This window comes from Bos javanicus, chromosome 10, assembly GCF_032452875.1.
Source record: "Bos javanicus breed banteng chromosome 10, ARS-OSU_banteng_1.0, whole genome shotgun sequence".
Lineage (NCBI taxonomy): Eukaryota > Metazoa > Chordata > Mammalia > Artiodactyla > Bovidae > Bos > Bos javanicus.
In genome coordinates, this window is record NC_083877.1 from 46,526,194 (window position 1) to 46,597,484 (window position 71,291).

At 45.0% G+C, this 71,291-nt stretch overlaps 2 protein-coding genes and 2 long non-coding RNA genes across 32 annotated transcripts; 1 reads left to right on the top strand and 3 right to left on the bottom strand.

Moving 5' to 3' along the window:
- Nucleotides 1–6,415: 6,415 nt before the first annotated feature.
- LOC133256199 (uncharacterized) lies at nucleotides 6,416–16,861 on the bottom strand. The gene is made up of 3 exons (XR_009739122.1): nucleotides 12,636–16,861; nucleotides 11,996–12,049; nucleotides 6,416–6,639 (listed from the first exon to the last, which is right to left on the bottom strand). It is a non-coding gene; the product is annotated as an uncharacterized LOC133256199 (long non-coding RNA).
- Nucleotides 16,862–17,133: 272 nt separating this feature from the next.
- Nucleotides 17,134–46,842, bottom strand: TPM1 (tropomyosin 1). 29 transcript variants are annotated; one of them, XM_061431087.1, is made up of 10 exons: nucleotides 46,520–46,723; nucleotides 45,642–45,767; nucleotides 45,314–45,439; nucleotides 31,503–31,636; nucleotides 29,439–29,556; nucleotides 28,202–28,272; nucleotides 27,345–27,420; nucleotides 26,816–26,878; nucleotides 26,459–26,528; nucleotides 17,134–17,943 (listed from the first exon to the last, which is right to left on the bottom strand). In XM_061431087.1, exons 1-10 carry the CDS (start codon nucleotides 46,631–46,633, stop codon nucleotides 17,861–17,863), a joined length of 981 nt encoding a protein of 326 aa, XP_061287071.1. In that variant the 5' UTR covers nucleotides 46,634–46,723; the 3' UTR covers nucleotides 17,134–17,860. The 29 variants fall into 29 exon arrangements, with proteins under 29 accessions (XP_061287071.1, XP_061287050.1, XP_061287054.1 ...); XM_061431065.1 differs by lacking the exons at nucleotides 17,134–17,943; nucleotides 45,642–45,767 and adding exons at nucleotides 23,182–23,382; nucleotides 24,935–25,013 and having other exon boundaries at nucleotides 46,520–46,790; XM_061431067.1 differs by lacking the exons at nucleotides 17,134–17,943; nucleotides 45,314–45,439 and adding exons at nucleotides 23,182–23,382; nucleotides 24,935–25,013 and having other exon boundaries at nucleotides 46,520–46,775.
- LOC133256197 (cytochrome b-c1 complex subunit 7-like) lies at nucleotides 31,611–39,735 on the bottom strand. Its single transcript, XM_061431104.1, is given in 3 exon segments — nucleotides 31,611–33,898; nucleotides 33,901–33,922; nucleotides 33,925–39,735. Coding segments are annotated over 3 exon segments (342 nt in total). The 5' UTR covers nucleotides 33,964–39,735; the 3' UTR covers nucleotides 31,611–33,617.
- An 11-nt stretch (nucleotides 46,843–46,853) lies between the features above and the next one.
- On the top strand, nucleotides 46,854–57,266 carry LOC133256198 (uncharacterized). Its single transcript, XR_009739121.1, has 2 exons — nucleotides 46,854–50,634; nucleotides 52,052–57,266. It is a non-coding gene; the product is annotated as an uncharacterized LOC133256198 (long non-coding RNA).
- Nucleotides 57,267–71,291: the final 14,025 nt, after the last annotated feature.

Consider the following 71,291-nt stretch of genomic DNA (forward strand, 5'->3'; position numbering starts at 1 on the left):
AGCCTATAATAAACCACAATGGAAAAGAATATGAAAAAAAATACATATGTATGTCTAATGAATCACTTTGCTGTACAGCAGAAACGAACACAACATTGTCAATAAACTATGCTGGTGCTACCTCAATTAAAAACAAATTCCATTCAGGGAAAACAGAACCACTCAGGGCTGCTGTGGTGGTAAAGGCACCCCTGTAACCCCACCCTTCATGCGTGCACGCGCGCTCGGTTGTGTCCTACTCTTTGCAGCCCCCTGGACTACCCAGCTCACCAGGCTTTTCTGTCCATGGAATTTTCCAGACAAAAATACTGCAGTGGGTTGCCACTTCCTACTCCAGGGGATCTTCCCGACCCAGGGATCAAAACCACGTCTCTTTTGTCTCTTGCATTGGCAGGTGGGTTCTTTACCACTGTGCCACCTGGAATGCCCATCCCCACCCTAAACAAAACCAAGCCTTCCTGAGACTTCCTTGATGGTCCAGTGGCTAAGACTCTGTGCTCCCAATGCATGGGGCTTGGGTTCAGTCCCTGGTGGGGAAACTAAAGACACTGCAACTAAGACCCGGCACAGCCAAATAAATAAAAATAAATAAATATTAAAACAAAACAAAAAGCCTGCAAACCTTCCTGCCTCGACAGCTGAAATGCCTTTAACAGAGGATAAGTTCTGGAATTTGACATATTAAATTAATAGCCACAATAAGGATAAAAATAAAGTAAGATAGGTGGGTAAGGAAAAAGGTAAGTCAAAGGAACACATTATCAACACAGGAATTTCAGAAAGAGCAAGGGAAATATTTTGAAGAAGGCCCCTCTTTTGCTACCTTGTAACCAACTACCGACTTTACCTTCAAGGCGAATGAATTTTGCTTCTGGCAAAATCAACAGACTTCTGTCGACTCCCATTATATTCCAAGAACACAGAGAGTGCAAAGATGAGGCAAAACAGCCCCTGCTCTCAGGTAGAAGAGAACTGCTATTAGATAATAAAAGGTCCTTTCCATTGAGTGATAAGAGTCAATGATTCATTGAACAAAACATTTACTGAGCACAAAAAGGTAAAATGGTTGTCTGAGGAGGCCTTACAAATAGCTGAGAAAAGAAGAGAAGCTAAAGGCAAAGGAGAAAAGGAAAGATATATCCATCTGAATGCAGAGTTTCAAAGAAAAGCAAGGAGAGATTAAAAAAAAAAAGTCTTCCTAAGTAATCAGTGCAAAGAAATAGAGGAAAACAATAGAATGGGAAAGACTAGAGCTCTCTTCAAGAAAATTAGAGATACCAAGGGAACATTTCATTCAAAGATGAGCACAATATAGGACAGAAACAGTAGGGACCAAACAGAAACAGAAGATATTAAGAGTTGGCAAGAATACACAGAAGAACTACACAAAAAAGATCTTAATGACCCAGATAACCATGATGGTGTGATCACTCACCTAGAGCCAGACATCCTGGCCGTGAAGTCAAGTGGGCCTTAGGAAACATTACTATGAACAAAGCTAGTGGAGGTGGAATTCCAGCTGAGCTATTTCAAACCCTAAAATATGCTGCTGTGAAAGTGCTGCACACTATATGCCAGCAAATTTGGAAAACTCAGCAGTGGCCACAGGACTAGAAAAGGTTAGTTCCAATCCCAAAGAAAGGCAATGCCAAAAATGTTCAAACTACTGCACAATTACACTCATTTCACATGCTAGCAAAGTAATGCTCAAAATCCTCCAAGCTAGGCTTCAACAGAACGTGAACTGAGAAATTCCATATGTTCAAGCTGGATTTAGAAAAGGCAGAGGAATCAGAGATCAAATTGCCAACATCCACTGGATCATAGAAAAAGCAAGAGAATTCCAGAAAAACATCTATTTCTCCTTCATTGACTACGCTAAAGCCCTTGACTGTGTGGATCACAACAAACTGTGGAAAATTCTTAAAGTGATGGGAATACCAGACCACCTTACCTGCCTCCTGAGAAATCTGTATGCAGGTCAAGAAGCAACAGTTAGAACCAGACAAGGAACAACAGACTGGTTCCAAATTGGGAAAGGGGTACGTCAAGGCTGTATATTGTCACCCTGCTTATTTAACTTATATGCAGAGGACATCATGAGAAACGCTGGGCTAGATGAACCACAAACTGGAATCAAGATTGCAGGGAGAAATATCAATAATCCCAGATATGCAGATGACACCACCCTTATGGAGAAAGTGAAGAGCAACTAAAGAGCCTCTTGATGGAGGTGAAAGAAGAGAGTGAAAAAGCTGGCTTAAAACTCAATATTAAAAAAAAACTAAGATCATGGCATCTGGTCCCATCACTTCATGGCAAATAGATGGGGAAACAATGGAAACAGTGACAGAATTTATTTTTTTGGACTCCAAAATCACTGCAGATGGTGACTTCAGCCAAAAATTAAAAGATGCTTGCTCCTTGAAGAAAAGCTGTGACAAACCTAGACAGGGTATTAAAAAGCAGAGACATTACGTTGCCAACAAAGGTCCATCTAGTCAAACCTATGGCTTTTCCAGTAGTCATATATGGATGTGAGAGTTGGACCATAAAGTTGAGCACCAAAGAATTGATGCTTTTGAAGTGTGGTGTTGAAGAAGACTCTTGAGAGTCCCTTGGACAGCAAGAAGGTCCAATCCATCAATCCTAAAGGTAATCAGTCCTGAATAGTCATTGGAAGGACTGATGCTGAAGCTGAAGCTCCAATACTTTGGCCACCTGATGTGAAGAACTGACTCATTAGAAAAGACCCTGATGCAGGGGAAAGATTGAAGGCAGGAAAAGGGTACAACAGAGGATGAGATGGTAGAATGGCATCACTGACTTCATGAGTTTGAACAAGCTCCAGGAATTGGTGATGGATAGGGAAGCCTCCAGTGCTGCAGTCCATGGGGTCACAAAGAGTCAGACACTCTCTTTCAGCAAGCGAACTGAAGAATTACTACATTCCAGGTCCTGGGTTGGGTCTTCCTCCTTTTCATTTGGTTATCTGCTTTTCTTAATGCATAAAAGTGTCAAGCTGGCAGTCCCAGATGGAACATCAAAGAGAGAAACCACAGAGTGACTGGTCTCTGCCCTAGCAGGGCTGGACTAGGGAGAGGTGAGTGAGAACTCCAGGGTGCAAAACCAAGGAAGTCTTAATGTGTATGTGCTTGCATGACCTGGAGAGTGGGCACCTCCTTGAATTTTGCACTGTAGCGCCCCACCTGGCTGTACTGGCAGAGCCTGCTATGAGCCTGGGAGGGCTGGAATTGGCATTTTTGGGTTTGGGTTACCTAAGACCCCCCAACTCCCTGGTGAGGAATTACATCTTTCTCACTGTATCCAGTCCTGCGGAACTCTCCCATGGCCTTGATTCCCCAGAGACTAGGCTGGTGTGGGCGTCACAGGCTCCCTTCCGGACTGTGACTCCTGGACTGAATGAGCTAGTTTCTGTTTCTTCCCACCGTCTACAGTCTCCCTGAGTAATGCTGACATTCCAGTCCAGGTCCATGGACCAGCATCGCCTGGTGCTGGTGAGAAATGTAGACCCTCAGGCCTGTCCCAGACCACAGTCAGAATCTGCATTTTGACAAGGTCCCCCACTCCTCCCACCATGGCATGGCCCTTGCGACAGCCCTTGAGGTTCACAACAGAAGGCCTGGCAAAGCAGCTTTGCTGAAAATGCACCACTTGTTCCACTGCAGAGGCTGGGTTTGATCCCTGGTCAGGGAACTATGATCCCACGTGCTGTAGGGTCAAAAAAAGAAATAAAGAAGTGGGGGCCAGGGGGCCAAGGGGCTCTTAATGTTGTTCAGGGATACTTGCCTCTTACAGATCCAGTCTCAATGTTTTTCTGACATCCTAGTGATAGCAGACCCTGATATCACAGTTAATACTGTGAGGAGACAAAATAATGAGAATAGTTTTACCAAAGACAATGAAACATTGTATAATGTCTGTATTTCACCATTGACTTGAGTGCACCCTTAGAAAACTAAGTGTAACAAAAACCCAGGACATTTTTGGAAACTGTATGCTCTAGCAACTCTTTGTAGAGTTTTATACAAGCACTCTTTTATGAGTTATATAAAATGTTATAAATGTAGGGAAAAAATGCACCACTTGCTGAAACTCAAGGAGGCTCAGGGCTGGCCCTGCCCTTCCCAGTTGGGCCTCCCTCCCTGAGGAGTCCTCAGACACACTCATCTGGTGCTTTGTTAATGGTTGACTCTAAAATAAAACAAATAGGTATTAATTTCATAAAATGATGCCAGCACCACCATTTGAACAAGCCTCTTTCCAGAGATGCCCCTCCTTTTTAAAGTGGAGGTGGGTGACTCAAGAGGCTACTTCAAAGTGTAAAGGTACTCCCCTCAGTCTTGAGCTAATATGAGACAGTGGTGGTTCTTTTTTAGAGACAGACCTCTGGTCTTTCTTCCTTTTAGAATGGGCCAGGAGAGTAGAGAAGAGGTGTCAACAACTCTAATACTTACTGATAGCCTACTACACACCAGACCCTGGACATATATTTTTTATTCTTTAATGCTATCATAAAGGACAGGCTTAGACAGAGGATGAAACAAATTCAGAGAAGCCAAAAGAACTTGCCTCAAATCATCCAGTGTCTACCTGGGAAGAACCAGACACTGAACCCAGGTTCTATGTGTTTCTGACTCACAAGAACATATGAAACCTAACACATTACTGCAGCCAGCCTTTGCCCCATGTGAGAGTAGTGGTGGGGGTGATGATGGCTCTGGGTGTGCATGTATGTGAATATGTGTTTGGGGATGGTGGGTTGGGGTGCTCAGGAGAGGCAAAGGCAAGTGAGAAGCTTGCAGGCAGGCCCAACTCCTTGTGGTGGCGGGCCATGGCATCAGTGAGATATGCAGTCAGCTTAAGATTTCACATGTTTGTAAATTAAAATGAGAGGACTAACAAGGACCTACTGTATACCACAGGGAACTATATTCAATACTTTTTAAAATTAAACATTTTGGGGGGGGGGCACGTGGCATGTAGCACTTAGTTCCCCAGTCAGGTATTGAACCAAGGCACCCTGTATTGGAAGTGCAAAGTCTTAACCACTAGACTGCCAGGAAAGTCCTATACTCAGTATCAGTTCAGTTCAGTTTAGTTCAGTCGCTCAGTCGTGTCTGACTCTTCTTGACCCCATGAACCACAGCACGCCAGGCCTCCCTGTCCATCACCAACTCCCGGAGTTCACTCAGACTCACGTGCATCGAGTCAGTGATGCCATCCAGCCATCTCATCCTCTGTCGTCCCCTTCTCCTCCTGCCCTCAATCCCTCCCAGCATCAGAGTCTTTTCCAATGAGTCAACTCTTCGCATGAGGTGGCCAAAGTACTGCAGTTTCAGCTTCAGCATCATTCCTTCCAAAGAAATCCCAGGGCTGATCTCCTTCAGAATGGACTGGTTGGATCTCCTTGAAGTCCAAGGGACTCTCAAGAGTCTTCTCCAACACCACAGTTCAGAAGCATCAATTCTTTGGTGCTCAGCCTTCTTCACAGTCCAACTCTCACATCCATACATGACCACTGGAAAAACCATAGCCTTGACTAGACGGACCTCTGTTGGCAAAGTAATGTCTCTGCTTTTCAATATGCTATCTAGGTTGGTCATAACTTTTCTTCCAAGGAGTAAGCATCTTTTAATTTCATGGCTGCAATCACCATCTGCAGTGATTTTGGAGCCCAGAAAAATAAAGTCTGACACTGTTTCCACTGTTTCCCCATCTATGATGGGACCAGATGCCATTATTTCGTTTTCTGAATGTTGAGCTTCAAGCCAACTTTTTCACTCTCCACTTTCACTTTCATCAAGAGGCTTTTTAGTTCCTCTTCACTTTTTACCATAAGGGTGGTGTCATCTGCATATCTGAGGTTATTGATATTTCTCCCGGCAATCTTGATTCCAGCTTGTGTTTCTTCCAGTCCAGGATTTCTCATGATGTACTCTACATACAAGTTAAATAAGCAGAGTGATAATATACAGCCTTGACGTACTCCTTTTCCTATTTGGAACCAGTCTGTTGTTCCATGACCAGTTCTAACTGTTGCTTTCTGACTTGCATACTGGTTTCTCAAGAGGCAGGTCAGGTGGTCTGGTATTCCCATCTCTTTCAGAATTTTCCACAGTTGATTGTGATCCACACAGTCAAAGGCTTTGGCATAGTCAATAAAGCAGAAATAGATGTTTTTCTGGAACTCTCTTGCTTTTTCCATGATCCAGTGGATGTTGGCAATTTGATCTCTGGTTCCTCTGCCTTTTCTAAAACCAGCTTGAACATCAGGAAGTTCACGGTTCACATATTGCTGAAGCCTGGCTTGGAGAATTTTGAGCATTACTTTACTAGCGTGTGAGATGAGTACAATTGTGCAGTAGTTTGAGCATTTTGGGCATTACTTTCTTTGGGATTGGAATGAAAACTGACCTTTTCCAGTCCTGTGGCCACTGCTGAGTTTTCCAAATTTGCTGGCATGTTGAGTGCAGCACTTTCACAGCTTCATCTTTCAGGATTTGAAATAGCTCAACTGGAATTCCATCACCTCCACTAGCTTTGTTCATAGTGATGCTTTCTAAGGCCCACTTGACTTCACATTCCAGGATGTCTCAGTGTACTCAGTATAATAACCTATAAAGGAAAAGAATTTGAAACAAAAAAAGTATGTCTAACTGAATCACTTTGCTGTACACCTGAAACTATCACAGCATTGTAAATCAACTATACTTCAAGTAAAAATAAAAAATACAAGTGGAAATAAGCATATTTAGATTTTTTTTCAATGGTGATTTCATCAATGCTTTTTTGGGGAAATATTAAAACCTAAATTCTATCATGTTTTCTAATTCTTTTGGATCCCCTGCTTTTGCTGACACACTCAGTACACAACCCTGTAAGACCCACCTTAATGCCAGTTCTGAGGTTGAGGGGACCTGGCCCAGCTATGTGGAAGTGGTGGTGACAGCTTCTACCTGGGAGACCAGCAGTGCAAGGTGTGGTTAGGGAGGCGGGGAGGCTGCAAACTTTAGAATGAGCTACTGCTCCAAAAATTTCTGGAGTGCCTGTTTTCCCCATTCCTGGGCTCTGAGTCAAGAATGTAATTGAAGCCAGGGGACAATAGAGTGTGAAAGGAAAGATGTCCCCTGGTGTCAGATACCCTAGCCAACCAGACCCAGACACACAGAGCAGGTGCTTGGCTTTTGCTCCTGGTGCTGGCTGGGTCCCTGCACCCTGCCCCACACTCTGTGATAAAAGCCACAACTCCTGCCTCTGTACCTCCAGGACGAGCTCTGACTGAGAAGAGCCTGCTTCCTCCTCCCAACCCCTTGTTTCCAGGCTAGAGATACAGAGGCAGGAGCCATATCTCAACAGAGGAAACCATGAAGCAGGACCTCAGATGCTAAGGACTTCCCAGAGGAGGGAGAGGATTTTGTTATTGTCTGAAGAAAAAGTTACCCTAGATAACCTTCTGGTGTGTGGGAAGAGGATCAATAGCCGGGTGAGCTGGTTTTGCATAGTGTCACTGAGAAGCCCCCATCGTGCCCTGGTGGAGACACAGGACCTGCATGCTGTCTTCTGGATGGCATGGGGGAGGTGGCTCCCACAGGGCTGGTGATGGTTGACCTTTCCGTCTTGCAGGGTCTACTTAAGCCCTGCCTCCCCCACTGGAGAGGGGCTGTTCTTATTGTTCATCAGTTTTGGATTTTAGGGGTTTTTTGGCCACAATGTGCAGTTTGCAGGATCTTAGTTCCCCAACCAGGGATTGAACTGCCATCGTTAGTAGTGAAAGCGCAGTGTTAACCACTGGACCGCTGGGGAATTCCCTGGATTTTAGTTCTGCAGGGCAATGAAACCTTATCTCCTTGTGATTTCAGGGGGAAAATCCAAGTGGGCTATCTGGCTCTGAACCATCCTGATGAACACCAGAGGCAGGCTTGAAAGAGCAAGGGCAGCACCATATGGCAGCCTCCCAGGTGAGTATGGAAGAGACAAGAGGCAGCCTTTTCCTTGAAGCCAGGGAGGGTGGCTGTAATGGCTGATGGCAGACACAAGACTCAGGTGTGTTTAAATAACAACACAAAAAAATGAAGCTATCTCTCTCTGAAAGCTTGCTGTGTCAGACACTGTACTAAAAACTTTACACGTAGCATCTTAATCATGCCCTGGATGCAGGTACTATTATTATCACCCCCATCATGCAGACAGAGACATTAAATAGCTTTCTCAAAGTGATACAACCAGTAAGTGGCAGAGTGACTTCAAAAATCTGGTCTTACTTCAAAGTCTGGCTTTTTGATTTTTGTTTTTGTAGTTGTATGTTTTTATTTTTGTCACACAAAGAAGGAGAGAGGAGGCGAAGGGGCGGAGCCCAGCAACATCCCTGGAACAGACTCTGAGGCATAGGTTCTGAGGCATACATTCATTCGGGTTTGTTCTGAAATGGCAATTTCAGTCCATGTTTCAGGAAACTCTCCAGGCGGTCAATCTCAGGGCAAAAAACTTACAGTAAAAACCTCCCACCTGTTCACCACATGGGGACACAACACAAAATGCAAAACAAACTTGTTTGGAAAATGTCCTTAAACAAGAATGGGCAAAGCCTGGGATTTTGACCTCTATCCTAGACCGCATCCGTCATAGTGCAGTTTAAGTTTCTCCTATTGCTGCTTCATCCATCTATCACCATTCACTACCAGTAGTTAAGGCTCTTACCAAAAACGGAGGTCAGAGTGACCCTGAGCAGTGCCTCGGAGACCACACAACAGTTCAGTTCAGTTACTCAGTCGTATCCGACTCTTTGTGACCCCATGGACTGCGGCATGCCAGGCTTCCCTGTCTATTACCAACTCCCGGAGCTTACTCAAACTCATGTCCATTGAGTCGGTAATGCCATCCAACCATCTCATCCTCTGTCATCCCCTTCTCCTCCCACCTTCATTCTGTCCTAACATCAAGGTCTTTTCCAGTGAGTCAGTTCTTCACATCAGGTGGCCAAAGTATTGGAGTTTCAGCTTCAGCATCAGTCCTTCCAATGAATATTCAGGACTGATTTCCTTTAGGATGGACTGGCTGGATCTCCTTACAGTCCAAGGGACTCTTGAGAGTCTTCTCCAACACTACAGTTCAAAAGCATCAATTCTTTGGTGCTCAGCTTTCTTTATAGTCCAACTCTCACATCCATACATGACTACTGGAAAACCCATAACTTTGACTAGACGGACATCTTTGTTGGCAAACACCCATTATTCACTTTTATCAACTTCAGGTCTAAACATGGGTTACAGGAAAGAGTGGCCGCCATGAAAGCATCTGTTAAAGTTCAAGTTTGTGTGTTTACGTTGGTGGGAGGAGGTGGGGGAGAAACAGAGATAACATGGAACTGGATTTCTTAAAGCCCTCTATTTCAACCAGCTTGGAGAAACTGTCTTGTTTGTTTGTTTGTTTGTTTTTTAAGAACCCAAAAGCTGGAAATTAAATGGATTGTCCAGTCCAGGCTGGAGCAGGAATCACTGCATATTGATAGTTAAACAGTTTAACACTATATTTAGGAAATCCTACACTTAAAATAAATAGTTTTTTCCCCCCAAAGTGTATGTTTTCATTTCCTATGAGTCAGAAAATATACAAAGAATTTCCTATCAGTTCTAGTTATAAGAACAAAAAAAATCAGAAAGAATCCAAATGTTTCAAAAACAGGAGAATAACAAACTATGGCATATTAACCATTTCATATAATGATACCGTGAAGACTAGATTAGCAAATAGGAAGGTATGCAAAGTTTTAAATAGAAAGTCCTCTGCATACACACAGGCAAAACACACGGAAAATAATTTTTTAAAGTGATGGTGAGACTTCTAGTGATCTTTTTCTTTATAGACTTTCTATTTTTACAATCTTTTGTGACAAATAAACTGAGAAATGTTTACAGTTATATGGTGCCTTGTACTTTAGATGTACATTTGGCTTATTTACCTTGCAGTCCTATATCCAAATATGGCAAATAGGTTTTCATTTGAATTTCTAAATCGCTACATGAAATTTACATATTCCTTTAAATATGTAACACCTATTTATTACTGTTATACAAGCTGGAGTTAATTCTCCCAGTTAGTCTTTTTCATCCAAATTTCATTATTCCATGTTAATCAGTAATATTTTATTTTTCTTGGGTCGGAATCCAAACTAGTAAAGTGAAAGGGAGCTGCCATCACCAAGCAATTCCTATGGATACAGCAGTATAGGGACTTCCCTGGTGGCCTAAGGGTTAAGACTGTGCTTCTAATGGATGGGATGAGGATGTGATCCCTGGTCAGGAAATAAGATCCCACATGCTGTGCCCAAAAAGTAAAAATTAAAAAACAAAACAAAAAAAAACACAGTAGTGAAAGCCCATGTACATTACCTTGCTTTCTGTCTTTCATGGAAGGCTGGAAGAAAGATTACCTAGAGACCCCCAGGGCTCCTATCCCATTAAGAAAGTTGAAGTCTGGCAACCCCAGCAGGTCAGGTGACTCTTCTCTAAGGGCCTCAGGAAAAGCACGGAGGAGTCTTCCCACGGACTAAATGAGTTCGTGGTGATGCTCATCCATCTGCTTTCCTGGGAAGCAAAGGCTGGCTCCCTGCAGACCTCCCTCATGGAGTAGAAAGCTGATTTTGTAATCTCGAAGAGCCTATGTTTATTTAGGTATACACTACTCTTTGCTCTGAAGATTAGGAGATGCTCTAAGAGAAAAGCAAAAGTATAGTAAGATCCCAATTTTTTTGTTTTTTGGAAAGTCAATGGGATAAAACAAGAAATGAGGGGAGGGTAAGAGGGGAAAAGTTGTAAATTAAGTTCGACGAAATAAACCTACAATAATGAGCAAAAACTTGGTGGTGAGAGTAAACAGTAAGATCAAAGCAGATCTAAACTAACAGAGCTCTAGTTTCTAAGGTTTGAGAGGTAAGGGTGAGTTGTGCATGACTGTGGCTGGAATACTCAAGAAAATTATACAGCATGCCCAGAAAAGCCTTTCCCATTGGTTTTAGGTGCTTAAAAATCTTCCAGGAAGGGGGAACAATGCCCGTTTTCCATGCACTTCTGTATAATTTACTCTCATTTTGCCAATCATATCCTATTATTATTATTTAACATGTCTGCATTGCCTCCTGTAGATTATAGACTCTTTGCAGCCAAAAATTCTATACTTTTTCCTCCAACCTCCAACATATAGTCCCTAAAATAATAGGAGTGCTTTTTAAGTGGAAATGGAAATTCTTAGTCCTGTAAGCCAAATTACTGATGTATTTTTGGGTAAGTTTCTTTTTGATTTGGACCATTTTAAAAAAGTTTTTAATGAATTTGTTACAACATTGCTTCTGTTTTATGTTTTGGTTTTTTGGCCACGAGGCATGTGGGATCTTGGCTCCCTGACTAGCGATCCAACCCACACACCCTGCACTGGTAGGCAAAGTCTTAACCACTGGACTACCAGGAAAATCCCTACTTACAATTTTAATCTCCATGTACTCTCTAGTCACTAGAAGACGATATACAGAGTCCCTGGTGGCTCAGAGGTTAAAGCATCTGCCTGCAATGTGGGAGATGCGGGAGATGCGGGTTCGATCCCTGAGATGGGAAGATCCCCTGGAGAAGGAAATGGCAACCCACTCCAGTATTCTTGCCTGGAGAATCCCATGGAGGGAAGAGCCTAGTAGTCTACAATCCACGGGGTCACAAAGAGTCGGATATGACTGAGCTACTTCACTTCACTTTCTATGTTTGAGAGTGAGCAGAATAAGAGATTATAATGAAAAACTACAGCTGGAGGGGAAAGAGAGAAGACAAACCAGAAACAGGAGAAGGTCCAGATAGGAGTTTTCAAGCAGAGGATCAGGGATGGAAGAGATGTGAACAGTTCTGCCAGGATTTGAGACCAGATACACTTCACTGAGTCACATTTTCTTTACATTGATTACATCTCTATTTCTAGGCAAATTACCCACCACATTCTTTTTAATTTCTTGGGAAGGTGCTAAGGCAGACAGTCCTGGAGTATCCTGGAAAAAGAGAGTACTTTGTGAGAACAGAGCAGGAAGACACATGATGGAAATGGTGGTCATTAAGCTCAAGTAAGCCACTGATGAATCACTTTCCAGCTGGGTCCTAAGATACAGATAAGCCAGCCATCTCCATGAAGCTAGCACTTACTTTAAAAACGAAAATGAAAAACCCTATTGCCTGGGTGCTTGGTCACACTTCTAATATGCTGATTGCTGGACTTTCAGCAACAATGCCAAACCCTTTTGGGATAGCAATGGTGCTCACTTTGGATAATGGTGTCTGTAACCACAGCATGACTCAAGGGCTTAACTGGCAAACTGTTTTACTGTGAAACGTACTTTTCAGAGGAAGTGGGCTTGGGACAGGGTGGGTGGATGGAGGTCCTAAAGCAGGAGGTGGCCAGCACATCAAAACCTGGTTCATCAGAAGGCCACAGGGCTATAGGATCCCACTGCATCTACTGGAGAATTTAATTTTCCATTTATGAGTTCAAGCAATGAGTTCCACTGGAAAGGCAGCACTTCAAACCCTGAGTTGATAGGAGGTTAGGACTCACTATCATCAACTGTACTCCCCTCTTACCTCCATCCCTATGCAGCATCCATCCAGGGGAGCCCACTCCTTTGTGCTTCTGGCCCAGCCATGTCCAGTTGGCCCCTTGGGAGCAGAACAGTGTTCTGTGTTCCTGGGCCACATACAGAAGGGCTTTTCACCTTTCTCGTCACTAGGTTTCCTCTGGAGATGGGGATCTACTGCAGTCTCTTAAGAACGAATGAGGGCTGATCTGTCTTCACTTATATTTGCTGCAAGGTCAACCATCAGGATCTGATGTTCTGTTCCCTTTCACTCAGCAACACATCCAAATGCAGTTCAAGAAATGGAGTAACAGAAATTTTCAAGAGCCAGTATTTTACTTAAAAATGAGATATGGCTCTTGCTACTCTGAAACATTCTTCACTTTCTATGCACAGGTGATTATGCTGAAATTGTTACCTGAGCATTTGTGTCTGGGTCAATCAACAACCATACTGTGAATGCCTTTTATGTGGAAGTACCACTGCAAAGCCATGAACAGTCTACTGGAGATTGGTGCTCAGGATTTTCATTTCAAAAGGAAAAAGTTATTTCAGTTTCCCCAAGGACCAAACGCAAGGGGAAGAAAAGGCTTGGGTCAAGGGCCAGAAGAACTGGAAGCAGAGGCAGGGCGGGGTTGGGGCGTCCACACACATCACCTCATTTAGTTCTTGGTCTTGTGAAGAAGTGCACAGGCAAACCATCTTTAAGGTTGGAGAAATTGCTGCACAAATGGTTAAGATTAACCAGGGGTCGCTCAGGAAGTGGTGGAGGACCTGAAGCAGGTCTCTCTGGTTTCCAAGCCACACCCTGTGCTGCCTAGCCTGGAGGGGAACTGGGGTTGCACACAAGCAGATGGTGACCTTGAGCAAGCCACCGAGCTCTCTAGCGTTGAGGACGATAAGCCTCTTTCCGGCTCCGCATCAGCATTTCAGTTATGGCATTAGCCTTGGCAGGCCCTGATAAGGCCTTGACTCCCCTCTTTGTTCTCCATGGCCTTGGTAACAGACAGAAAGCAAGCTCACAGGCAGCAGGAACCAGTCTTATCTTTTAGGTCGATGCCTATTCCTCAAGAATTTGGCAAAAGTTGCAATCACATTAGTGAGCCCTCAACATATCTTCATTCATCGTTTGACACAAAATTTATGACATCTGTCAGAGGAATGTAGGCCTAAAAACCCTCAATCAAAACGTGTATACAATGGAAGGAATACTTCTTGCATCGCCTGCCATTCCTAGCAATTTCTTTCCAAATCTGTCTCCAATTTTCGAAATGATGGCTCCCTGAACACCTCAGCATTTTGTTTTGATCGGAGAATTCAGAGGATTTTCTTGGTATGTACATCTGAGGGCATTTTCTTTTTTAATCACATTTATGAATAGTGTTGAAAAGGTAAAAAAATGGTTAAGATAGATTCAAGCACTTTTTTGAAGTGAAAAATAATTTTTCTTGGAGAAAAAAAATAATCAGGCCCAAGGTTTTAAACTCTGGAGGATACATAACAACATACACAAAAGTTAGATTTTGTTTCTGCTAATGATATCTCTAAGAGCAGTAAGTACTGTTCTCTTCAATGCCAGCCAGCCTCAAAAGGTTCAGAATGTACCCACAAAGTGCTTTTCTTTTTTCCTTAATAAGACATCATAGAATTCCCATCACAAAATTAAGTATTTTTGGAAGATGCTTATATGCTTACCTTGTAACCTTTCTCTGTGGAGTTCCACATTGTTTTACCCTGAACAAGGCAACATGTCTGGCAGTGCATTCTGAAATCTGGGCCTGCTAAGTCTTGACAATGGAATTCAGAGTACGAACCTTCAATTCTTTGTCTGCACTACATGGTTTTCTAAATGGTGACTGTATCAGCGTCCGGCCTTGGTGTTGGCACTCTGAAGACCTGTCACTGCTCTCCCCTGACCTCACTGAGCAGCACGTTCAGAGACGATCACGCTGGGTGTAAGACATATGCCCCATGGGGACAGGGCGTTCTTCCTTTTCTATGTATCAGAATCATCAGTTAATAACAATTCTATGAACTAGCATGAGGCCACAGTAATCCACTGATTTCATCTGGTCCCTGGAACCCGGGAGGAAGTTGGGCCCTAAACCACCCATGGGGGTCAGGGCAGCTGCAGGCTGACTCAGCCTCTGGCCTCATCCTCCCACAACCGTACCTGCCTCCTCATCTGGTTCTATCTATGTCCAGGAGCTGCTTTTCTTCTGCTGCAAAATGTCTGAAACACGTGGAAGAAGAGCCCAAACAGGGCTTTGGAGTTGCACAGGCCTGAATTTGACATCTGACCACACTACTTGCGAGCTCTGGACCCGAGAGCAGGTTCGCTCAGCCTCCCTGAGCCTGTTGTGTAAGTGAAATGGGGCTGAGGTGAAGCTGAAAGAACAGCTCTAAGGCGCTCACGACGGGTTGTTGCCCAGGGTATCTAAGAGAGTCCTCATCGCCATCAGGCAGTTAGTGTTGTACCAGCATCCACCAGTCCCCTGTGGTGGTCTCTGGGCACAAGGGGCAGCAGCAGGAGTGGTCATTGAGTCCGCTTGAGGTACTGTGATGCATACTCGTCACCCGGCTCACACATTCCAGTCCCATGCTAGTAACCTGTGTGCTAGGTACCCATTCCATAGATGAAGAATCTGATTTAGGGACCTGACAGGCTAGGCAGCTAGGAAACGTGAAGTCAGATCTGGCTCCCCAGGTGAAAACACGCTGGCATAGGAAAGCTTTTGAGTGGAGGCAGGGGTATCTCTGTCTACCTGGGAGTGGGCAGGGGAGTGCCCAGGGCTGGTGAAGATGCGAGAAGGCTGAGACACAGAGAGTTCATATTTGCTTTGAGCAAAAGGACAGCTTTTTATTTAAATACCAAAAACATTTTGTACTGAGGTATAGCTGATTAACAATGTTGTGACAGTTTCAGGTGAACAGTGAATGGACTCAGCCATACATATACATGTATCCATTCTCCCCAAACCCGCTCCCCCCACCCCCATCCAGGCTGGCACATAACATTTGAGCAGAGTTCCATGTGCTATACAATAGTTTTTGTTGGTTATCATTTTAAATATAACAGTGTGTACATGACCTTCCCAAAGTCCTATCTATCCCTTTCCCTGGCAATCACGAGTTCAGTTTTCTGAGAGTCTGTTTTATAAGTAAGTTCATTTGCATCATTTCTTTTTAGATTCCACATATAAGGGATGTAATATGATATTTCTCCTTCGCTGACTGACTTCACTCAGTTTGACACTCTCTAGGTCCGTCCATGTTGCTGCAAATGGCCTTATTTCGTTCTTTTTAATGGCTGAGTAATTTTCCATTGTATATACACACCACATCTTTTTTATCCACTAAAAGGACAACTTTTTAGAGGTGGGAACTGTAACTCAGATGCCAGGCTTCTCTCTGGGTCTCTGCAGAGAATACCTGAGAAGAGTGTGGAAGAACAGCTAGAGATACTGGATCCTTTTTAATGAAAACATCTGTGCATCCAAATGAATGTTTCCGTTTTACTGTGTTTGCTTTATATGAGAATGTCCTCCTTTTCCCCTGTAGTACAAGTTTAGCCAATTAACAGTGTAATCTGTTTTTCTTTGCTTAACGTCTTCAAGACTGGCCAGTGATGTTTTCAGTTTCCAAGTCCAATAAAAGGATGTACTGGCATTCAGAACTCAAGCACGAGTTAGAAAGCAGAAAATCACCAAGATCCTTTACTTCTACTTTAAAAAAAAAAAAAGTTAATATTCATTTATTTGGCTGTGCCAAGTCTTAGTTATGGCATGTGAGATCTTAGTTCTCCAACCAGGGATCAAACCCAGGGCCCCTGCATTGGAAGCACAGAGTCTTAGCCACTGAACCACCAGGGAAGTTTTTTTAAATAGAATCACTTCTACTTTTAAATAGAATCACACTGCTGGGGGACAAAACATTTGGTGCATTAACTCGCAATTTTTTGATGTGTATGATCGCCACTGCTAAAGACTTAGTTAAGAGTTGAGGAAAACTCCCCAAGCTGGTAGAACCACAGCAAAAGGCCTACATGTATGTATGTGCAGATATAACCCATAACCTGGAGGAAGGCTGGGACTTGGGAAGGGTCCCCTGCTACTTGTTTTACCTTAGTCGTTCAGTTGTGTCTGACTCTCTGTGAGCCCATGGACTGTAGCCTGCCAGGCTCCTCTGTCAGTGGAATTTCCCAGGCTGCCATTTCCTCCTCCAGGGAATCTTTCTGACCCAGGGATCAAAACCATGTCTCCTGCAGTGGCAGGTAGATTCTTTACTACTGAGCCACTGGGGAAGCCCCTTTGCTGCTTGCTGCAACTTTAACAGACTAAAGGGATCCTGCTTTGAGTGCTTCTGGGAGGATCACACAAGAAACCCACTCCCTGCCAGACACTGAGATATTCGTAAGCTTTAAGAAACATGTGTGAGGGAAGGTAGGTCAGTCACGCGATCTGAAGTTCACAAAGTAAAAACGGACAAACGACAGGACCACCCTGTTTAGAAAACGTCCTACAATGTGCATTTATTCCATATCATTGTACAAGGCTTCCATACAGTTGTAACTCTTAAGACAATGTGTTTTCTTCACCATTGTATGTGGTGCCCACATCTTTCACTTGAACATGCTGGAAATCCACATCGCATGCTATCCCACAAGTTGTAACGAGCTGCAAATACGCCAATTAGAAGAGCACAGTGGCTTACAAAGCTTCAGCTTTAGTGAATTCTGACAGACAGGATCCACAGTCTCACCTCATTGTAAAACTCACGACAAAATAAATTAGTGTTGGACAGACTTCTAAATCGTACAATATTTAAGGAGAGACCATAGTGGGACCTTTTGTTTAAAGTAGCACCAATCCACACCCGATTGTTTCCAACATTACCCTTCCTGGTCATTGGCAGTTTGAGTGGAAATCTTTCTGCTTCCTCAAGGATTCCTGGACTGACTAAGCATACTGTGTCGCTAAACTCTCTACGGTGTGGCAATGTCAACTTGGGAAATGGCACATTTAAATCATTGTCACCTTGAACACGGGCTTGCCTGTGTGTGTGTCTTCCCCACCCCCGATCTAGCTGGTATCCTGTGGATGTTTTTGTGACAGTGGTGAAAGTAAATAAAAAATGCATTAAGGGGTTTCATGGTAAGCATGGTGTTTAAAAACAAAACAAAACAAAAAGATAAAACAACATGAAAGAATGTGGTCGCAGCTAAGGAGGTTTTCACATGTTGTTTAACTCCAGTAAAGTCTGATCCAGCATCTGGTGCATACTAAGGTTTTCTTCTTTGGCATGAGCCACTTTCTCTGTGGTGGGATTAGAAAATTAAGTCATGAATAGCTGAGCTTTGGACACAGCGGTGGTTTGTACACTTAGGCAGGCAAACATCAATCACAAACACAGGATGAGATGATTAGGACCGGGCATGCTCGTACGACATGACTCATTTCCAGACAGGGACCTACAAAGGGGACGCTGTCCTGGACCTGAAGAAACTGCAGGCACAGCAGGCTCTCACAGAGCGGCCAGGTGAATCTCCACCAGTAATCCCCGGGGAACAAAATGCAGGTGGGGCTGGTGGATGTTCACTGCTCATGCGCTGTGGGAACCGGGAGAGGTGCGCGCAGCACTCAAGTTATAACAGCAGCAGGCATTTCTGAGTTACAGGCAGCTAAGGTCCGAGAGTTGTGTTGTAACACAACCTCAGAGAAAACAAAGATGACATAACTAGGCCCTCTGACAACGTTTCAAGGATTTATTTCTGTTGCTCGTTTAAAAAAAAAAATAACCAACATGTTTCATGCACACTCCAGTAGGACATTCTCTTATTATTCTCACAGTGTTCTACTTATTATTAGCATGACATTCTCACCAGATTCCAACAACACTGTTAAGACTAAATAAAAGCATACCTTTCAGACAATCGGGGACTTCTGACATGAACTCCTGTTTTCAAAAGCTATTTTGCCCAAGCATAGGTACATTTAATCATATTTCAAACACTATACCAGATACTTAGAAGTGAGAAATATGAATATGTAATAGGAATATATATTATATATATCATATCCTATATATTATATATATATATATACATATATATATATATGCTGATACACATCCCTCTGCTTTGACTTTCTAATATTAAGCAAGACTCAGTTCTCTGTAGGAAATAGAAAACATGTTTTTGGTTCTCATTATGCATCAGTCCAAACAAGAGGACCTGCTATTGCAAAGACGAGTGCTGAACTGATTATAAACATTGATCCATATACACAGATGTAATTTTACCTTAAAAGCAGTTTGGGGATTAAAGAGAACTTAATTATTCCAGATATAAGAGGAAAATTGCAGGCAAGGCCAACCTTTCAACTGATTCATGTTCAATTCTGCAGAATTCTGCAGAAAGCAATCATTTCCAACCCTACTATCTGAAGGTATGACAGTCTTATATTTCCTGACACAGGCTGCATTCCTAGAATTCAGCCCAGGTTCTTCCCCACTTAAGTTTAATCCTCATTCAGGGCCAGCTTTAGTTGGTTAGTTAGGCGGCGGTTTTGCTCAAGTTGCTGGTAGAGTTGATCTGTACAGGTCAGCAAGCAGGTTAGCAGAAGAGAAGAGGCAGAAGGAAGAGAGGTTAGCTGGAGTTGGTGAGAAGGAGTAAACAGAACACAGAGATACCTCAGGTACTGGTCACTTGCTGAGCAGGTTCCCCTCACCCCATGAGAAGCTGTCCTGTGCTCAGGGAAGGCCTGGCTGACAAAGGAAGAGCCAGGACTCCTCTCTTGGCAGGAGGAAAGGTAAACAGAGGGGGGAAAAGGATCCTCCTCCTTGGCAGGATCCGAGGAGGAGAGAGGGGGCATGTTCCTCATGCATCTCACTAAAACCACCATGTGAACTGAGCCCAGTGAAGCTTCTGGCAACAGCCTTAGGAACTGGGGCAGGGCTGGAGGTGAGCCTAGTAGGCCATCCATTCCTTGCAGGACTCAGTGACTGAAAGACTTGCCTGCAAAACCTTGACCTACTGTTTCTGCTCATCCCTCCCTGGAACCCTTTCATCTCCACTGCTAGGGCTGGCTTTCCTTTCAGGTGGCCCCGAGAGGGGCCACTCCCACTGTATTAACAGTTTTGGAAATGCAGAACTAATAAGCTCCACGTCTCTGCCCCAGTCATTGTGTTACACAGTATAAACTCTCATCCAGCTTAGACGTAGGGTGTGTTACTCTACACAAACAGCAAAAGAATAAGCACTTACCCCACTCAAAACTGATTTAACTGTTGACTTCCTAGAAGGATGGCATTCTCTGGTGCTAAATGGACATGTATAAAATCCCAAACGTCCACATGGAGACTGGTGTGAAGTACATTCTGCCCAAGGGCATGTAATCTTCTCATTTGGCAAGGAAGGCAGCTGCTAGTCAGCCTTTTATCTGATGGGGATACCAGGGGATGCCCAAACAAGGACAAGAACCTGGCCCTTATCACGGAAAGCTGGAGGTTACAGAACTGTCTTGCATGCCAGGGACAACCTAAACCACAAACTCTAACTTAATGATCCTGAAGGCTGACAATCCTACACCTGGGGAGAATAAAAATGTTCAGTTTCTAGTTTCCAGGTTTGTTGGGAAATCAATCAGTCCTCATTTTAATGTATGTATGTATGTATGAAGAATCTGCCTGCAATGCACAACTGGGTTTGATCCCTGGGTAAGGAAGATCCCCTGGAGTAGGAAATGGCAACCCACTGCAGTGTTCATGCCTGGAGAATTCCATGGACAGAGGAGCCGGGAAGGCTACAGTCCATGGTCACAAAGAGTCGGACACAACTAGCCGGCTAACACTTTCACTTTCACATATGGTAGGAGATGAGGAATACCTTATATTCATTGTGTTTTTTAGCTTGGAATATCTCTGCCTTGTCTTCTTTGCTGATCCAAATGTTCTGAATATGCAAAACCCCAGTCAAATGTCATCTTCTCCAGGTAGCTCCCAATCAGAATTACTGTCTCTATTCCTCACGGACTCTAAATGTACACCATCTGTTAGGTCAGACCTGCTTCACTCATCTATCTTCCTACAAGATGGCCAGCTCACTGAAAATAAAGAACATTTCCAGTTCATCTCCTGACCACACCCTCCCTCCCTTTCATGATGTCCTGCATGTTTGGGGGCTGCAAAATTTAAACCCCACTAGCACATTCACACTCTCACGTGGGAGACATCATCATGGGCATGTAGATGTCTTAGCTTCTGAACCAACGTACAGTCAAGCTGGGATGAAAGAACTCTGCAGAAACCCTAGAGAACCCAGAGGGTTGATGTGAATGCAGTTTAAATGACAGTATCCTTATGGCCTCATTTGGACCTGCTCTACTCTGGCTACCATAGAACTGGTATGCTTGGGGGGCCTGGGAGGATTATGTTTGAAAATATTTTTCCTTCCTGTTCCACCTCCCCAATATCTGGGATGTCAACTGCCAAGCAATGCTTTTGTGGTTTGGTCCAACCAAGGCTATTGCAGCAGCTGCCTCTAAGTTGGCATGATCCACTGAGCTAGAAGCCTGGGCCCCGACAATTTCTTGATAAAATCAACTAGCTAGTCATCCTCTTGTGTGCCCATACCTTCTTGGGCTGTTTCAGATTTTATTTTTTTTTAATTTGGCTAAACCCTGTGGCATGTGTGATATTAGTTTCCCGACCAGGGACTGAACCTGGGCTCCCCGCACTGGAAGGCAGAGTCTTAACCACTGGACTGCCAGGGAAGTCCTTGGGCTACTCCAGATTTGCCTTTGCAGTCCATCGGTTTCCCATTTCCCCCTGTAGAATATACCTAGAGAAAGTGTAAGAGCCTATGGAATGGTTCCCAAAAAATTGATGTGCCTCCAGAACTAACTAAACATCTGTTCAGCACAACTTTCAGACTTGTCATTTCTTTCTGTGGCAGAAAGCAGGGTTACTCAGAGAAGGGACCACTTTTATTACTCTGAATTTTAAAAGAACAAAGCAGGAATCAGTCAAAAGCAGGCCCAAGAAGCCTTAGGAAAAGAAAAGAAATTACAGAAGTCCTGACACTCTCAAGGGAGAGAGACTGTCTAGATTATAAATTTTTAAAAGTCTATTATACCACTACTAAATTCACAGCCCTCTTAAAAAGAGTACTTTTACTCTGTTCTGAAGTCTTTGTAGAGTGACTGACATTTTCAGTTTGCTCAAATTTATTTGAACATAGGGATATATAAGTACTTAGGCTCAGAAAAACTATACATAGATAACAATCACCCAAATTTAAAACACAGGAGAAATATAGTCAGATTGTTGAGGATGAGAAGTGTTGGGCATTAAGAGAGAAAACTCCACATCATTTTAAAGTTCTAATTTTGTGATATGTTTAAAAAAAAAAATCACTTAAATGCTGTTCTTTAATTTATAAATATAACTGATAAACCATAACTGAACAATTTCTACTATTTTTAGGGGGTAAAAAAAAAAGAACCAACTTTAATAGCTATGCTTTAAAAATATTCACAAATAAAAAAAAGTTATCACAAAGATTATATAAGTATAACCCCTCCTAAGAATATATGATGTGCTTAAGAGCAAAAAAATAAATCTTGACTTGAACATACTCATATATTCCTAAAACCTAAGAGTGTCATTTCATGATCAAAATGAAGGTGGCTGAGGAATGAATATACTTTTCTTTGTGCTGTAAAAGGATGATCAACAATGATCTCAACTTACACTGTTTTTGTATCCATATCCTTTTCATCTTTCCGGATATTCTAGCAGTGTGGGTTGGCAGCCTTTCCTTAGTTAGCTACCCACTCTCAAGCAGGACCATCTAAATACCAACACAGCAGGCTCTGCTGCTGCTAAGTCACTTCAGTAGTGTCCAACTCTGTGCAACCCCATAGACGGCAGCCCACCAGGCTCCCCCGTCCCTGGGATTCTCCAGGCAAGAACACTGGAGTGGGTTGCCATTTCCTTCTCCAATGCATGAAAGTGAAAAGTGAAAGTGAAGTCGCTCAGTCATGTCCAACTCTTTGCAACCCTATGGACTGTAGCCTACCGGGCTTCTCCATCCATGGGATTTTCCAGGCAAGAGTACTAGAGTGGGTTGCCATTTCCTTCTCCAACACAGCAGGCTCACCACACCCCAAACTCAACATCTGCACACAAAGGCCCTGCTCAAGGCAGACCTTCTGGCTTAAACAAGCAACATCCTCTGTGTGGAAGTTCTCAACCCATTTCATACACCAGTACCATCCCAATCCCTAAAAAACATCCCTGGACCTAACTCTAACCTTTGCAAACCAAAACCCAGAGATGGGCCCAGGCATGTGTATTTTGAAAAAGTTCCACAAGGAACTACCTCTTTAGAGACTGTTGATTTTAATGAATGATGTTCAGAATTGGAAAAAAAAAAAAAAAAGCAAAGCAGCAGCCAAAAATTAACCCTCCTGTGTGTGAAGCAGATTTGTGGTTTTATTCAGCGTTTAAACTAAAATATCAATAAATAAGAAGTAAAAAGAATAGCAAACAGAAACAGCTTACATAGTGTTTATTTTACACTGAAGTGAAGAGCTTCTGTACAACAGGAAGCACAGTGTGTACCTGGCCCTAAGGCAGGATGTGAAAAGAAAGAATCAGGGTCAGCTGGAGAACAGACAAACTGCAGAGCTCAGAGAGGTGGGACATCCAGCTCGATGAAGGGGTCTTGGGAGAAGTGAAGCAAAGAAACTTATCTGCATGAAGAGAAAAGGTGGGAGAAACAGAAAAAAAAAAGTGGTACAACAGAAAAAACAGGGAAGCTAAGTGAACAGATGAGAGCAGCACTCGAAACAGGTGAGAAGCAGACATGCAAAACCTGCTGCCAGTCACAGCTGTGGGAGGATGTAAATCCTTGCCCACCAGGGCCTGGGCCCGAGGCCAGCACAAGCCTCTTCTCCGGGAGGGATCATGGTAAGAAGACCAGTGAACAGAACTCAGATTTTAAGCTGAGCCCACCTTTCAGAGTACATAACCAAACGTGATGCTGCAAGTTTTCCTCATAGAATCACCACATTTTAGCAATCAGAGACAGATGATCTGATCTACCCCCTCATTTATAAATGAGTGGAGAGAGGATGCAAGTTTCTCCAGTTTCCATGGTAACAGTCATGTCTCCGGGGGTAGCATGATGATTCTATAATGTGTAAGGCAGCAGGCACATGCCAACACTCTTCAGACTACCATTTTTCTGCATGGGTAAAGGAATGACAGGTGGGCCTGGAAAGTGAAATTTCCAGCTTATGTGGAATTCAGTGCCATCTTGTGAGATTAAAAGGAAGCCTCTGTGAAACACTCCAAGTTAAAATTTAGTGGGGCAGAACCGGTTCAACGTTCAGGCTTGGTTAGTAATACCAAAGTTAGTTGTGTATGCTCCAGGTTCTCGTGAGATTAAGACTATTTACTCCACCCTTACTGCCCAGAAGTAGTAAAAGCTGGGCCATTAACCCTCAAACTCATATCACACAATCTGTGCTTTATGTCCCATTTCTTTGACACAGGTTGTGCTGTTTGCATATTACTTTTTATATAAACAGAAACTTAAACCCCTCCTAAAGAACACATGATGTGCTTAAGAGCACACAATCTATGCTTTATGTCCCATTTCTTTGACACAGGTTGTGGTGCTTATATGTTAATTCTTTTTATATAAACAGAAAATTAAAGGCTTGGCTACTCAGCAAAAGGTTCATTTTTGTCTAAAATTCTTAAAAGAAAGATGTGATGTTTTACAGCAACATCCTTTATGCTGTTCTGGATCAATTTCCCTCCTCTCAGAGCCTCAGTCATCTGAGGATGTAGAGTTCCTTAAATTTGTATTTTTTTTTAATAAAAAATGTTCACATTATATTTAACTGAATCACAGGAAACTGGCTTTTGCTATTTCTTGGGCAATTCTTGCACAACTGCACGGCCTACTGATTTTACTTGAGCCTAGTGTACGTTCCTACAAGTACAGTGCCCAAGTCACTTCTATGCCAGTTCACTGCATGGTGGGAACGATCTAGCTGAGACAATGTGGAATGAATGGATTCTGAAAGGAAGACGGTTTGTATAGACAATCTACTTGGCCTGTATACTAGTAGAATGTGAAAAAAACCCAAACAATGACTCTCCTAGATTGTGCAAAGAGAGTGAGCAGAAAGGTGTAAAGGCAGAGATTCTGGAGATACAAGAGGGAGTGGTGGCGAACTGATCATATTAGCATGAGGGCACGGATGTGAGCAGGCAGGATGGATGAACATTTACATGGAAGTCATGTCGTTGAGAGCGTGGTCCAGCTCCTCGCTGATGGCTTTGTACTTCAGTTTCTGAGCGTACAGCTCGTCTATGACCAGGAAGTGGAAGGCAGAGGTGCAAGGACATGGAGAGTGATCAAGAGATGGAAGGTGAATGAGGGTGGCAGGGACACCATCCCGACACAGCAGCAAGAAAAGGGCAATGCATGAAGGAAGTGATGCCGCAGCAGGTGGCCAATGCAGGAGACGTGCGTTTTGTTTTTGTTTTGTTTTGTTTTTTTAATAAAATTGAAACAAAAACAGAAAGAACAAAACCCATTAGAAAATAAAACAAGAAACTCAATATGAAAATCGTAACAAATATGGTAGGTATACCAGTAAACCATGTTAAAACCCTAAACAAAACCACAGAAGGCTATCTCCCGCTTGGGGAGGAGCAATAGGACAGCTTTGCTTTTATAGAGCTATAATTTAACTGCACTGGAGTAGTCAGCCACCTGCAACTATAAACAGTGGAAAAAATAGCCACGGGCATTGTTTTGGAGGAACAATTTGTGACTACAGTCTGTAATCCTTATCTGGCTCCACCTTCAAACCACTGACTTCCTGACCGAGCTAGACCACTGGGAAATGGATTTCTCGGTGCTATCCAGACTACTCCCTGTGGCCTTCCCACTCAAGCTTCCTTCAGTGGTCCAGGAGGCTTGAAAACCGAGGAGAGCCACGCTTCTTACAGTGTCACTGTGCCAAGTTTGCACTTCAGTTTTTCTAACAATGAAGGTGTCATACCTTGCTGCGCTTTGGAGACTGTTTTGCACCATGTGTCACCTTCTCTTTTCCACCAGCTTGGGTATCATCTGAACCAACCCCCAATTCCTTCTCTAGCCCCCTCCACCTTTGGTACACATATTTTACATATTTTTTCCTTTCTTTTTTCACAGCCTTGGAGCTCAACATTTGGAATTTCTGAGAGACAGAGAGGGTGTTACCAAAATAAAACCTCAATATCTTAGCGAAGAAATGCTTACGTATAATGTCCAAGTGCAATAATGCCCTGTTACCCTCCACCCTCCTTTCAGGGCACAGAGCATATGCCAAGATGATTAGTAACTTAGAAAAATAAACCCAAGCCCTTACATTGAATTCATACCTGGGGAAAGATTAAGTTGTGCCTAAAAACCAAATCCTTACCATTCTGACAATAAGAAGGTATCACTAAAGACAGAAAACACACCAGTCATTCTCACCTACAACCGCCTCACTCACAGTGAAAAATAAACCAGCCACACTTCTAAGAGTGTGCAGTAGAGCCACTTGGCATCTGCTGTTACAAAAAGAAGACGGGCCCCGTCTGGTGGCTAGAGGTCATCTGGTGATCAGAGAGCTTAAGAGCCATAGAACTCCACAGAGCAGACCGGAAAAATGTGCAAGAGCAAAGGAGTGTGTCAAGGAGGATGCCATGACTGGAAAGTCACTTTGCCACGTCAGTATTCAGCCATAAGGACTAAGTTAGAAACAAGACTTAAGATCTTACCTTCCAAGTCATCAATGCTTTTCTCCAATTTAGTTACTGACCTCTCCGCAAACTCAGCTCGAGTCTCAGCCTGCAATAATTCAATTTATTTCAATCAAAATTGGGAAGTTTTAGGTGGCTGGTAGCTATAAAGATAGGGAAACCAGAAAATGAAAGTCAAGCCTGGCACCCACAAAGTGGTCTGAAACCACCCACCAGTGAATCACCACGGTGAGAGGTGGCTGGCTACCACTGCTGGCTCTCCAAGCCCACCCCGGAATATTCCTGGATCATTGTAACATTAAAATGAAAAATGTCTCGGCTCCATAGAGACAAACTCAATCCAGTTGGCTTTGTTCAAAACACCCCTAATATTACCTCCTTCAGCTTGTCAGAAAGGACCTTGATCTCTTCCTCGTATTTGTCTTCCTTCTGCGAGTACTGTAATCAGAAAGAACGTTCCAGATGTCAGGCCACAGCTCACCCTATACTTGTGTCTTCTAATACAAAGAAAGTGCCAGCCCAGCCAACAGATGTTGAGCATCTCTCAGGAGGTAATGGAGCCTCTGGGATCAGATGGCATGCCACAATGCGGTCTCTGCTTTCCTGCCTATTGTTTTACATGGGATAAGAACAAGATCACTTATCCATTTGGCACTTCGTTTAAATTAATTGTTATGGATGACTCACATACTCAACACAAAATGGATTTTCCATTGAATGAAAAAAAAAAAAAGAAAGAATCTGGTATCAATAACCATCAGGAAATCGCCTCAAAATGAGGCCTCTGGCTAAAGTCTCTAATGGACTATTCCTCTGACTGGCAGGGCCTTAGAAGGGAAAAAGCGGGTGTCTCTTGAGTAGCTCTTAAATGATGCCTCTCCCCGACATGGTGCTCCTGGCCTACCTTCTCAGCCTGAGCCTCCAGTGATTTCAAGTTGTTCGTCACAGTTTTCAACTCTTCTTCAAGCTCGGCACATTTGCTAATGTTTTCGATCAGAGGTAGAAAGGGTGGGAGACAGGCCAGAGGAAGGAGGAGAGAAAAAGGAGAGGGATGGGAAAAAAATGAAAACCGAGTCCTAGAGAACAAAGGGCTGCCTTAAAGAAGCCAAACCATCAGGGGCTGAGATGTCCAATTTCACTATGGACACTGCCCTGGACCTTCCTTCCAATGCAGAGAGGTGGGGAGACAAAATCCAACAACTTCAAAGTGTGATGATTTGGCTTCTTTTTTGGCTGCACCAAAGAGCATTTATGAAGGAAAAACAAAAGAGTATAAAGGACCCAAAGAAAGCACTTAAAGCAAGATATAAGATAGCAGAGGGTGTAGTGAAGGTGCAGTCGTTATAAAAACGGACCAGTAGGCATTGGAAGCTGAAAGACGCCTGGGTTGCAGTTAAACCTAAAACCCATACATGAGCCATCAGTACCTTATCCTCTGCAGCCATTAATGCTTTCAAGGTCTGATCCATTATTCTTAATTGTTCTTCCAGCTGTCGAACTTGGCTGTTAGTGGACACAGGAAATGCACAAGGCCATTCTCAAAATCAGTGTGCAGGTAAGGCATGCAGTGATACACGCATTCATACACAGACACCCCACACAAGTCCTCCATGTTCCAGACTCGTGGCTCATCCATGTCGAATGAGCACATGAGGAGCCCGGAGCTGAAACAGGTAAATGTGCAGCTGCCAGAAGGTCATGCTGTTTAGTCACTGCTCCGCAGCACCCCACACAGGGCCTCCTGGCGCCGGGCCCGCTTACCCTTCTGAAAGCTCAGCCCGCTCCTCTGCACGCTCCAGGTCACTCTCAATGATGACCAGCTTACGGGCCACCTGCAGCAGGACACACATAAAACACAGACACCATGGGGCTTCCAAGCTCTGAGGACGGTGTGTGTGCGTGTGGGAGGACAGCAGGGGCTAGACTCAGCCCCTGGGAGTTCTTGCCTACAAACAAGATGATCCTCTCTCCCGTGGACTGGAAGGGAAGCAACTCTCTACCAGGAATGCCCATGGAGAGGAGGCCATCTGCTCACAAAGATCCAGAATGGTCAGTTATGAGTAGGCAGGCACATTTGAAGTCTGACCCAACTGAAGCCTGTATAATTACACAGCAGCCAGACCAACTGTGGAAGGAGGGGAAGAGATGAAATTCACCATCTCTGAAATAGCAGGATGATGAGACATGATGCCTTTTATGCTGAAAAGGTGGGAGCTGCAAGGCAAGACTGAAAATAACCCTAAAAGAACTTCATCAATTTAGAGCTCTGTACCTCCACTTCCTTTTGGTGGAGGAGGTTAAAAATGCCAACAGAAATAGCAAGAAATGCTAACATGAGAAGTTGATAAGAGAACTAATGAGGTCGAAGGAAGAAAGGACCAGGAAGAAGGGATCCTATGAAGCATTTCAAAATTAGCGAGCATAGCATAACCTGGAGAGGATGATGATGATGAAGAGTCAGTGGTGTTTCAGGAGAGCTAAAGGGAAAACTAAAACCTTAAAGAGTCATGTGGGCTCTTAACACAGGAGGGTGCTTTCATGGGGACATGACCAGGAGGTGATTCACCTGGGAATCGTGAGGAGAGAGGACAGACTGAGAGGTGCCTCCATGAATCCAGGAAGCAAATGTGTGGTCTGTGTCTCCACCCTGCCTAAACTGGGATGCACCAGGTGGATCTCACTAGGGATAACTGCTTGCATGGTGACAGCATGAGAGACTCCTTTCACAAAACATAAGAGACCCAACCTTCCCTGCTGTCTGGCCAAAGATCTTTTGTCCTAGTCTTTGAGGGTGGGGGGACAACAAATCCCTGGTCTTTCCCAGTGCGAATGACTCCCTAGCAGGATCAAAATTAAGAACCATCTTCTGGAGACAAAGGAAATCTCCTTCTCAAAAACACTCATTTCTGCTAAGGAAGCAGATGGTTTCATTGCTCCCCCAGTCCCTGCTTCTGGGCCATGGCTGGGACCCATGAGGCCTTGAGCTCTAGGATCTGACCTCTTCATACTTGCGGTCGGCATCCTCAGCGATGTGCTTGGCCTCTTTCAGCTGGATCTCCTGAATCTCCATCTTCTCCTCATCCTTTTGGGCTCGGCTCTCAATGACTTTCATGCCTCTGAAAAGGAAGATTGGCAGGAAAAGCCAAGATTTAGAGGTGCCTTCCATGAACTCCCATTGCACAGCCATGGTTTGTGAGGTTCGGTGTGACTGACCGAGTGAAACATAGCTACTTTCATCTTCCAAGCCATAATGTGAGACTTTCCAGAGCCAAAGGCAGGAAAAGACATCCACTTCCCTCTCTCTGTTTATTGTGAAGGAAAGCTTATACTTTTGGTACGGCTGACACTGTCCAGGCAGCTCATGTTAAATGAAAGGCACCATGGCATGGTCCTTTTTTTTTGAATCTGGAAGGGGGGGAATCAGAAAAGCCAACATGCTTTACTTGCTGTATAAATAATGGGACTTCTTCCCTTTTCCAGTGGTAAGCCTTAGCCTGGAAATGGATCAAGGTTAGAACAAAAGCAAATTTACCTTTGTGTACTTTTTTCCCACAAAGAAAGTAACTGTTCTTACCCCTTTAGCCACAAATGTAACTATTAGATTGAATCAAATGAAACTGCTAGAATTTGACCATGCTGCTGCTGCTAAGTTGCTTCAGTCGTGTCCAACTCTGTGCAACCCCATAGATGGCAGCCCACCAGGCTCCCCGTCCCTGGGATTCTCCAGGCAATAACACTGGAGTGGGCTGCCATTTCCTTCTCCAATGTGTGAAAGTGAAAAGTGAAAGGGAAGTCTCTTAGTCGTGTTCGACTCTTTGCGACCCCATGGACTGCAGCCCACCAGGCTCCTCTGTCCCTGGGATTCTCCAGGCAAGAATACTGGAGTGGGTTGCCATTTCCTTCTCCAATGCATGAAAGTGAAAAGTAAAAGTGAAGTCGCTCAGTCTGTCTGACCCTCAGCGATCCCATGGACTACAGCCTTCCAGGCTCCTCCGTCCATGGGATTTTCCAGGCAGGAGTACTGGAGTGGGGTGCCATTGCCTTCTCCGAAGAGATGGTGAGTCATCTTTAAAAATTCCAAAACTCTTAGTTAGAAGAGACAACACACAATGGTGAATAATGAACTGAAAAACTTCAGCTAACGAGCTTTTTAATCCTAAAGTCTGAAATCACCCTTTTCCCATGGTGGCAGGGAGCAGAAATGCACCTCAAAAATGGAGAAAGGGACAAAAGGATTGACTGCATATACCTGCCAGGTCATAGCACAGATACCGACTGCCAGTGTCTGAGACACTACACTGCTTCCTCATCTCTCTAAGGACAGAACTCTCTCCTGTATTATGGAGTCTTTCTTGGAGTGCTTCCAAGCAACAGGAGTACATTAACTTGAGCAGCTAAGCATGAGAGAAAATGCCTGCTGGAATAACATGATGGCTGATATGGCCCTGGTCTTCCTTTACTACCACAAGGCTGGATCTTGGGGTCATAAGTCAGGGAGAGCCAGGTCACGGGGTGAGTGGGCTCAGAGGACATGCAGATCTGACTGTATTTACTTGTGCACGCATGACTTACCAGCTTTACTAAGTCCAACACAACTTACTTTTGTGGATTATATTTCTGGTTTATCTGTGCTTTCTCTTTCACTCATTTGTTGGGCTATTTGACAACTGACAGCCCATACTTTATTTACCTCAGCCTAAGCCTTCTTGGTGTATTTTAACATAAAGTTATCTTTTAAACAAAATGCAGAATTGCTCCATGGTCAGCAGGAATGAAAGAACCAAATCACATCCCTAGAACCTCCCGTTTATACATCCATCTCCCTCGCTGGGTGGTGAGCTCTAGGAGGGCAGGAACAGAGTCTTTTTCTTCTTTGCAACCTTGAGATTTAAAACAAAAGTGTTCCACTAGTGTTAAATAAAACCAGTAGTTACCCCTGGATCAAGTGAGGAAATGGCACCAAGGTGCTGTGAAATCCTCAGACACCCAAGATCAGAGAGCCCTCTGGTTCCATCAGGGGGAAAGGTTGTGCTAACAGGTGGGCTGGACGAGGAGGCCTCACCTCTCACTCTCATCTGCTGCCTTCTCGGCCTCCTCCAGCTTCTGCAGAGCTGTTGCCAGACGCTCCTGGGCACGATCCAACTCTTCCTCAACCAGCTGGATGCGTCTGTTCAGAGAAGCTACGTCGGCTTCAGCCTGGGCAGAGAATGAGAGGTGTTTTAGTGTTGGAGAGGATGTGAGGGTAGTGCCTTCAAGAGGGGCTGGACTGAAACGTTGGTTCAACAAGGAAGCCTGGCTTTGTGGTAAGCTACCCTAAAGTGTGCTACAAGCCGTGGTCAACTCTGGAGTTGCTGGATATGTTCATCCATTGATTTATCCAGTGGTTGTCCACATATATCCACATATATCATCCCCGCGAGACAGAGAGACCGTCAGCAACACTTTCTCATTTGATTCCTTTCTACCACAGATTTCAACAGGCTGGCTTTATCTGACTGTCAGAGGGGAGCTTCATCACAGCCACCTCACACGGTGGGGGATGAGGTGTGGATAGAGGCGACAGGACTGACCCAGGCTCCATCACACAAGATGAGAGGAGCTCGGCGAGAACTCTGACTCAGGAGTCTCAATTCTCCTTTCTTCTGATCACATTCTCAAAGGGGCTTTATTAAATATTTTAGGAACTAAAAGATTTTTAAGTTCAGTGGTTCTAAAATATAAAACCATACAGAGACACAACAAAACCCAGTAAGCCCCCGTGCCCTTCAGCACCTCTTGAGGATAACAGGTCACACTGGAATAGTGCCAAGACAAATTTCCCAAGCGCCTGTGACCTAAGCCTACAGGCATTTCTCACAAGTCAGGGTGGCTACAAGAAGAGTTTCAAGCTCCTTAGATACTGTTTTCACTTGGTATCTATCTCTGAAATATGCTTCTTTTTTTGGGATGTGATGTTTACCTACAGTTACAAGCATTTATTACTATGAGCCTCAGGACACTTGCAAGACTGGCTGAGTCCATTACATACACTTGCATTGGTGGCTGTTTAAATATTATGCACGGAAGTGAAAGATGGAATTTGCTAATCTGGTAGTGTTTCCTCATCTACTTTCAGTTCAGTTCAGTTCAGTTCAGTCGCGTCTGACTCTTTGCGACCCCATGAATCGCAGCATGCCAGGCCTCCCTGTCCATCACCAACTCCCAGAGTTCACTCAGACTCACATCATCTACTTTGAATGTGTGCTTATCCTGCAATGATGGGGTTTTCAGGACATTTGGGAGTTTTCTAAAAATTACGGCCTGCACTTAGGGATGATGCTAGCTCTCTACCTACAGTGCTATCTTCCTTACTCACGTTCCTTCTTATGTGCAAGGAATCATGATTCTCTACACGGAGTATGGGCTCAGTAAATGTCTACCGAATAAAATAAGCAAAAACAACTTAAACAAAAGCAACTTTCTGAGTTCTGGACCCATGGTACCCGGGCTGGAAATGTAGAAGTAGTGAGAGTCTACGATCACAGCCTTGAACTAAAGGAACATGAGAACACTCTGCTCTCTGCTCATCTAGATTTGTAAAATTTTAAAAGCCAAGTGCTCTCTGGGAAAGAGAGGTGATTAGGGCATCTCCAACCTCGGTGAAGGACTCTATAAAAACATTCAAATACACTTTTATCTCGTCAAAAATTAACTATGTAGTAACAACTGGCTGATGGAGGCAGGGAGTAGGGGGAAATGTGAAACGAATCCAAGGTCAGTTTACAACTGTACCCACCCACAAAGTCAATCATTATAGATGCACAGTGAGAATTGGGCCCCACCAGGTCTCAATGGCCAGTGAACATGGTTTTTTTGGGGCTGGCGGTGGGGGGAGGGATGAGGGTAATATGGATAACACATTTCTTAAGTACGAGAACTTTTAAAAGTTTTTAGCCCTGTATTAAAAAAAAAAAAAACAAAACTGGAAGAAGGTATACATTAACGGCATATCTTTGGGTCAGGTCAGATTTCTGTATTTTCCAGTTCCAGAAAAATTCTATTCCTTTTTTCACTCCCCTCAACAAGAATTATAATATTTATTTAAAGCAATACATTTACAGCCCAAAGAGTTCTACATTATACACTTCAGGTTTAACCAATTTCATAAAAATACTTGAGAACAGCTGTATCCACAGATTTAGACTACTAAATTATTTCTTTGCCCATTTTTCTCTTTTCTTTCCTGAATAACCTCTTTTAGATATGGTTCAAGGTAGAATTTATCTGCCTCATATTTTGTCCACTGCTCTTTAGGCAGGATCTGCTGCCTCATGCTCAGGTCCAGCGCTCTCTTAATGCGAAACCCTCTGTCGTTATAAAGGTTCTCAGGAAGCCTTCTTATGGCTTCTTTTACATCGTCATTCTCATACATTGTATCATCTGGCATTAAGCCCAGTTTATTGAACCCAGTAGCCTTGCATACCATTTTCGAATACCCTCCAGCTCCACCTGCTTGATGCCGAAACGGCTAGCCTGTTTGCCATGTTGACCTGAGATAGAAGGAAAATTCTATTCCTTTTATGAACTGGGGTGGGAGGACAAGCAAGCAACTCTGAAAGCTGAAAACTAAAATGAAGAGCAAAACAAACCCACCCCCTAAAATACCACCAAGAAAAAAAATCAGTAGAGTGTCTAGGTCATGTACTCAAAAGTATTTTCTCCCTCTTTCTTAAATATGCTTGTTATAGGTGCTGTGGCCAGAGAAATGTCAACAAGATTTTCAAAACAATTTCTGTAGCCACCACACTAGAAGTTTCCAGCTCTGTTTTCAATCTGGGCCCTGACCTCAAGGACTTTGTACTCACAGAAAGGAGACTGTTTATGCTCTAGGGAAAGGACCTTTCAGGTGACAGGCCACTCTGGGTCCCCAGGCTCCCATGTACCTGGGGCGTTGGAGACAGCACTCCATGTTCATTCCTGCCTCTGCACAAAAGATCTCCCTCCCTGAGAGGAACCCCCATTGATCCCAATCTTTGCTCTTCTGGCCTCCACTCTGCTTTTTCTTTAGCTCTGGATGCAGTTTTATAAATGGAACTTCTTTCCCCCTTGGAGCATTTTGTAGAATCTACATTAGGGGTTGTGTCCTATAGGAATACCAGTCGACAGGCCCCATAGAGGGCACCCAAACAACAGCCAGGAATGGATACCAGTTCCAGGAGCCCCACTGGGTCAATGCAGAGAACAGACCTGTAAGTGGTCCACAAAAATGGGGTCTCAGATGTTTAGCTCAAAGGGTCCCTAATTCCCACAAATGGCTGTCTGAGTTCACCTGAAGACACATATTAAAAGTACACATTTCCAGGCCCCATCCCTAGAGATTCTGATCCAAGAGGTCAAGAGAGGAAGGTGGGAATCTGCACTATAAAAAAGCACCCACCCACCACCCCACCCAAAGACGCCAGCAAAGCCTACAGGAAGCACTTATGCAGCTCTTTGTTGAGCAAATAGGAAGAGGGAGGGACCTCTGACCCTGAGGGTTGAAGCATGCTTGGGTCACATAGCCATCAGCGGGAGACAGGACGAGTACCCAGTTCCCTGCTCCTCCTGTACAGGCTTGCCTGTTTCACTTTTCAAGGCTTCCTGGAGCCTCAGAGAAGCCCTGGAATTGTTGGTTCTCACCTATGGGGTCTTTCCACCTTCTGACATCAGCACGGCAGGTTCTCTACAGTCACCCCCAATTCAAGCCCCTGACTCAAAGAAAGGCCTTCGGGACAAGGCCTAACCAGGACTAGGAGAACTGTACTCATTATCATCTGCTGAGCAAGTCCTCTCAATGCTTTTTGAAAAAAGGCGTGGTATAAAATCAAAAACATCATCAAGTAATCCCAAGGGGGAACAGCTCACACAAGGACACAGAGCATTTGTTCTCAACCCAAGAAGCCAACGGCTGCTGCCCTGGGAGGTTTCACAGCAAGATGGGCAAAGGTGCTTGTAGGTTACAGCCTGGATTTGAATGCAGTATCTGGGGAGTAAGTATCCCTACAAAAGGTTCCCCAGGGAAAAACCTGGACTCTTCCAGGCTTCTCAGGCCTTACAGTACTGGTCTGATCACAATTAAGTTTGGCTCCCTAGAACTGAAGATACATTCAATTTCATCAATTAAGGGCACTCTTTTCACTTTTTTTTTTTGGATTATGCTGTGTTCAAAAGGCTCACATCTCTCACCTTCACTTGCTTTTATTTCTGGTATGTATTCTCTGAGTTCTGAGGCTTATTCAGGTATTTTCTAAGGTTGTTTTCATCACAATACCTGGGCAGTCTACTTAAGACTTCACTGGCTGTTGCCTCAGTACAAACCTCACAGCCACAGGACCTTTTGTTATTTAAAAAGCAGATATAAATAACAAGGCATTTGGGAAGGGTCACGACCCCAGACGCAAATTATTTCCTGGCATAAAAATCACCCTCAGTGTCCTAGGTTACCTTCTAACAAGGTAACCCATGTGTTGACACTGCTGGCAAAGTCTTTGTTTAGGATGTTAGTTTCTTTTATTTCAAAAATGCTATTGTGTCTCAACATGCTATGAGCTACTCAGAAAAGAGACTGCTATATTAGTAAAGGCTACCAACTGTCTTCCTGGAGAATTGTTGTTAAACAACCACCAGGTGCCCTGCACTTGTGAGGTGCCTTAGAGCTGTATGTGCCTTGCCCCATCCCATTTCACAAGGGGTGCGCTCAGCTGTTCACTCATGTCTGATCCTTTGCGACCCCATGGGTTATAGCATGCCAGGCTCCTCTGTCCATGGGATTCTCCAAGCAAGAATACTGGAGTGGGCTGCCATTTCCTGCTCCAGGGGATCTTCTTGACCCAGAGATCAAATCCAAGCCTCTTTTGTCTCCTGTGTTGGCAGGTGCATTCTTCACCACTGAGCCACCTGGGAAGCCCTCTTCCACAGGGCAGGTGTACACCATTCCTGTGCTCTTCTACAAGACGCTACAAAGCTACAAAGCCATCAGAGGCATGCCCACACAATACAGCAAAAATATTTCTCCAAGTCAGATCTGAAAGAAAACTTTTACAGGGCCTAGATTTTCACAAAATCCAGATGTTACAGTCAATATACCTAGAGACAATTTAAAAATAGCAATGACTTTTACTTTAAAAACAAGTAGTCCTGTTAACACTTAAGAAGAAATAATGGTAGGAGAATAATATTATATTCTAAGAACAAATCCTCTGAATATATTTTCCAAGTCCTCCTGAAGTGGAGTGCAGCATGGGATGATCACAGGTCAGGTCTTTTTATTTCATGCAAAGTGTAGTTGTCCAGAGACGGTTTCACCCTTTACTGTGTAAGACCAAGCCACTACAGCCAAGTTAAACTTCTGCCCTTATATGGTAAGGAAAGGGGGAAAAAAAACACGCATGACATTAAGGGGCACTCCCATGGATAAGAGATAAAAACAACCTCTCTATCCGCACCAAAGCCTATAATTCATGAGGCATATTTGTACAATGAGCAAGAAGGGATATGAACAGGGCATTGTAGTGCCTTAGCCTCATCTATATATGAAAGCAGAAAGGCAGAGAGTACACTCCTGTTATTGCCACCCTGGGGGTGCCAATGTGAACACAAAATACACTTTTAGAATCCTGGTCTCAGAAATATTTACCAATTCTAAAGCGGGAAAGGGCTGGGATTTTTGTAAGTTGGTTTTTCCTATGATTTAATAAAGTTACCAATTAAGAACCTACAGGTTGCAACTGTAAGTCCCTTTGTTTGCTGGGTACCATCCAGAAAGGAGAAAGGAGGACTGGCTTCTTCTTGCTCCCTCTTTTCCTTTGATAAGGACAAAAGACAAACAAAACCCCAGTGGGTCACAAGACCTAGAGTCAACCACTACATCGAGCAAAGTAGTTGCATTCCAACATTCTGAAGAGCCCACACACCTTGGAAAAAATAAACCAGTAGAAAAAGAGAGATGACTGCTTTTTCCAAGGTAAGTGCTGGTGTAACAGGGCCAATTAACTACAGCCTGTCTGAACCTTTGAGACTCTGAATGTAGAGCTAACTCTCCAAATATTTTTTTGCAGTGGTTCACGACTTTGTCACTAAACTTTAATCTCTGCTGCCAAGAAAAACTGTGACTGCTAGCTTAACTCATAGCTATGTCTGACAACTACCAAGAAACCACCTTAAATTAGCTATCTTCAAGTTTCAGTTTTGTAAGTTAGGAACACCTCTCAATCTGAAATTCCCTCTTCTGTGGGCTGACCCAGTCCTTAAGTTGTTTTCATAAAAAGTTCTGTGTCCGTCTATCCCATCTTCTGGATAGACTATTTTCAAAAATCGCTTTAAAAACTGAAGTTATTTAAACTTTTTAACATAAAGCTTTGAAAAGAATGAAAGCACTACCTTTTACCCAACTGGCCCAGGAAGAGTACTGTTATAAAAACTAAGCCCAAAAGAGAAGGTGAGTGTAATAGTCACAATGTGCCCTTCATAAAATTTATCTTCTGTGTCTAACATCAATCACCAGGACAGGAGTCCATAAGAGGCGCTCCTGTACAAGACCACATATACCCTTTCTTAGCAGGGGGAGGGAAGCTCTACCAACTTCCACCACTAACACTGCTTTGACCCATCAAACATTCCTTCCAGCCTGCCTGTGTCCTCTCTCTGTTCAAGTTGAAATAAGAATTACTGATTAGAAGCATTGAAATGGAGTGTTTTAAGATATAGTGAAATGAGCATCCCATTTTTAAAGCCCTTTGATAGCTGGAGAACTGAAAGCAAGGGAATAATGAGCGATGCAGAGTGCAAAGCCATTCTAATACTAACTGACACAAGGCACTAGTGTGCTAAGCGCCATGGCAACTTCTTTACACATACTCTTTTCATGCTCACAACAGGCAGGTACTACCATTACAAACATTGTGCAGTCCGCGAACTGAGGGGCTGACACGTTCAATGATTCGCAGCCAGGGTCAAAAGTTCTTATCCATCATCCTGTTCTGTTGGTTCTAATGGTTCAAGGACAACAGCGAGTCAGAGAAGGAGTTGGAATTCATTCATTGCCTGGCGAAATGCAGAAACAGCCACGGGACCTTTGCTGTCTTGTCCTTTACAGAAAATGATTTCTTGCCTATCGATTTCCTGGTTCCTCTCCATTTTATCTGAAACTGCATCTAGTTAGGCTTTCCTCTTAAGAGGATCCATTTGCTTCTAGGTATTTTATGCAACACAGGTCCCATAGCTTCTACAGCCCACCATAACACCATTACACACACTTCTCATTACATACACTTTTTCTCTAAAGGCTTCTATTAGTACTGCACGCTACAGTCCATGGGGTCGCAAAGAGTTGGACACGACTGATCGCGCACAGGCCCCGCGCACGCGCGTGCCCACACCCTCCCACCCACCCAACAAGCACGACAGTGTATGAGCGCTTGTCCTAAAATTTCCAAGGTGTTTGAGTATCCTGATATAAAACACACATACTCAAACAGCGAACAAACAGCGAACGCCTAAACTACCTCTGAGATCCTGTTCCTGTTTGCTGGATACGTTTGCCTAGGAAAAACGAAGGAAGCCAGATATTACACTCAAAGTGGGGGAGGGGGAAGCCGGCGGGAGAAAACACCCAATAATCATAGCCATTTAGCCAACTTTTTCAAGACTCGGTAACAAAGGAACATCTATCTGTACAGGAGAACTTGGGAGGAGGGCTGGTTAAGAAAGGGAAAGGCAAAGGGCCGCATACTAAGTCAAAACACGCGCTGTCAGTGTCTCACCCACCCCAGAGAAACAGGCTTTCAAGAAACCAAGGCTAGACAGAGATGGGCGAGTTCAGCATCCCCGGGCCTCAAAACCTGGCAATGCCTCAGACGTGATCTGTTAGCGTCCTTCCCAAAAGAACAGATTTCCACAAGGAGGGACCTCTTTTGTCCCCACCTTCCGAGTAAATAATGCCAGGAGGGCAAAGGGCACATCCCTTTGCCTCGGGGGACCCGAGGCGCCGTGTCGAACGCAAACACCCCACACAGAGCCCCTTCTGGGAAAGTGCTGCTTCCAGAACCTTCTCAACACCACTCCTGCTTTCCCCTCGGTTCTTTGACTGTAGACCAGAGAGATGAAAAGGGCCGAGGTGAAGGGGCAAGACCCCTCCCCAGACGACACCTGCGGGCCCAGGTGCGCCAGGTGCCCCCCGAGGCAGGGGGAGGGGTAGAGAAGGTGGGCTCCGGGAGGCCTTGCGGGGCGCCGGGGCGGGGGCGGGGGGGCGATCGGGAAGAAGGCGCCTCTGGTGGTGGGTGATGGGTGGGTCCCTTACGGTCTCCCTCAGCTTCCTCTCGTAGTCCAGTTCGCGCTGCAGGCTGCCCGCGCGCTCCTCCGCGGCGTCCGCCTGCTCCTGCAGGCTCCGAATCTTCCTCCGCACCGCCTCCAGCGAGCTGCTCCCCGCCATCGCGCCGAGCGGCGGCGGGCCGGCAAGCGGGCGGGCTGCGGTGGGAGAGGCGGGCTGCTGCGCTCCTGCTGCTGCGGCTGCCGCACTCCGACCGACCGCCCGCCCCGCCCAGGCCGCAGCGCGCGACGGCGGCGCCCCCTGCGGCCCAGGCTCAGCCCGGAAGTCTCGGCCTCCCGGGAAGCTCAGGCGAACCGCAAGCGGGTGCGCGAGCGCCGGGGGCGGACCCAGCGGGCGGGGCGGGTCGCGCGCCGCGGACCCCGGGAATTCTCCAGTCGCGGGAGGCACGGCGCATGCTCGCGGCTGCCCGGCTGAAGGGCGCGGCGCGCGCTGCGGGGGCACCAGGTGGGCAGGAGACGGGGCCCCACGGCGCCTAGGATGTTACTTGGACTCCCAGCGCCCCGCCCTGGCGCCGCGGAGAACCCGGAGTAACGGATTTGGCTGCAAGGGGCGACGGTGCCGCCTACTGGCGGCGGGAGCGCTCCGCTCCGGACTGCCAGATCCCTGCCCAAGAGGGAGAGAAGCCGAGCGAGGGGTTTGGGGCTTAAATGTGTCCCCAAAGGGACTGTAAAGAACCCCAGAACACCAGATCCTAACCCAGCAACTCTCCTCCCCTCCAAACTCATGACGTGAAAACCACTAACATACTGCAGAGGTTAAACCTCCTAAATGCTGTCTTGCTGGGTTTTGGTTCTCGCCTGGCTGTGTGACTTGGAAAACAACGTGACTTCATCTGTAAAAGCGCGGTTAATAGTAATACGTGCTGCTGCTGCTGCTAAGTCGCTTCAGTCGTGTCTGACTCTGTGCGACCCCATAGACGGCAGCCCACAGGCTCCCCTGTCCCTGGGATTCTCCAGGCAAGAACACTGGAGCGGGTTGTCATTTCCTTCTCCAGTGCATGAAAGTGAAAAGTGAAAGTGAAGTCACTCGGTCGTGTCCGACTCTTCTCGACCCCATGGACTGCAGCCCACCAGGCTCCTCCGCCTATGGGATTCTCCAGGCAATAGTACTGGAGTGGGTTGCCATTGCCTTCTCCAAGTAGTACATGAGGATTATGAAATAATAGAAAGCGCGAAGCACAATACAAGGTAAGTAGGGAACTCAATGATAGCTTTAGTTAATAACAGGCATTGTCTTAGAGGAGAAATACGGTATGCTGCTGCTAAGTCACTTCAGTCGTGTCCGACTCTGTGTGACCCCATAGACAGCAGCCCACCAGGCTCCCCTGTCCCTGGGATTCTCCAGGCAAGAACACTGGAGTGGGTTGCCATTTCCTTCTCCAATGCATGAAAGTGAAAAGTGAAAATGAAGTCGCTCAGTCGTGTCCGACCCTCAGCGACCCCATGGACTGCAGCCTTCCAGGCTCCTCCGTCCATGGGATTTTCCAGGCAAGAGTACTGGAGTGGGATGCCATTGCCTTCTCCGAAATAAGGTATGAAACTCCTTAAATGAACTTACAAGACAGAAACAGACTCACAGACTTAGAGAATCAACTTACGGTTGAGGGGAAGGGATGGTTATGGAGATTGGGATGGACATGTACACTCTGCTATATTTAAAATGGATAACCAACAAGGACCTACTATACAGCACAGGAAGCTCCACTCAATCTTATGTGGCAGCCTGGAGGGGAGGGGAGTTTGGGGGAGAATGGATACATATATATTTGGCTGAGTCCCTTCCCTGTTCACCTGAAACTATCACACAATATTGTCAATCAGCTATATTCCAATATAAAAAAGTTAAAAAAAAAAAAAAAAACACACACACAAGCACTGTCTTAAGAGTCAGGCTATGGCCCATAACCATCTGTGGGACCTCAGACCTGCCAGCCTCTCTGGAACTTACTTTCTTTTCCATAAAAACAATTGTCTCAAGGGTCCCTTCTAGTTACAACCTTCTCTGATTGTAGGAAGGTTGTAATCTGGAATCTGACCAATTCTGGGCTGGACTGAGAAGCCTTTTAAAAGCACACCAAGGTAAAGAATGTGACTGCCAATGCAGGTGGGTTCGACCCCTGGATCAGGAAGATCCTCTGGAGAAGGAAATGGCAACCTCTTCCAATATTTTTGCCTGAGAAATCCCATGGACAGAGGAGCCTGGCAGGCTACAGTCCATGAGGCTGCCAAGAGTCAGACACTTAGTGACTACACAACAACAATAAATACAGACAAGATACTGAACATTTCCTTTACCCCAAGGATCCCTCAAATTGCCTTTTGGAAGTCCTGTTCACTTATCCCCTGCCTCATCCCTTATATAAGCCCTGGCATCTACTATTTTTCTTCTCTATAATGTTATAATTGTTTGAATGTTATATAAATGCAACAATACAGTATGTAACCTTCAAGAAGTTAAAAAAAAAAAAAAAGCACACCAAGGAAGCCAACAGAACCCTATGAGAGCATCCGGCTGCAGCTGGATGAAAACCAAAGTGGACACAATCTCTGGGAACAAGTCTCGGTCCATACTCCCCTTGGGCCATGTTTTTAAATGTCTTCTAAGTCTCATGGCTTTCTTTCCTCACCTTTCTCACAGAAGGCCCTTCAAGTCAGTTCCAATGTGTTTAAGTGTGGGAATAATGAAGAGAAAGAAAACACAGTTGACAACCCCCTCCTCCTCGAAAGCCCTAACAACTGAACTTGCTTTTCTGACTCATTTGCTAAGGACATTATCACAGTCTCTGCTGAGACTCACAGGTCCCAGCATGGGCTCTCACATCCTGTAGGTGGAGCCTCTCGCTTTGTTTCCACAGTTTGTCTAGTCAGGAGGGTGGTCACAACTGCTTCCCTAAGGGTACAGACAGTAGGTCTCCAACTTTGAGGGTGGGAGAGGGAGCATCTGGGAACCTTCAGGAGCCCTGGAAAATGCTGGACACGTGCACATGCTCCAAGCAGCCAACTAGTGACTTAATGTCTTGCTTTTCAAACACCTGGGAAAGTCAGTTTGAGGTGAGTTCACTTTCATGCTGATGTCATTATACAAAAGAGTTTAGGACAGTTGTTCACAGCCTTGGCTACACATTGGAATCACCTCAATCCCAGCGATTCTGATTGGCCTAGGGTGCAGCTTGGATTTTAAGTTTTTAAACCATCAATGTTTAGTTAAGGTTGAGAATCACTGATTTAGGAAGAAAAGACCTACAGGGAATAAAGACTCACATATTGCAGATGCCATAGACATCACAGTTATTGGGGAAGGGGTTTAAAGCCAAAGAAAATGGAGCCCTTGATCCCCTCCAGCTTCACTTAGGTGGAGAGACCATAAGAAATTCAAAACAAAGCCATCAGAGATTTGACCATGTGAATTACAACCTTTCAAGCTAGGACGAGCCCATTTCTGGAATAGGATTTGTAAATCGTTTGGTATAAAATTAGTAGAAAAATGTTTTTAGCAGTAGAAAAATGTAAAAATATTTTACACTGGTGAGTAATGACAATCCAATGCCCTAGTCCCAAATGTAATATGATTCGACCTCAGGAAGTTGACCTCTCTCCTACCTCCTCCTTCCCTTTGTGACATCTGTCTCTTCCTCCTCAGGTCTTGACTATTTTTACTAGTTAGGAATCACTCTAAATAAAGCATTTCTTCACGAATGTCTTCTACATCCCTACAGGTTGCAAACAACCTAAAAGAGGAAGATAATCAATATACTACCCCCCCAAAAAAGTGTACCATATTAGGGACAGTTTTCCAGTGGGGGGGAGGGAACAGTTTCAGAAACCTCCCCCTCCTCCTGGCTCCGCCCACTCCCCCCCTCCAACTAGCTTTAAATATCCTCTTTGCTACTTCTGCCTCATCTCATTCCAAAGCTCCCTTAAACAAGTTTTTTCAATAAAGACATGATAGCACCACATAGTTACACAATAATTATGATTTTTTTTTCCCCCTTAAGAATTGTAGTAGCTTTTTTCTCCTCTTGCTTTCAGTCTTACTGGGCTATTTTCAAATTCTCTGCATTCTTTTCCTTATAAGGAATATCTCTCCTTGATCTATCAGCGGCCCTTTTGAAAAAGCTAAATAAACGTCCTGCTGGAGAATCTGGGGGAGACAGGCCTCCTCCATTTAACCATATACGGAGCAGACATCTGATCTACATTATACAAAACTGGTGCAGAGTTATACATGTTTTTTGGCTTTTTCTAAAGCCAGGTAGTTTGTGACTTAAATATTTTAGCTAAATCAGTGCTTCCTTGAACCCCCTCTCCAGGGACCTTGCTCTTCACTGAAACTTTTTCTTTTTGTCAGATTCTAAATGTCCTGTGTCTGGATCTCTCATTTACAAAGCACGCTTGGAGATTACATTTCACACCTTTTCACATCACAGAAAGCCTTTACTGATTTCAAAACCCAGACCCTCCATCAATGTATACTTTACTCCCATACAAAAAATTCTGCCGTTGCCCTTAGTCGTTCAACTTTCTGGGCATAGCTTTCCCTGGTGCTCATACATTCTTGAAATTGTTGCTCACTTCCCTAGGAATTCTTGCCTAATTGGGCCTCTAGGCTTAATTAGCTTCCAGAATGGTGTGAAAAAGAAGTCATTTCTTTGGAAATCTAATGCCTGTCTTGACTTATGCAGCAGAAGAGGCAAGCTCTTCAGCTAGAAGAGATTTCAGAGGGCAGAAGACAAAATACTGGCAGAGCTTTTGTGGTGTGTGCATCATCCTCGAGAGACTATGTGGTGGCTGTCAGAGGCTGGCAGGTCGGGGCGGGGCAAGCAGGGGAACCAGGGGCAGCTAGCACACTATACCATATAAAGCACTGAGCTATATATAACTCCCAGCTTACTTTCTGTATCTAGTGCCCTCAGAGTGCAGACCCAAGCAAGTATCATCTTCCCAGGCAGATCTGAAGGGCTGGATTAAGACTTCCCTGGTAAGGAGGCCTCAAGGGTTTCTGAGGCCCACCATCAAGCTTAACCTTCTCAGACTAAGTAGCACACACTATGTCATTCTTTCAATATAGAGGCCAGGTCTTCTGAATCCTGACTAGATTGGTCACTGAAAACCAGGCCTTCCCACCCACCAGAGATAGCAAAAAGAAAGAAAGTGGAGAAAACTAGGCATTCTGCTTGCACAAACCTTGGTGATGACACCTCAGAGGTTTTCTGCCACCACGGGGAAGGGTTCACCTCCAGAGTCCAATTTCAGTTGCTGTGTTCTCCCAGATTCTCACCACCCCCACCCGCCTCCAACCCCAGGGGTGAGGGAAAGAAGGAGAAAAAAGAGAGGAATGGATGAAATAAAAATGAACGTGTGCAGTAGCAGTTGAGGGCAGCATCCAGTGCTCTGGGCCATGGCAGGCTGTGCGCACGTGTCCAGCTAAGAGGAGGTGACCCTCCTCCATGGTTCTCTGGCCTCTGTGGTGACCCCCAGAGCAGGCCCCAAGGGCAGCAGGTGAGGGGGGCAGCGTGTGCGTGCACTTACGTCGGTGGCCTTTTTCTCCGCCAGCTCCAGCTTCTCCTGGGCATCTTTGAGAGCCTCGGAGTATTTGTCCAGTTCATCTTCGGTGGCCTTGAGTTTCTTTTGCAGCGACACCAGCTCATCTTCCAGCTGGGAGTGGCCGTGGGGGACGGGGACGGGACGGGGTGGGGGGTGCGGCAGGCAGCGTGATCCCGCAAGGGAGGGTTGTGGGTGCACAGAGCCAGAAGGACAGGGACAGCGGGAGAGAGAAAGGGAAAGACAGGGAGGGGGAGAGAGAGAGAGAGAGACAGAGTTAGCCATTCGTGCGCCGCGCCGCGCGCGCCCGGGGTACCTTGGCGGCGGCCTCGTCGGCGGCCAGGAGGCTGTCCTCTGCCTTGTGCAACTCCTCCAGCACCCGGTCCCGCTCGTCCTCCGACACCCGCAGCAGCTTCTCCTTGGCCGCTATGTCCTCCTCGAGCTGGGGGGCGGCGGCGGGCGGGCGCGGGCGGCCGGCACGGACCGGGTGTTAGACACACACACACACAACACGGGCACCGGGTTGGCTGGGGCCCTTCAGCTTTGGGGCGCCACCGAGTTGGGGTTCAAGGGTCCTTAGGTAACCTCCTCTTGTCCCGAGGCTACTTCATACCCCCCACGGCTCCCGGGGACGAGACTCCTACCGAGGTCTCAGTGGGCTCAAGGCCACAACTTAGTGTTGCAGAAGAAATGGATGGGCCCGATTCCGCGCCCGCCATACCCTCTCTTCTGTCCCATCTTTGTTTTAACCAAAAAAACTCCGTGACTGTCGTTCCCCACTCCCGGACTTCCCCCCTCCCCCAGTTGAATGTTTTATATTCCCCGGTCAAAAGTCCAGAAGAACTTCTAAAACTTTCTGGACTTGATTCCCTTCAACCCTCCTCCTCTCCCCCACCCCCAGATCCAAAACTGTTTTCTGATCCTCAGAACGAAGTGCCTCTAGCACTTGATGGGACTTGGCGGGCTCCGGCAACCGGAGAAGGGAAATAAGCGTCCCCAGGTAAGAGAAAAAGTTAGAATAAGCCACTTCTGCTCTTCCCCTCCCGCTTCTCAGGCGCCCTGGAGTGGGGATGGCTCCCGGAGTCCTCGGGGTGAGGGGCCAGGAAGGGGTGCTAGGCCGGGTCCCGGGGCTCCCGGCCCCAGGGCGGGCGGAGCGCGGGCGACCCGCGGGCGCACGGTTGGGGAGGCGCAGACCTGCTTGCTCCTGTCCTCCGCTGCCTTCTTATCGGCCTCCGCCTGCTCCGCTCGATCCAAGGCGTTCTCCTTGTCGAGCTTGAGCATCTGCATCTTCTTCTTGATGGCGTCCATGGTGGCGGCGGCGAGGGGCCCTGGGGCTGCGGCGGGAGCAGGGAGGCGAGCGCGCGGTGAAGCGGCGGAGCCGGAGTGCGAGCGCAGAGCCGCCTGCTGCTCCCAGATATGTACTTTCCCAAGGGGGCGACCGCATTCCTCAAGACAGCCAATACTTTTTTGGAAGAGCTTTTTTCTCCTGCCCCCTTTCCCCCTTCTCCTCCCTCCGCCCCCCGCGCCCTCCCCGCTGCTCCCGCGGGGGCTGCTCGCCCATTCGCTGCCGCCTGCCGGCCTCCCAGTTGACGGTGGATATGACTATATATGGGGACCCGAGCAGCCAGCCGAGGCAGCCGCCGGGCGAGGCCTCCCGTTTTCCAAACCTGAACGCCAGGAAGAGGGCACTTGGGCCTCTCCGGACCGGGGGCCTCGGTGCTATCCTCCGCCCTCTGCGCCCCCTCCTCCCAGGGTTCACGCTCCGGCCCTAGGGTCCCCAGCCGAGCAGTCCTAAGTCACAGGAGGCCTGAGGAGCCAGCCGGGCAGGTAGAGGATGCGCGTCGCTTCCTGGGCCGCCAGACCCAGCGGCTCGCCAAGCATCTGACCTGGGGTCCCCGCAGCCACCGCGACGGCGCCCAGGCCCATACGCTCCCGGCGCCCGCCCTGCCTACAGGGTGTCAGCCCGGGATGGCTCTCATGTTCTGGATACTCAACTGGAGCAGAGAAAGGACAAGTTGGGAGGGAGGCCTGGGGTGCTGTATATGTCTGCTGGTGAGGGCCAGAACGTCTGCAAATCTGTCTTATGTGGTTCCCTGTCCCCCAGGGGAGAGACAGTTGTATACCTTAGGGACATAGGACCCGGTTCTGTGTGTGCCTGTGTGTGTGGTACTTCCCCAAAGGGTGGGGTGTGTTTGTTGGTGTGTGGGTGGGAGCTTGTGACTTTAATGGAAAAGGCTATTGAGTTTAGAGTCAGGCAACTTAGTTTTTTGGTCTCTATCACCAGCAGCTCTGTAACCTTGACAAGTGAGTTGGCCTCTGTGCTACATCTTTAAACCTGGGGATGAGGGGTAGATGATCCCTATGGTGCCGCCAGATCTAACTTTTAATCATTTTCCTTGCACTGAGTTTAGGGAGTTGGCCTCTTTCCATGTTAGGCACTCAGGTACTAGGTTACCAGAACACAGGGATAAATGTTATCCCAGCCAAGTCATTGTATCCACAGCTATAACTCTGAGGAGGGAACAGGCCCTGCTCTGTACAGTAAGCTCTGCTCAGAGGCAGGAGGATTTCCTCCTATAACTCTTACTCCTCCCAGTCCCCATGGGGAAAAGCCTGCTCTTTTCAGACTTTCAATGGGAAGGGAAGAAAGGGCTGTTCCCAAACCCTGCTTGAGACTGGCTGAGGCAGAGCTGGTGAGGGTCTTGTTGGGTCTTATTAACAGTCCCTGCAGAATAATTCACAACCTGTCCTACATGGATACTGAATATTCCCTGGACGGTATCTGAGCAGATCAGGCAGGTCAAACAACTTGTAAGTCCTTCAGAGAATGATCAAGTTCCTCCCAGGATTTTATCAGGTTTCTTCCACTAACCCAACCTCCCAGGAGGGGGAAAAAAAATACCTTGACCTAATGGTCAGAACACTAGATTTGTGTGCACAGGCACGGCATGGTACAGAAATTCACCAGGACCCTTTAATCACCGCACGTGAACCCAGCCACTGGAACACTGACAGAGTTCAAGGCCTCTGGGTGATATACAGATGTGTGGACCCCAGGGAGCTGACTTCCCAACTTGGAGCTCAGCATAAGGTTTATGAGTAGGGACCCCAGAGTTAGACCCTGGAATCCAAACTTGGCCTGGCTACCTCCTTGCAAGATGGCCTTAACCACGTTATAATCTCTTTAAGCTTCAGTTTTCTCTTCTGTAAGGTAGGTATACAAACTCTTCCCTCTTAGGGTTGTTACAAGGATGAAAATGAGATAAAGAATGAAAAGCATTTTGTCTAGCGCATAGCAAAGTACTCAGTAAATTGTGGCTGCTCGGGTGGCAGAGGGCAAGTCATCTCTTGTCTCTGGGCCTCAGTTTTCTCATTTATAAAATGAGGCAACTGAACTAGAGAAACTCCTGGAGGGACCATGTATTGTGAATTTTCTCTACTGTGCCAAACATAGAGAAGCACGCTAAAGTTCCCTTAAATGAACTAGTGTTATAGACCATCTATTCAAACACACCACTGGTGAGCACTTTTATATACCAGGTAGGCACTAGGCTCCAGGATCCCCAATTAAGTAAGATACATCCATGTCTTCCAGGTGTTCAGCATGAACAGTGGAGAAAGAAGTAGAAATGACCAGGTCAGAGACAGACAGATAAAACTATTCTGACAGACAGATAAAAACTATTCTGAAAAGTGGTGGTTTTTAAACTGATTTTAGAGGAAGGATAGCAATTAGATAGAGAGGAGGGTATTGTATGAGCCAAGGGTAGAAAAGAGAATATTTGATGGTGGTTGGACAGTAGGTTCACTTGGGGATGAACTGGGACGTGAGACTGGAAAGGTAGATAAGAGGGGTATATGGCAAAGGGGCTTGAATTTAGGGGTTCATACATTCAGGCCTTATTGTTTAAGTTTAAAACATCCATTTTTTCTTCCCCTCCCTGCCTCTCTTACCTGCTTAGAAGTCAAAGACTATGGTGTCCAGTATGCAAATGGAGCTGCACAAAGCCAATTTAAAAAATTCCTTGGTACCATATCAGTAATCCCCAGACTGATGGGTTAACATAACAGGTCCCTGGCCTCAGTCATTTCCATTTCACCACTGGTGAGATTCTGCTCCATGAATAGCCTGGCAATCAACCAGGTTCAGCCCAACTTCATGGTCTGCACCATCCACTACCCTTCAAGGGTTAGGACCAGGCAAAATATCTTCACTTAAACAAGAATTTCTTCTATATTGGTCAGATCTCCTGGTCTTTGGATAACATCAAGGGTGTGGGCTGGGGACTTCCCTGGTGGTCCAGTGGTTAAGACTCCATGCTCCCAATGTAGGGGCGATGGGTTCGATCCCCAGCCAAAAAAAGAAAAAGAGGGGCAAGCTAGACAGCCATGGGATATACAGTATATTTCTGTTCCCCACCTGAGTGGCTATGACTTAAGGACAGATCCATAGACTAGCCAGGGACTTAGGGTTGTGGCCTGTTAGGCAGAGATGGACTGTGCCTCTGGGCTTCTCTTTGACTGTAGTTTGAACTGAGGAGCATGGAAAATATGAATCCATAGCTGAAGCAGCTGAAACAAAAAGGGGTTATGATCTTGGGCTGGAGATCACTTGTAAGAGGGTGATTAAGGTTGTTTACAGATATTTGGGCTTTCTTCCCAATCAGGTCTTGGTAGGATTGATTGCACATCCCCACCCAATTAAGTGTGCTCATTTGACGTGCTTTGGCCAAAGAAATGTGAACAGAACTAACTTATGGTAGATACTATGAGTTAGTATGACTCACTGTGTTCTTTTTCAAAGTTGTTGCTGTTTTGTAGTCTGAATTTCCAAGTGGCTGTGGTAAGTAGAGTTCCCCTCTCTCCAGAACCAACCCTTGGTGGACATGTAGCACAAGCAAGATATAAACCTCTGCTGTTTCAGGCCATTGAGAACTGGGGGCTGTTTGTTACTGAAGCATTACTAGCTTCTCCTGACTAATATATCATGACAGGCCATGTATCATTTAAGGTATGAGGAAGCAGAGAAGTTGGTTGTAGAGAAAAAGAATGGGATAGACATATCATGGTAAACAGAAACACCATTAGGAAAAAAGACTGGGAAACAATGACCAAATCTCAGTTCTGGGGGTCCTTATAATTATACCCTTTCCTTCCTGAGGTTACATGAGAGAGTCAATGTTCCTTGAAAGTTGAAAAACTGACCAGATCATGGTGATGTGGAACCCCGCACAGGATCCTTGGTCCAGAGGTTCTGTGTGAACACCAAGAGCATCCTTGGAATTTCCAGAAGATTTCTCCAGTGCTTGGTATTCAGTCATCTCTCCATAAATGTTTGTTGAATGACTGTTTTCTTGGCTGTTAACCATACAAGTAGGAGAAACAGTTCCTGGGAAGGAACCACAAGAAAACTAGGCTCAAAAGACTTAATTCCATTCAAAATAGAGATTCTATGTTATGTTGCCTGAAGAATGGGTATGTGTTGTGATAGGGTTGGACAAATGTCCCACAAATATTTACTGAGCCCCTTTTGTGTGCATGGCACTTAACTAGAGTTTATAAGATCAAGGGAGGTGGGTAAGAGATGGATCTTTTCCTCCAGGAGAAGCATCTATGTATGTTACAGGGTAAAACCCTCTTGGTGGGGGGATGGGGTGAGGCGCAGGGGAGGTCACTTATTATGTCTTTCAACTATATTACTGTTGTCCCAAATGCTGTCTGGGCTCTCCCCCCCATAGCTGTGAGGAACATATTGCAGATTTTTAAAATACTTTTTTTGCAGGGGAGGCACTCCCCAAAGGCAGCATGTGGAATCTTAGTTTCCTGGCCAGGGATTGAACCCATGCCCCCTTCAGTGGACATGTGGATTCCAATGGACCACTGGGAAAGTCCCCATATCACAGGTTTTCTAGGAGATCTTTCATTTTAAATACACTGTCCCTTCCCTCTATAAGAGCCCCCATACCTACCAGACTGTGTTTCCCAATATTTGATTAGAAAAGTGAGTCAAAAAAAAAAAGTGAGTCAACATTAGCGTAGCTTACTAATGTGACACCTTTAAAAGGAACACTTACTTGAATATGTACATCAAGGTCTGTTTGTTTACAAAACAAAACAAAAACCTTATTACCTAATAGTCCCACCCTACTTAACAGCAATGCCTCTCTACCTGTGTTACTGTGACTCCCCCAGAGTCCACAGTGCTGACTCACACAATTAAGGGAAAGTGAAGAATCTGTAATTAAGCTGATAGACAATGGCTTCATGCACTGGGTTTTGGAATGCAGCATGTCATGTCCCACGGAACAAGATACGGCGTGTTCTTCTCATACACAAGAACATTTTCTTTCTTGAGGGTTTGTGATACTACCCTCAAGAACCCAAGGAAAATATGCTCTGTTTCTAGGGAGGGTTTGGAGCTCTGAGAAAGGTCTTTAGGACATCGCAGACATCTTCCTTAATTGTTTAGTGACACACTGCTGGTCCTGATTCTGTGGTGAGCTCCCTGAATACTCTTGCTATCTGGAGGGTTTGTATGGGCAAAATGGTTCTCCCAGTACAAAAAAAGACCACGAGTTTTCCTGTCTTATATCTTAATTCTCTTTCAATAGCAGCAACGAGGTATAGATTTAATCATGCTGACTCGTGAAATTGAGCTGTCTCAAGAATGTCAATATTGGAACATCCCTGGTGGTCCAGTGGTTAAGAATTTGCTTTCCAATGCAGGGGATGCAGGTTCGATCCCTGGATGGGGAACTAAGATCCCACGTGCCTTGGGGAAACTGAGCCCAGCTAGAGAAGCTCATGTGCTGCAACTGCTGACCTATGCTGAGCAACAAGAGAAGCCTGAGCATGAAAAGCCCTTGTGCTGCAACTTAGAGAAGCCCCTGCACACTGCAGTAAAGACCCAGTCAAAAGAAAAAAAGAAAGAACAAACAGCAATATTCTCTATGGCTGTAAAATTTAGAAGGCACCTAAAAAGCTTATTTTCTCTTCCTCACAACTTCTTATGTCAGCATCAGGATGAGTGCTATTCTCCTCTCTATAGATTAGAAAACCAAAGGCAGTGATAACTCAACATCACCCACCTGGGAGGTAGTTGTGCGGGAATAAGGATGTGAATGCCCCAGTTCCCAGAAATGGCGCTTTTTTCATTAACCATTCCCAACTGTTTTTATATTAATACTTGATTTTGTATTTAAAAGCAACACATTATAAGGTGAAGAGGAGAGGAGAAGGGGCCACCAGAGGTCTTGTCTACACATCATGGTGGTGCTCAGACACTCAGTTATGACCGACTCTCTTGTGACCCCATGGACTGTAGCCCGCCAGGCTCCTCTGTCCATGGGATTTTCCAGGCAAGAATACTGGAGTGGGTTGCCATCTCCAGGGGATCTTCCTGACCCAGGGATCAAACCCACATCTCTTACATCTCCTGTATTGGTAGGCAGATTCTTCACAATTAGTACCACCATATGAACATGGTTAAAAGATAATAGTAACAAGGCTGGGACTGAAGGCTCACCCTGCATGGCCCAGCCCAGGACTGCAGCCTAGGCTTCTAAAGGCACCCTCATTCCCCAGTGATAGGAGAACTTGGTGAGAAAGTATGGTTGGGCCAAGGCAACCAACCTTCTTGCCTACTCTTGTGTTTATGGCCCAAGATGGGACAAAAAGAACATCTTTATGAAGACAGAAGGATAAGTACAATCATTTTGTTCCCAGTAGCTTTAAAGGAGAGTTTGAGGTAACTGTTAGAAACCTACACCTCCTTTTTTTAAACCTTTGGATCAGCAAAAGGTTTAAGCTACCAGTCCATCCAGGCAGTGTGTTTGAGGAAAAATGAAGACAAAATATGTGATCAGGACAGCACTGGGTGCTTCCCCAAGCCAGAGCCTGGGCAGAAATGAAAGCATCTACAGACTTCACCAACTAGAGACCTGAGCCAGCTTCAGGGGCCACATCGAGGCTTTGGCATGGTTTTAATCATTGCTTCCCAGCAGTTCCTGCATTCCTTCATATTGGATGCCACCTATTCATTTTTATATTTTTATACTTGGTTCTCAAGTTTCTACTGAGAACATATGTGAAAGTGACCTTTGCAGCCTCCTAAGTGGTGAGCAGAGCTCCACGCTTACTCTGCAGACTGTGAAACCTGATGCAAAAATGCCATGGATGTGGACAATCCTGGTGCCTCCTGCTCGAGCTGAGGTCTGGCTCCCAACCATCTGGGCTCTAGGAGAGCCGCTGCATTAGGTTAGTTCAAAATTGGGGTTTCTAAAATTTTATTTCTGGGCCTATGCCCACTACTGCCAACAGCTTCATCTTCAGTTGAGATGACTTGGTTTGGTGGCCTATGGTTCTGAAAATAGGCAACAGACTTCCTTGTTTTTATAAATACCCTTTCTTGACTGACTAACAAAATCCTTCTTTCCAAGTGCATTCTACCGGGACCCTGGCTTCTCCTTAAGAGAGACTGTTGTCATGATTTAGTAGAAATTGCTATTTCTCAGTAGAAGTGCTTCTTTCAGTATGTTTTCTCCAGAGGACCATTTCCACCTCAGTAACTTCAGTGGAGGAAGGAGCCAGACCTTTCTCACTGCTTGAGGCGAAGGAAACTCTCTGTTCTTTTTCTGAAGTCCTGGCACTGGAGGACGGAGCTCCGGCTGCCGGCTGAGTTCCAGAAGAAGCTGGGTATTTTTAGTGTGGCCTTCTTTACTTCCCAGCACCTGCCATGATCTGTAACCCAAGGGGCTACTTAAATACCAGCAAGATGACTGAGGACAAGGCAGCCTGAGCTAATGTCCTAAAATACCACCCAAGGGAGGCTTTTCTTGTGGGAGACATTGCATTACCGCTCTGTTCCTCTTCTTGTTCCTCCCCAAACTGTGGAGCTTCTGTGGATCCTGGTTGGTATGTGTGACATCTGCCTTGGGAAGAGGTTGGAGAAAACCACTAGATCCGTGTACCTCGATGCCAGCCAATGTCGTTTTGATGATTTTATTCTTGGCTCCCAACTTCAATCTTTCTCTCTACTGCTCATGCCAGATGGAAGCAACAGGAGAATGTCTGTACACATTTCCCTGAAGCAAAATCCTCTTTTGATATCTATGAAAATATGTGGAGATTAGAGACAAACCCTAGCTAATGTTCTAGATCAGCCTGACAGGGTTGATAACAGGGATACCATTTTTTTCCTCATAGCAGATATAACTCACTGGATTCATTATCTCCTAAAGATGAGGCAAACTGGAAATAGAAATAGGTTCTTAAGACTCCTGGTACATATATGGAGGATAGTGTAGCATGGGTCATAAAAGATAATGGGAATGGTTTGGATGTCTCTAATCCTGGAGTTTGATCTCAGCCCATGCTATGCACTGTGTGCCTTTGTGCCACTGTCAGACATACAGTAATGAGTTGGTCAATTCCAGGGCAGCAAGGAAATGGAAACAGCCATTCCTAAAGGAAATGAACCCTGAATATTCATTGGAAGGACTGATGCTTAAGCTCCAATACTTTGGCCACCAGATGCAAAGAGCCAACTCATTGGAAAAGGCCCTGATGGTAGGAAAGATTGAGGGTAGGAGGAGAAGGGGATGGCAGAGGATGAACTGGTTGGATGGCATCACCGACTCAATGGACATGGATCTGAGCAAACTCAGGGAGATAGTGAAGGACAGGGAGTCCTAGAGTGCTGCAGTCCTTGGGGTCTCAGAGAGTCAGACATGACTGAGTGACTGAATAACGATTCTAGGGCTAGCCCAGAGTGGAAGTTCTTCTGTGCCTCTGCTGATTTCTCTGGCTATTCTTAATTCTCCCAAATGCCTGGTCATAAAGTTAAGAACTTATTTCAAAAAGAAGTGAACCAGAATTTAAATATTTAAATGAGTTTGCCTCTTTAAAGTGGTCACTTTTCATTTAGTTGAGTGAAAAATGCAAGCAGTGAATCACACATACCATGTACATTTTAGTAAACAATATGTTTGATATATACAGTATATATGTATAATACATATGTATCAGATCAGATCAGTCGCTCAGTCGTGTCCGACTCTTTGAGACCCCATGAATCATAGCATGCCAGGCCTCCCTGTCCATCACCAACTCCCGGAGTTCACTGAGACTCAAGTCCATCGGGTCAGTGATGCCATCCAGCCATCTCATCCTCTGTCGTTCCCTTCTCCTCTTGCCCCCAATCCCTCCCAGCATCAGAGTCTTTTCCAATGAGTCAACTCTTCGCGTGCGGTGGCCAAAGTACTGGAGTTTCAGCTTTAGCATCATTCCTTCCAAAGAAATCCCAGGGCTGATCTCCTTCAGAATGGACTGGTTGGATCTCCTTGCAGTCCAAGGGATTCTCAAGAGTCTTCTCCAACACCACACTTCAAAAGCATCAATTCTTCAGCACTCAGCCTTCTTCACAGTCCAACTCTCACATCCATACATGACCACAGGAAAAACCATAGCCTTGACTAGATGGACCTTTGTTGGCAAAGTAATGTCTCTGCTTTTGAATATGCTATCTAGGTTGGTCATAACTTTCCTTCCAAGGAGTAAGCATCTTTTAATTTCATGGCTGCAGTCACCATCTGTAGTGATTTTGGAGCCCAGAAAAATAAAGTCTGACACTGTTTCCACTGTTTCCCCATCTATTTCCCATGAAGTGGTGGGACCGGAGGCCATGATCTTAGTTTTCTGAATGTTGAGCTTTAAGCCAACTTTTTCACTCTCCTCTTTCACTTTCATCTAGAGGCTTTTTAGTTCCTCTTCACTTTCTGCCATAAGGGTGGTGTCATCTACATATCTGAGGTTATTGATATTTCTCCCGGCAATCTTGATTCCAGCTTGTGCTTCTTCCAGTCCAGCGTTTCTCATGATGTACTCTGCATAGAAGTTAAATAAACAGGGTGACAATATACAGCCTTGATGTACTCCTTTTCCTATTTGGAACCAGTCTGTTGTTCCATGTCCAGTTCTAACTGTTGCTTCCTGACCTGCATACAAATTTCTCAAGAGGCAGATCAGGTGGTCTGGTATTCCCATCTCTTTCAGAATTTTCCACAGTTTATTGTGATCCACACAGTCAAAGGCTTTGGCATAGTCAATAAAGCAGAAATAGATGTTTTGTATACACACAAATATAAGCAATTTTGGAAATTTGCATATCTATCTGATAATTGAATTCACTTCCTCTGGGGAGGGAGTGTAGGATTGGATATGGTGATCAAAAAGGAGTGCAGCCATATCTTTAAGATTTAATTTGCATAAATGAATATTTTTATGAATTATACAATTAAATTATTAACAATTTCTCATTTTTCTTACTGTTGCTTTAAAATATATTCCTGAATGTATCACAAAAATTTCTAGAAGTCTTATCATAGCCCAAGTCTCTTAGAGGATGGAAAATCCACTTTGGCATGTATACAGGCTAAAGCCATACAGCAATTAAAAATCAGTTAAGGTGCTTCTCTGGTGGTTCAGTGGTAAAGACTCTACCTGCCAATGCAGTAGACACAGGTTTGATCCCTGGTCCGGGAAGAACTTACATGCTGCAGAACAACTAAGCCTGTGTACCACAACTACTGAGTCCGCCTCTAGGGCCGGAATACTGAAACTGCTGAAGCCTGCTGTACCCTAAAGCCCATGCTCCACAGCAGGAGAAGCCACTGCGATGAGAAGTCAGAGTAACTAGAGAGTATCTCTACAGGCTACAACTGCAGAAAAAAGCCCAGGCAGCAACAAAAACCAAGAATAGCCAAAAAACAAATACAAATTTTAGAAAATCAATTAAAAAAAATGGAGAATTACCTGGAGGTCCAGTGGATAGGACTCTGAGCTTCCACTGCTGGGAACATGGTTTTGATCCCTGGTCAGGGAACTAAGATCCTGCAGGCTGTACAGCATGGCCAAAAAAAAAAAAAAACAATTAAAAAATAAAGTGGTCCAGCCCAGCATTCTGGCCTTCGATGAGATCCTTTATTGCTAAGCCACTGTTGTGGCAAACTCAAATCTCAAGCTACTGACTGGAACAATCGTTAGTGCTGTTTTACAAGCCACGTCATAAAATTAGTTTCGTAACTTTACCATCTGTGTTTGGACCGAAAGCCACGTGGCTTCAGCTCAATCACTAACCAAATTTCTGGTTCCTGGCAACTTAAGGCTGTTCCAGAATGCCAACCTACCTTCAAAGGATAAAGATTTGCCTCATGAGGTAAATTCCAAAGAATGTGCTACCAAGTCTAAGGAGCCAGGCTCCTAGTGTGGAGCTCAAAACTATTTCTGGAAAAATTACAAATAAAAGGGTATATGGCAAGATACATTTACTGTATATTTCTTAGATAATGGAATTATGAGACATTTCTGAAATACTTTCTGTACTTTTCAAAGTTTCAAAAATGAACATGTTTTAATTTTATAATAATAATTAAAAATCAATAAATGTTCACAGACTCCTTTCAGTTCAGTTGGCAACAATGCTTTATATGTAAATATGAGACCTCCCAAAGGAACGATTTTGAAAGGGACAGGGCTTATAACTCTGAATAATCTGTTAGGTTCCTTGCCATATTCTGCATGTTTCTTATTTCACAATCACAGGCTATTTGTGTACTTGTCTTAATGCCTCTCCCAGCAGGAACACTCCTTGAGTACTACTCTCCTTTTTCCCCAGGACCCAGCTTAGGACTTGCACTGAGTCCTAGGTAATAGCAGCAGCAGACTCTCACTAGACTAGGTTGAACAAGGCTAGGACTTGAACCCAATTCTGACAGACACCAGAGTTCACCTTCTTAACCTCTAGACTGTATCACCTCTCCCAATACTTAAGGACAGTGGACCCACAACACACATTTATTGAGTGAACAAATGTTACACGGATATATTAAAAAAAGTACAGTTGCTGGGCTTCCCTGGTGGTCCATGGCTGGGAATCCGCTTGCTAATGCAGGGGACATGGATTCGCTCTCTGGTGTGGGAAAAGTCCACATGCCACGGGGTAGCTAAGCCCGTGTGCCACAACTGCTGAGCCCATGTGCCTTAGAGCCCATGCTTCACAACAAGAGAGGGCACTGCAATGAGAAGGCCTTGAACTTCAACTAGAGAGTAGCCCCCACTCACCACAACCAGAGAAAAGCCACATGCAGCAGTGGCACCAAAGACCCAGTGAACCAAAATAAATAATAAAAAATAAATGAAATTAAAGAAAAAGTACAGTTACAATAACTTGTACTGATAGGTTATTAACAGCAATAGGAAAGTCAGCTAGTATCGTCCCAGCTAAGAGAAAAAGAGAAGACAAAGATCACTGTTGCCTGTTTTTATCTCTGCTCACTCTCCATCCACTTCACTGTCTAAGCAGCCATCTGACTGCAAAGGCTGTGTTTCTCCCAGGTGTATGTTCAGTGGGGGAGCCATTACTCACGTCCTTCTGTCGTCTGGGGAGGCCAACTTCCCAGACATCAGTCAGTTCCTCCAGGGCACAAATGCTGGTGCTTGCTCTCCAGGCTCCTCCATTACAGGGAACCCACAGTGGGTTCAACGTGACTCTTTTTTGGTACTTGCTGAGTTGGTGGGCCCGGGAACCCTGGAATTGTCGGAGATAAACAGAAGCCCCAAGTGTCACAACCCACTCCCTGAGCACACCTGATCCAGGGCAAAGCCAGGCCACATATGAGCCTTCTTGTTCAACCCAAGAGCTGAATGGGTCCCATCTTAGAAGTCAATGCCAGGAGACAGACTGCCTTGTTTGGGGATAAAAATGCCTTTCTGGCCTTTGGCATCAACCAGGGTAACAATCTGAAGAGGGATGATGGCCCTTTAATCTCTCTTAGCCTCAGTTTCTCCTTCTGCAAACTATAGACTATCCACCTCATAAAAATTTTAGGAGGATTAAGTGTCATAACAGAACCATAATGTCTGTTGCTCCCCCTACAACAGTTACACATAGGAAGATGATCAGGGAATCCTATTTACTCCTCAAAACAAACAAGCTTGCTTGTCTTGCTACCAGGTGTGTCATTAGTATAAACCATGGATGAATGAAAGAGGACATGTCTTGTCTTATGTTTCACACATGAGAATCGAGGGTATACACTTCTACTTGCATATTTTTTAGGGAGTTGGAAAGTACTATTTGAAAAACATTAGACTTTGGAATTAACCCAATCTGATTTTGCCATTTATTAGCTCTGTGACATTAGGCAAGTCACTGAACCTCTCTGGCCTCAGTTTCTTCACCTGAAAAATGAGAGTAAATAATAGTACCCATTTCATCAGGTTGTTGTGATAATCGAGTTAATTGATAAGTGTAAACCAGTGCTCCCCAAACTGCCATTTGAGGGGCATTTCTGACTCTAGCACAGCATCCAGCTACAGTCCTTTCATCTGGCTCTGAGAATCAACTCTGGTTTTATAGACACGTGCTCTGCAGTTTCTCCCCCTGAGGAGGGTGTCCCATCACAGCACAGACCTGGCCCCCAAAACTAATTTCCTGGAGGCAGGGACCACCAACTGTTTATGATGATAATTATTATTGCAGATCATTGGAATTCCTGCCCAGATTTCAGAAGTCACCCACATGCAGGAGAGTTCACAGCAGCACCCTGAGTCCTGCATAATTCATGGTCAGAGTAAAGAACATAAAGCTGGACATATGGTCCCAACTCTGCTCATATCACGTGTGTGGGGCAGAGCCAGAGGCAGGGAACTGTGCTAAGTGTCCTTTACATACATGAAGGCATTTAATCCTTGCTGCAAATCCAAGAGAGACGCCATTACTCCTCATTTTTTTGGATGTGCAAACTGAGGCAGAGAGTGTAAGTGTAACACAATTAAAGACCATTATCATTTGTAAGTGCTTTCCTCCTTATTATCTCACTTCATCCTCAAGAAACCTCATTTTGTAGATGAGCTGCTTATGGCTCAGTTTCCCAATTTTGCACAAGTCATAAGTGGTGGAGGCTGGACACAGACTCAGAACACTCCTATCCCCCAAGGCAAATTCTCAAATAACTGTAATAAGAAGCATATGGAGAAGAATGCCTTTCGATGATCCAGGTGAAATTCTGTGGCATTACAGAGACTGGTGAGCTCATATACAGATGGAAGAAATTGAGGAAGGATTGAAAGAGATTTTTAGACCTAGTGCTCAAGAGTAAGCGGGCAGTGCTGGACAAGCATAACTGGAGGAAGAACACTCCAGGAGGACTCTGCATGAGCCAAAGCCTGGAGAAAAGGAGTATCCAGGGAACAGTGGGAAGTCTTTTGATGGCATCACTGACTCAATGGCTACGAGTCTGAGCAAACTCTGGGAGATGGTGAAGGACAGGGAAGCCTGGCATGCTGCAGTTCACAGGGTTGCAAAGAGCTGGAGTGAACAGTAGCGACTGGACAACAACGAACAACTTTTGATGTACCGGGGAGACTGGTGGGCAGAGTGTGGAATGAGATCGGAAAGCCAGGATGCCTCTCACCTGGGCCATGGTACCTGCCACCTTGGCAAGTTGGGACAGACGGGGTGGTGGGTCGAGAACCCGTAGGTAGAGCTTGTGTCCTCAGAATCCCCTGACTGAACTTCCTTGGCTTCCCTGGGGGCCTATGGTTAGGGACAGGGTAGGGGCAGCAGTTGGGGCGCCACGTTATTTACAAAGTGCTGGGGAGATTCAGCAACTTTCTAAAAGCAGAAACAATAAAACCTTTATAGACTGTTACGGAGTCAGTTGCCCTTTAAGACATAGAAAGATTGTGGGTATGGGTTGGGAAATTTGCAGATCAGGAAGGGTAGGGACCAAGCTAGGGAGGGGTTACAGCTGAGCATGGTCTCCTCTGGTTCCATGTAGGTTTCCACTTCCAGATGCATAGCTTATGGGAGGACACCAGCTCTTCTCTGAGCCTCAGTTTCCTCATCTACAAAATGGGAGATCAGATTACATATCACTCAGGATTGCTGCAGGAATCCAGTGAGATGTACCAATGTGTCTTGGGATATTACTTTCACTGTTATTGTATACTATTATTGACCTTTTCTCATGGGTGAATACCTTTTCACCTAGAGAATAAAAGTCTTCAGGAGTCAGGGCCACATCATCTATTTCTTTTTATCAATTTAAATTTATTTTGAGGATAATTGCTTTACAATATTTTGTTGGTTTCTACCTTATATAAACATGAATCCGCCATAGGTATACGTATGTCCCCTCCCCGATGAAACTCCCTCCCACCTCCCAGCCCTCTAGGTTGTCACAGAGGACTGAGTTTGAGCTCCCTGCATCACGCAGCAAATATCCAATGGCTATCTAATTTTACATATGGTAACATATATATTTCAATGCTATATGTTTTGATGCTTTCAAACTGTGGTGCTGGAGAAGACTCTCGAGAGTCCCTTGGACAGCAAGGAGATCGAACCAGTCAATCCTAAAGAAAATTAACCCTGAATATTCATTGGAAGGACTGATGCTGAAGCTGAAGCTCCAATACTTTGGCCATTGGATGTGAAGAGCCAACTCATTGGAAAAGACCCTGATGCTGGAAAAGACTGAGGGCATGAGGAAAAGGGGATGACAGAGGATGAGATGGTTGGATAGCATGACTGACTCAGTGGACATGAGTTTGCACAAACTCTGGGAGATGGTGAAGGACAGGGAAGCCTGGCATGCTGCAGTCCATGGGGTTACGAAGAATGAGACTCAACTGAAGAATGGTAACAATGTTTCAGTGCTACTCTCTCAATTCTTCACACCCTCTCCTTCCCCCATCCCATGTCCATCTTTGACTGCTGCTACTGCTGCTGCTGCTAAGTCGCTTTAGTCGTGTCCGACTCTGTGCGACCCCATAGACGGCAGCCCCCTGGCTCCCCTGTCCCTGGGATTCACCAGGCAAGAACACTGGAGTGGCGTGCCATTTCCTTCTCCAATGCATGAAAGTGGAAAGTGAAAGTGAAGCCGCTCAGTCATGTCTGACTCTTAGCGACCCCATGGACTGCAGCCCACCAGGCTCCTCCATCCATGGGATTTTCCAGGCAAGAGTACTGGAGTGGGCTGCCATTGCCTTCTCCGACAGTGCCAAACAAACATGCAACAAATTGTTTCAACAAACCAAACAGACAAATGTTTAGTATAGTTTTGGAAGTCTTAGCTTATTCCCTCAAACTGTACTGTGCCCGAGCTGCAAGAAGCAAAGGCAAGTTTCACATCATTCTTCAATACTCACCAACCAAGCTTCATTGAGCCCTTGACCTGTGAGTTCTATTCCGTGGACCTTCTGCTCTAAAGGTGTAGATTATTTTAGAATCAAGAACATGGAAAGGTGATTGCAAATGAACGATCAAGTTATGACAAATGAGAGTCGTCTTTGTGATGCTGTGGGCTCCTCAGCAGAAGAGAGAGTTACTTCTCTCTTGAGCCTCACTGGATAGGGCAGCCAGTGGGCTGCCTTTTGTTGAGCCCTGCACATCTTCCCCTGGAGGATGAGAATGGGGTAGAGGGTTGATAACAAACTGCTTCATTGTGTGTGCATGTGTGTGTGATTCCAGGAGCCAGCATCTGGGATGTTTTACAAGATCTGGTTAAGAGGAAGTCTTGGTTGTCCTAGGGGAGAAGGGGTCAGGGGCTTGGGGTTTGAATTGGAGAGATGATGGGAGACCTTCATTCCTGAGGGTGGCAGGACCCAGGGTGGGATGCCTGCTTGGACGCTTAAGGACCTAGGTGCAAACACCGTACTTACACAACTTTGGTTTCTGTCCCATGCCTGAGTGTGGCATGGTGGTTGTGGATATGTTTGTGGAGCAGCTCACCTTTAGAAGGACTCCACAGTCTTTGACCAGGGACCTCAACTGTGACCATGAGGAACCACAACTAAAGGACTTGCTTATGGGTCATGAAAGCCCCAAAGAGAAAACAGAGAAACTACCAAAAAATGACCCAAATCGGACTTTACACTGAATTTGGATTGTGAGGAACCAGAGCCCAATTTGATTTAGTTCAGAAACATTTCCAGTAATAACAATTCTTACAGCTCAAGGAAGGCACAATGACGTGTGTTAGTTCAGTTCACACTGGTGAATGTTGTTAGAGAAACTGCTGTAGAAAAACTCCCATAAAGAGTAGAAAGGGCAGAGGTTTACATGGAGAACTCAGGACAAATCTACATAGCATCTGGGTGATTTGGGTAGGGGGAGGAATTTAGTTTTGGAAAGAATACCCGGAAAATTTTATAAATTTGAAAAAGTAAGAGATGTTACAAAACCACAAGCAGTCTCTAGAGTGGGAAAAAAGAATTTGGGTGGGAATGTGTCATTTCACATTGTATTATCCTTTTTGTGGTTAGAGGATCAAGCTATAGAAGGCAAAGATATTTTGGGAAATGAGGACTTTATTTTGGTTACTCTGTATTTTGTTTCCATTTGATTATCCCCAGAGCTCTTGGGCTAAGTCCTCTTGCCAGTGAAGTTTCTTGACTTGACTGCTCATTGGAGACTCACAATATGGTGTCATCACTAGAGTTTCATTGTTATCTGTTTCAGAGACATTGTCCATTGTCGACAGGCTACAAGATGGGGAACAAAAACTGTGATAGTATGATTAAGCAGAGACAGCTTCCCTTGAGATTTTGGCATGGAAAGATGTGTAAAAGGCCCCCCTCATGGCAAATCTAGGTAAACTCAGACTCAGGAACTAGAAAACATTGAGGTGAGAATAGTGAACACTCTAACTGTGGGATGGGTGCCCGGCTGAGAAGGTCCAACTGCTGGGTGAGCAAGCAGGGAAGGGCATTACTTATGGCAGCAGCTCAAGGATGCTTTGCTAGATTGAGGATGAAGAATCATAGTTGGGGGGAAGATTAAAAAACAAAACAAAACAAGGGGCTGTGGGACGAATTGGGAGACTGGGATTAATGTACGTGCACTGCCACGTGTAAAATAGATAGTTAGTGGGAACCTACATCATAGCATGGGGAGCTCAGCTCAGTGCTCTGTGACGACCTAGATGGATGGGATGCAGGGAGGGAGGTCCAAGAGGGAGGGAATATATGTATACATACAGCTGATTTACCTCATTGTACAGCAGAAACTAACACAACATTGTAAAGCAACTATACCCCAATTAAAACAAACAAACCAAGGGGACCGTTCAGTTCAGTTCAGTTCAGTCACTCAGTTGTGTCTGACTCTTTGTGACCCCATGAATCACAGCACGCCAGGCCTCCCTGTCCATCACCAACTCCCGGAGTTTACTCAAACTCATGTCCATCAGGTCAGTGATGCCATCTAACCATCTCATCCTCTGTCGTCCCCTTCTCCTCCTGCCCCCAATCCCTCCCAGCATCAGGGTCTTTTCCAATGAGTCAACTCTTCGCATGTGGTGGCCAAAGTATTGGAGTTTCAGCTTCAACATCAATCCTTTCAATGAACACCCAGGACTGATCTCCTTTAGGATGGACTGGTTTGACCTCCTTCCAGTCCAAAGGACTCTCAAGAGTCTTCTCCAACACCACAGTTCAAAAGCATCAATTCTTCTGTGCTCAGCTTTCTTCACAGTCCATCTCTCACATCCACACATGACCACTGGAGAAACAATAGCCTTAACTAGGCGGACCTTTGTTGGCAAAGTAATGTCTCTGCTTTTTAATATGCTGTCTAGGTTGGTCATAACTTTCTAAGGAGTAACTGTCTTTTAATTTCATGGCTGCAGTCACCATCTGCAGTGATTTTGGAGCCCAAAAAATCAAAGTCTGTCACTGTTTCCACTGTTTCCCCATCTATTTCCCATGAAGTGATGAGACCAGATGCCATGATCTTCATTTTCTGAATGGTGAGCTTTAAGTCAACTTTTTCACTCTCCTCTTTAACTTTCAACAAGAGGCTTTTTAGTTCCTTTTCACTTTCTGCCGTAAGGGTGGTGTCATCTGCATATCTGAGGTTATTGATATTTCTCCTGGCAATCTTGATTTCAGCTTGTGCTTCTTCCAGCCCAGCATTTCTCATGATGTACTCTGCATATAAGGTAAATAAGCAGGGTGACAATATACAGCCTTGATGTACTCCTTTTCCTATTTGGAACCAGTCTGTTGTTCCATGTCCAGTTCTAACTGTTGCTTCTTGAAGGGGGCCGTAATGGGTGCCAAATCCAAAAGGTAGCTGAGGTGGCAGAGGAGAGAGGTGAGGGTGTGATTGGGAGGAGAGATTGGGCTGAAGAGTCAGGACATTCTGTGAAGGCAGTCATGTGCTAGAGTGCCCTTGACACCTGGTGGCTGGTTCACTCTCCAGAGGAGAGTGTTGATCTTAAACACTCACCCCTGAGTCCCTTGAGAATCTGTGGAAGTCATCTGCATGCTTGTCTGCTTTTCTTAACCATCCTGCTGCCTAGACTCGATTCTCTAGACTGCTTGAATCCATCTATCTAGTTGACCCTCGATCCCAAGTGGCCAGGGAGAAGAAGCACAAAGAAACCACAAGAGTCTACTTGGCCACAGACCAGCAACAATAATGAAAAAGCAGTTCCAATGGAGGCTCAGAAGTTGAAATCAGTAAATATTTCAGCTCATGGTTTGGTTTATGTCTCTCTACTTTGAGGAAAGAGATTTAACACCTTATACCAGCTGGATCCCTCTCCTAACTCACAGATGGATCTAATTTCTGCCCATTCTGCTCTCTACTTCACCAGACAGGGAGCCTCTTTAACTGTCTCTGCTGCACGCTGTACTCTGTTTTGGGCTCCTGGATCAAGCAAGGTCTCAGATGGGGTAATGGCAGGACCTAGAGCTGCAGTCCTGTAGACATGTGCTGAATCAGTCTGCCAGCTGGTCTATAGCTTTGGTTAAGCTGGCTTGAGCTCCAGGTCTGGGCTTCTGACTCATTCACCACTGATTCCCTAAGCTTCTGAGACTGGGTTTCTTTATTTTGTCCCTCATACTTCACGTTACAGCCTTCTCTTAGTCTGGAGTCTTGTCTTTGAGTCCCAGTACCTACCTTCTCTCCAAATTATACCCAATACTTTCCTCCCTCCAATATGGACCTAGCCTGGATCTGTCTGGCTAGCCAGGAGAATATTCACTGGTTATCTCCAAAACTCCTGTAGGCCAGCCCATCCCTCTGGACTTCTAGATCATCTGTGGCTGAGACCATTCTCCACAACCTGACTTGCTTTGGTGGGTCTCTCGTGTCTTGGCCAAACTTGTGTGACCTGTTCCCTGCCCTCTAAGCCACTGTTGTGCTCAGTGGTTTTAAAATCATTAACCCAACAGCCAGCAAACACTTATTTATGAAGCACCATCTACATGGTAAGACCATGATGCCGGGAAAGACTGAAGGCAGGAGGAGGGGGACAACAGAGGATGAGATGGTTGGATGACATCACCAACTCAATGGACATGAGTTTGAGTCAACTCCGGGAGTTGGCAATGGACAGGGAGGCCTGGCTTGCTGCATGGGGTTGCAAAGAGTTGGAATGACTGAGCGACTTAACTGACTGAACTGATCTACATGGTTGGTGCTATGGGAGCAATGTTGCCCAGCCAAATGACAAATGAGAGGCAGTAAACATCAGTTTGTAGTGATATGAAGCCAAATGTGGCCTTGTTCATTTATCCTTAGGGGACAATTATTTGACCAAGACTGTTGATTATCTGTTGCTATATAACAAATTACCTCAACATCTAGTGGCTTAAAATAAGAAAAAAATAATGTCTCTCATTATTAGTATAAATGGTACATTAGTATAAAAATGTACCAAGGAAACATTTCATGCAAAGATGGGCTCAATAAAGGACAGAAATGGTATGGCCCTAAAAGAAGCAGAAGATATTAAGAAGAGGTGGCAAGAATACACAGAAGAACTATACAAAAAAGATCTTCACTACCCAGATAATCACGATGGTGTGATCACTGACCTAGAGCCAGACATCCTGGAATGTGAAGTCAAGTGGGCCTTAGGAAGTATCACTATGAACAAAACTAGTGGAGGTGATGGAATTCTAGTTGAGCTATTTCAAATTGTAAAAGATGATGCTGTGAAAGTGCTGCACTCAATATGTCAGCAAATTTGGAAAATGTAGCAGTGGCCACAGGACTGGAAAAGGTCAGTTTTCATTCCAATCCCAAAGAAAGGTAATGCCAAAGAATGCTCAAACTACTGCACAATTGCACTCATCTCACATGCTAGTAAAGTAATGCTCAAAATTCTCCAAGCCAGGCTTCAGCAATACGTGAACCCTGAATTTCCAGATGTTCAAGCTGGTTTTAAAAAAGGCAGAGGAACCAGAGATCAAATTCCCAACATTCACTGGATCATCAAAAAAGCAAGAGAGTTCCAGAAAAACGTCTATTTCTCCTTTATTGACTATGCCAAAGCCTTTGACTGTGTGGATCACAATGAACTGTGGAGAATTCTGAAAGAGATGGGAATACCAGACCACCTGAACTGCCTCTTAAGAAAACTATATGCAGGTCAGGAAGCAACAGTTAAAACTAGACATGGAACAACTGACCAGTTCCAAATAGGAAAAAGAGTACATCAAGGCTGTAAATTGTCACCCTGCTTATTTAACTTATATGCAGAGGACACCATGAGAAATGCTAGGCTGGAAGAAGCACAAGCTGGAATCAAGATTGCAGGGAGAAATATCAATAACCTCAGATATGCAGATGACACCACACTTATGGCAGAAAGTGAAGAGGAACTAAAGAGCCTCTTGATGAAAGTGAAAGAGGATAGTGAAAAAGTTGGCTTAAAGCTCAACATTCAGAAAACGAAGATCATAGCATGTGGTCCCTTCACTTCATGGCAAATAGATGGGGAAACAGTGGAAACAGTGGCTGACTTTATTTTTTGGGCTCCAAAATCACTGCAGATGGTGACTGCAGCCATGAAATTAAAAGACGCTTACTCCTTGGAAGGAAAGTTATGACCAACCTAGACAGCATATTAAAAATCAGAGACATTACTTTGCCAACAAAGGTCCGTCTAGTCAAGGCTATGGTTTTTCCAATAGTCATGTATGGCTTTGAGAGTTGGACTGTGAAGTAAGTTGAGTGCCGAAGAATTGATGCTTTTGAAGTGTGGTGTTGGAGAAGACTATTGAGAGTCCCTTGGACTGCAAGGAGATCCCAGTCAGTCTATCCTAAAGGAAATCAGTCCTGGGTGTTCACTGGAAGGACTGATGTTGAAGCTGAAACTCCAATACTTTGGCCACCTCATGTGAAGAGCTGACTCATTTGAAAAGACCCTGACGTTGGGAAAGATTGAAGGCAAGAGGAGAAGGGGACGACAGAGGATGAGATGGTTAGATAGTATCACTGACTCAATGAACATGAGTTTGGGTCAACTCCGGGAGTTGGTGATGGACAGGGAGGCCTGGCGTGCTGCGGTTCATGGGGTTGCAAAGAGTCAGACATGACTGAGCGACTGAACTGAACTGATAAGTCTCTCACAGATTCTGTGGGTCAAGTATTAAGAAGTGGTTTAGTTGGGCAACTATGACTCAGGACTTCTCATGAGGTTATAGTTAAGATGTCAGATGGATTGCAATTATCTAAAGGTTCGTCTGGTGCTGAAGGGTTTACTTCCAATATAATGCATACAACTTGGTGCTGAGTGCTGAGAACACTGTGTTTCTCCCCATAGGCCTCTATGTAGCTTCGTAAGTGTTCCCATGACATGGTGGCTGGCTTTCTCCAGAGCAAGTAATCCAAGAGACCAAGGATGGAGCAGCAATGTCTTTTATGACTTAACCTTGGGAGCTGCAGATGTCACTTCTACCATATTCAATTGGTCACATAGGTCAGATTCAATGTGGTGGGGGCAACATAAGGGCACAGATAATAGAGTTGAGGGTCACTGGGGACCATCTTGGAGACTGACCACCATGCCAAAGAACACTTCAGCTTAGAGGTCAGGAAGAAAATCAGTTTTATCTATTATGAAGATAATATTTATTTAATGCTTTATCTCTAATATTGGAATAGTGCCTAGCACACAGAAGGTACTCAATAAACATTGAAGGAATGCATGATTGAGTGAACTATATATATATGCATATGTTACTTTCACAAAGTACTTTGTAGTTTATAAAGTACTTTTCTAGATCTTTTAGAATCTGATTATCACCTCTGTGCAGTGGATCAGACTAGCATTATTAACCATTTTATAGAAGTATCGATATTAATATGCAGTGTTACTAATACCATTTTATTTCTGGTATGTAAAACATCACCCAAAGTCACACAGTTTGAATCTGATGCTCTTTCTTCCCCTGGTCTAGTCATACCCCAGGATCATGCTGTAATCCCAGTTCACCAGGCTATTTCCATCTCATTGTCTCTAAGGTAGGTTTTTTTGAAGTATAGGTGAAATGACCCTTGGGAATCTGAGCCAACTGCCTTTTATGGTTTACAGGACAGATTCATTGTGAAGCTAGTGACACTTAAGGCTCGTTACTTGTACTGGCCTTTGCAGGGCAATTCTAAACTCTTTGGCAAGTAAGAACCCTTGGTCTGTGACTTCATGTAACAAACGGAAACCATTCCAGAAGATGGTAACCTGCTGTTAGGCAATATTTACAGTCAGTCATGACAATGCAGCTGTAAGCACTTGTGAAAACATCAGTGGGTTCTCAGAATAGATGGTATGGCCAGCTGATTTCCTTAATCTCACAGGAGAAATCTCTCTTCCGTGACACCTGAATTTGCCGACAGTTTCAGTGTTTCCAACAGTTACATTTCTTTTTTTTCAGGTTTGTCTCCTGGGTGGAATATTTTAAACAGATATTGACTTAGGTTTTTTCCTTAAAGAAACTCATTTTTCTTTGGCTAAATAATTGAGAATATTCAGATAAAAATGAGTTGACTATGGACTTCCCTGATGGTACAGTGGATACGAATGTGCCTGCCAATGCAGGAGTCACATGTTCAATCCCTGGTCTGGGAAGATTCCACATGCCACGGGACAGCAAAGCCCACGTGCTACAACTGGTACGGACAACTGCAGTACTTCACGACTACTGAAGTCTGTGCACCTAGAGCCTGTGCTCTGCAACAAGACAAGCCCCTATGGCCGTAACTAGAAAAAGCCCACATGTAGTAACAAAGACCAGTGCAACCAAAAAAAAAAAGAAACCATTCTGAAAGCAATGAAATGCACATAAATTAGTCTGATATCAAGAAATGAATTGTAACAAGAGAAATTTCAGTGCCCAAAGCATTAATTCATTAGGAAGAAGTACATTTTTGAAGATAAGTAATAAAAACAGGGCCTCAGACTTTTGATAATTCCATCTCTAGGGAGGGGCTCATCTGGGTGGGTGGCTGTTCCCCCACGAAGAAATATTCCATTCTCCATCCAGGGTCTGCGGGCTGCAGTTCCTAACAACCATAGCCAGACAGGGGACCCCAGTGACCTTGGCCTTCTTCTGTAGGCTCATGACTGCCCAGCTCCTCCTTTGACCCACGCGACCCAGCTTCTCTCTAACAAGCCAGTTAGGAGTTCTTAGACATCACCAGATAAAAAAAAAAACCCAGAAGAAACATTCAGTATTTTGTATAAAGTAAATATTTGCGTCCCCTGGCTACTCTATCCTCCTTCAGTTTCAGAAGAACTTTTGTCTCTGGACTAGTCCAGTTGAAGTTATTTTTCTCACCATCTGTAAGGGGGATTTTCCAATTTTTTCCAACAAGAAAATAACCCTTGGGCCAAAGGAACTGTGAAAATGTTTAGTCTCCAGAAAGGCATGCAGACTCTCAGGGCGGCAGAAGCCCTGCAACTCAATTTTGAAGAGTGCCATTTTGTCATTGATGAAATAGCCTCTTTTGCTTTGCCTTGGCACACTCAGTGGCAAATTTCTGGCCCACAGTTCACAATAACTGTTCTTTAGGATGTCATGGAGAGATGACAGGGTGGGGTGCTGCAGGAATGCACAATTACTTAACTAGGTGGTGTGGAGCAAGAGAAGGGATGCTGGGCTGGGAGTCTGG

Excerpts from the sequence above, each read along its gene's own strand:
- TPM1 (XM_061431087.1), bottom strand. The coding sequence starts at position 46,633 with ATGGACGCCATCAAGAAGAAGATGCAGATGCTCAAGCTCGACAAGGAG. Across the intron at positions 45,440-45,641 it reads CCGACGAGGCCGCCGCCAAG|CTGGAAGATGAGCTGGTGTC; the intron begins GTACCCCGGGCG and ends GGCCACTCCCAG. Across the intron at positions 28,273-29,438 it reads CCGACCGCAAGTATGAAGAG|GTGGCCCGTAAGCTGGTCAT; the intron begins GTCAGATCCTAG and ends GTCCTGCTGCAG.